Source organism: Camarhynchus parvulus, chromosome 3 (genome assembly GCF_901933205.1).
Source record: "Camarhynchus parvulus chromosome 3, STF_HiC, whole genome shotgun sequence".
Taxonomy (NCBI): Eukaryota; Metazoa; Chordata; class Aves; order Passeriformes; family Thraupidae; genus Camarhynchus; species Camarhynchus parvulus.
Window position 1 is genome coordinate 24,523,813 of NC_044573.1, and position 72,089 is coordinate 24,595,901.

The window sequence follows — 72,089 nt, forward strand, 5'->3', positions numbered from 1 at the left end:
GGGGAAATGAGAAACTACAATAGAGCTCCAGAGTAAACCCAACTGGAAACAGAGACTTAATTGAAAAAAAGTGATTTTTGGATAAGAGTTGACAGAGGCCTCCCTTCTGCTAAACCTTTGGCCTGGTAATGTGTCCAGAACCATTCTCCAGCTCTGAGGATGAATGGCATTAGAATGGTCTGGACTCACATAACTAGACCTCCTCTTTTTACTTAAATCCAGTTGCCAGCATCAGTGCTATCTCTTGGGAACAGCCTTAGTTCCACAACAGTCACCCAAAAAATGTTTGGTCACTAACTGAGGCAAGCTGGATAACAGAAACCAAAACTGGGCCAAAGAAGTGCAAAGGAGACAGATTTTTGACAGTGCTCAAAATGGCCAGTTTACCACGGGAAACAGAGCCTTTGGAGTAGAATAGCAAGATACTTTTCAGTCCCTTCCATATACTATATCCAGAGACTGTTCTAGAAAAAGCCTAATTCAAAGCACATTGAAATTGTTTTCAGTTTTTCCAGAGGTTTTAATGGGCTTTGCAACCTAGTCTTCCACATTTGATAATAATCAGCATTTTTCCTAGAACATACCAGAAATCTAAATAAAAAAAGTATTCTCATAATTTTGAAATCCTGATCTGGATCTGTTTTTGATTTAAAAAAAATTTAAATTCATTTTTATTTTCCTCCAATGAGTACATACATCTCTGGTTATAATAACAGAAAGCAGAAAAAGATTTTTGAGGTGATATTTCCAGTGATGAGTTCCAAATTTTTTGTAGGGGGTAGCATGAAAGAATGGAGTGTGAGGACTTTTTAAACTAAAATGACAGTTAATCTAGTCTGAATGTTAATTGTGCTAACTGATTTTTTTTCAGTCTGAGTCTTTCTAATATATGTTCTTTCAGCTTGTATACAATATTTAAAGATGTGTTACAAAACAAGTTACACAGCACAAACCCCAGCTGTGTAGCCTAACTTGTTAGTCTTTCTTTTTCTTATGCTAAACAATGAAAAGCCACTTCCATAGAACTGTGATGTGCAATATTTCTGTAATCTTAATATAATTTAATTTCAACCACAGACTTTGTGTGTCCTTGTGCTTTTCTGGGATAAAATTTTCAGAGAAACAAAATCCTTAAAAAAGTAATTAATCATCTGGTTCTGGTTACACAAATGGCCCAATTCTGTGACCTTCAAACCTTCCTCCCCCTCAAAGAAAGCAGTAAGAATGTAAAGCAGAGAGACATTTTGAGAGGTACTGAGGCTCTGGCTCCCGCTGTCTGTTAAAACATTCTCAGCACAGCACAGAGCATGTGCTATGCCATGCACCAGTGGGCTCTCAGTTTGCTCATGCACTTTGATTTCCTCTTATGAATGGGTGAAAGTCCTTCATAATTTTACTTTTGCGTTCTTTACTTGTAATCCAAGCAAACTTTCAAGTACAGTTTGAAAGTTTGTGATTATCAGATTAAAGTTTGCAAATCAATGTTTGCCAAGGACTCCTTGAGAGTTACAGGCTTTGCTTGCAAACTTAAATTCAGTAGCAACCTACTGCATTGTGCTTCATACATAATTAAGTCTCCTCCTTGTGAAAAGCTTATGGTCATGTGTGCACCATCTTCACTGCCACACAAATTCTCCATTCAGTAGGCTCCTGATGGACATCCCTGATGCTCTACTGCCTTTCCATTAGATGACCCACAGCAAAGCACCACAAGACAATGTTGTTCTCTGGGAAGGAGTGGAGGACAAGTTCCATGTGTGATTTACTCACCAGTAATGACAATGAATCTACCAGGCCCATGCATTGACCCAGCCAGCTGAAGCTTCCAGCTCAGCTCCACAGGGAGGATTCAGACATTGCCAAGGCAGCCCACAGCCATCACCAGCCATGTCCTGAGCATGGGAACCAGATTTCAATGATGCTGAGAAAAACTGCTTGCTTCTCAAGAGTGGCAGTAAGAAAATGTGCGTCTTTCCACCCTCAAAAAATGCTTCTCACATCCAAACACTAAACATTTCGCATAAGAAGAGAGATTTTCAAGCAGTCCTGCTTGCTGGATACTTTATTTCCAGACAGCCCTACTACAACTATTACAGGAGACATGGGACTCAGTTCAATAGGTTCTCCAGGAACTTGAGAATTTTGTGACTTTGTATTTTCCAAGGGGAAAACAAGGAATCATCATCATTGTGATGCACTGGGTTATAATTGTTCCTGTTGAAATTAGGCACCAAAATATTATGAAATAAATTGAGTTGTTGTGCCTGTTTGCATTTTAAGGGAATCAAATACTACCTGGTTTCTATAAATTCCAATCAAAATTAAGGCCTCACAGCCAATGAACGTTTCCTGACTGAAGAAGTTTTAAAAGATTAAACATTTCTGCACTGTAAGAACCAATCTATGCCCTTTAGACTAGTCTAAACAAGCCTCAAATAAAATCTTCTGTTTACCATTTCTTCAACAGGGAATTGAAATATAGGCAGTATAAGTTACTTATGCAAGGATCACATAGGAATTGATTGACAGGAGCAACAGTCAAACTTTGATCTTCTGCATCTCAAATTAGACCCACAGCTACAAGACCATGTTTCAAATTCCAACCAAGGGCTACAAATGAATTGATCTTTCAGAGTAGATCTATATATCCTCTCTATAACCATTCAGTCAGCAGCAATAGATTAAAAAATTATTAATGGTTATGCTATAAAGTAGTTCCATTAAATCCCATTATCAGTAATTCCATACTGCTCTCACTTGTACTTGTCCTGAACCAAGGGGATTCATTGCATGAGATTCACAGGATGCAGGAAAGCAGGATGAGACCAATAGTTTTATAATTGCACATCATAACACATTCCTTTTTATTCCTTTCTCTTTTTATTTTTTTTCTCATATATTCCCTGAGTGAACTCATGCAGAGCTAAATTACCCCTTTGGGAAAGTACATACGTAAAAAAAAAATCTTCTCTCCAGATGTCCAAATCATTTCCAGTCAATCTGTGGACTCCTCTTTGGCATTTCTAGGCCTGTGCTTTCTCAGAAGTTGTAACATGCTTGAGTGTTGGTGACTGCCTTGTTGTTTATGTGATTAGTCACTCTTGGACTATTTTAAGGGGGTGATGTATATTTTTTATAAATTTTAGATAAACTTCATTTATATTCTGATGATTGATGCTGAAAAGTTATCTGGCTAATTGCATTTTCTAGTATATTTTCTCCAGAATTTGAAAAGGATTTAGAATGGACAAAAGCTTTTTCTTTTTTTTTTTTCCTTGCTGGTCTGCTCACCTTTTTTTTTTTTTTCCTTTGAGGAGGAGGAGGGGAGCTGCTGCAATAAAGCTAACAAAACTCTAGCTGAACTACAGCTTTATAATAAAGCTTGTGACAAGTTCTGGGATCTAAGCCAAAAATCAAACCAAATGTACAGTTTACGAGGGTGAAAGGTTTTACTGGCCAGTCTGGTTCTCTTCCAAAATGCCTTCATTTCACATGTAAATGTTAATAGAAACAAACAGTGGTAGTACCATTAACTTCTATTTTTGCATCACCACCTCTGTGTCATGCAATAAGCTAAAGAAAGAAATTGCAAGTAGGAAATCAGGGTATGGGGGGAAAAAATCAGGAGGAGAAAAAAAAATGAAACAAAACCCTATTAGATCCCTCTCTTTGAATTCCATCTGGCCCATTGAGACTTCCTCAATATTATTGGCAAAATGTGTTATTATTTTGGGAGGAGAAGCGGAAGGTAAAGGAAGGAAAGGGGAGGGCTCAGGCTAGCTCAAAAAGATCTATAATTACAAAAAGCTGTGCTTTTGTTTCTTCCATGTTTGCTTGCCTTTTTTTTCTGTTTTTTTTTTTTTCAACACTAAGCCAGCATGGTGGGAAGCACATTGATTCATTTGTACATACCTGGGCGTCATTTTGTGATGAGCCCCAGTTTCCCATCCATGGTTCTGTTTAAGACAAAAGCCTTTCAGAAGTTTGTGGGAGTTGTGCCTAAATAAGCCACAACACGAAGTAGGAGACTCCCAGGGCCCCCTTGCTCACTGAGATATTATGCACACAGCATGTCCATGGAAAAGCATGCTTGCACTATGCTTCCCACATCCTTCTCTGTTTCAGTTCCTATCCATTTGTTTGTTTCCTTCTCTGTTTGCATCTTGTCATAAGCCCAAGACTGGTAGCTCATTAAGGCAGTGGCTTTCCATTTACTTCTTGTTTACAGTATACTTCTGCCAAAAGTACATCCTTGCGTCAAGGTTATATATCAGTGCCTTAACATTATATATTTTTAACTTCTAATTTCAGAGCTTTTTAAAGTATTTGTAATGCTGGTTTCCAGCAATTAGATTTTCTCACATTTAAACAGCTTGCATTCCCACTGACTTTCCTGTGGGCAAAACTGGTGCTGAGGCTGCAACACTTCTCACTCTATGGGTCATACCAATGCTACGCCTGCTCAGCACAGTCATTTTCCCCAAGGAGCAGACAACATGGAGAACTATGTGTTCTCCTTATGAGGAGCCATTAAAACACTTATAAGCATTACACACAATCACATTACCAAGACAGATCATTTGCATTTGTCCATGTGCTGTAAGCACAGAGTGTAGGGACTCTTGAAGTAGCATTTGCATTGTTTTTTTTTAGTGAAAGAATTCATTGCTTCAGATCATGTATCTGGAGTCCTGCATTTGCAGAAAACTGAGTGTAGAGATATAAAAGATGTCAGCTCTTGTCAGATCTTGACCTCTTAACTCTAGGGATTACCAGAATGCAGTATTCATATATGATCAATGACCCACAATAAATACAATGATAACCTTAGTTCAGAGGAGAGTTGTACTGCTTCATCCTTGCTCTAACTGGTTTTACGTCTTAACCCTCTCTGGGTTGAGTCAACAGTATCTTTTCCTGGAAACTGAGTGGAATCTGACAAAATTATGCTTTCATCAAACTACCAAAATACATTTTGACAGGAATCAACTTCAAATCATAACAAAATGAGATCTTTTTTACTGACATTTCCTTATCTTGCCTTCCTTAGTATTAAACAAATGGCATTTTGTTTGCAGAATGTCATATCAAAAAAAACTTCACTAAATCACTCAGCAGCCTGTAAGAGAAGCTGCAGAAATATTGGTGGTGTCTTCATGTTGAAGACACTTCCCAACAGGTCTGCGGGCACAGACGTGCACCAAGGCATGACTGCACCCAGCGACCCCTCGTGCACGCTGCTCTGAGTCCTCGTGCAGTTTCACAACACACACAGGACGGATGTCTCAGGACTGACTCACACTATGTCCACACAGCAATTAGGATGTGCAACTCCTAACAACATCTCTTTGGAGGCTGCAGTAGGCTTAACCTACTCTGAAAATGTGCAGTATCTCTTTCTGATGAGTTTGCGCCCCTGCGTTTTAGGAAACTTGAACCCATAGGAGAGGGCTTTTTCTCTTCTATGAAGGGACTTGCAGAACCTAGCTAGGAACTTTTTTAATGTGTAGCTACAACATGTACAAGACAGAGAGCAAGCAAGGGAAAATAGGAACAATGGAACCTTCCAAAATCACTGTTGCATGCAGCTCTTATTTTAGTTGTTGTTTCCAGAAGTTTTCTTCTAAAGAAAAGTATATATAATACTGTGCCTGATTTTATGGAACGCAATAAACTTAGGTTTGATTCATGCAACTGGCAGACTCCATATAAAGGATTAAATTAAAGGAAGTGAGTTTAAATTAATGACCTACACCTGATACAGACTTACTCAAGATCACTTTTCATACAGCTAACAGATGTACTATGTTACAAGGATTAACTTAATTTTCACAATGTCCTCTGCTGCAATTATGACATTAAAAGCTGCTGGGAACCAGGAGCAGTCATACCTTCAGTACCAGTCTCATTTGCCACTCTGCAAGAGTGGATTAACTGAATAACAGTAAGTGACCCACGGCAGGATGAAAGCAACATGTGGGAAATAAAAACAAAAAGAAAAGAAAGTACTGTGGAAGGCCCAGCAGAAGCAGAAATTAATTTGATGATTAACACTCAGATTGCGCAGCAGTAACCTGGAAAGGAATGCTGTAGTGAAATCGTACAGGCCAATACAAAAGTGAGCAAGACAAATTATGCATTGCTGCAAAAATTGTTTCTCAATAAATGTAATTTAACACTGTCATAGATGTACAACTAACTTGTCATGTCAACCCCCAATTAAACAGCAGCAAGACAAAGAGAGTTCAAGTTCATAATGGTTTGTTTTGGGTTTGTTTTGGTTTTTTTTCCCCTTCTTTGTTAAATCATTGTTTGAAATTGGCCAAGAAGTTGAAATAATTTCAAAGCTGGAGAGAGTAAGTCATAAAGCCAGCTTCATGTCTGCTTCCCAAAGGTGCAACTTCACATAGCCATTTACATTTGGCTTACACTGAAAGTTAACTGGACTGACCATAATGGATCAGACCCAAAACCTATGGTTTAGAGTCAGATTTCTGTGGGCTACCAACACCAGCAAACTCAGGGAAGTTTAAGAGCTCAAGAGCAGGCCAAAGGGTGCCTAACTCCCTTCCCTCCTGGCTCAGCATAGCACTGATTTCAGCACAATTGCTCAGATCTTGAGATCAATGCTGCTGCAGTGCCATGATTGTTACTGGAGTTAGATCAGCTGACAGCAAGGGGACATGCTTGGTGTAATGGGGCTTTTGAAAGGCAGTGTGAACTCCCTCCTTAAAAACTGAGGAGTGGTCCCAGTGACTTCTTGATCTAGACAATTATAACTGGGGATATGCTTGTTACTGATTTAAACACAACTGTGTTTAAATTTGGACTTCCAGTCCCCCAAAGGTGTATGCATGTTCCCTGCAGTTCTGAGGAGTCATTTATCCCTCTCCTTATATTATCTTGGGAGCTAATGAATCTTGCATTCCCTTTCTATGCAATAAATTCAGTTTAAACAGAATTATTCACTTCTAACTCCCCTGTCTTTGGAGGTCAGAAATATCTTTTAAAACTCTAAATCTGTGCCAATATCTGCCATACAAAAGACAGGTGGGAACAGATCACTGCACTGCAGGTCTGGAGAGAAACCCTTGCCTTTGCAGAGACATTCAGCAAACAGAGAAGTTTTCAGAAACAGCCCTCTCTTCTGCATATTTTCTTATTGGCCTGTGGTACCCAAGAGTCTCTTACTGAGGAAGGTGACTCACTGCTAAATAGTGCTCACAAGTGCTTTATTTTAGTGTGTAAATATGACCCTGTGAGCCAAATGCTTAAATTCCTTAAAGGATATGGACCCTACAGCTCTTGTCTGGCTGCTGAAAAGGAATCTAATTTGCTTTAAATTAAAAAAATCTATGTCTCTATTAGCTCTCCTGGGACCTCCCTCTAGCTACTAAACTAGACTTTCTGTATAGACCTAGTTATATATATATATCTATTCCTTGCTCATGAGGCATAAAATCATGTCTCTTTTTCTTAAAAAAAAAACAAAGGGAAGTTCACTTTCAATGTTACAGTGATGAGAGAACATTGGAAAACAACTCAGGCCTGACTCTTAAAGGGACAGAGAATCCATGGCTCTACTTGAATACAGTGGGAGCAATAGCAAAACAATGTGTTCTTTAAACTGACATAAAGACATACAGAAAAAAAACCCCTCTGAAATATGAGCAACTTGACAAGGTGTCAAAATATTAATGTCCTGTTTATTCAGTTTTTTCCCGTTTCCTTTTCATCTTGGACAGCACAACTCTTCCAGCCTACACTGGAATGCTTTACCCACAGTGTTGAACTCCTAAAGATTTTGCTGTTTTGCCATCCGGATTGTCTCAGGAGTGTCTGATGCCAACAATCCCCCAAGGGAGAAATAAAAGGTGTTGAACAGCAAGGCATCCCACAATCTTGTCTCATCAAGGAACCTGGGCAGATATTAAAAGCAAACTGATGCCAGAACCCATTTTTGCGTGTTAAGAAGAGGGTAAAGGTAAACCAGAAAGGATGAAAAGGGAGATAGAAATTAACAAAGAAATAAAAGTTCAAGTTGCCAATATTCAACCTAAAGTATTCAGCTCAGTGTTTTCTTTTAAAGTCTCGTTAAAAAAAAAACCCTAAGAGATAAATTTATGGGGTGGGAGAGTGGAAATCCTGTTTATCAGCATTCATCTTTCTTTTTTCTATCTCAAGGAGACACTCTTCATTTTCCTGGAACATCAGTCCACTTGGCTGGTTATTTCAGTTCTGTGATATTCTGCTGATAGCTAAAATGTAGATTCCCATGCCAGATACTCGAGATAATTAGCTCGTGGGCTGCTAGTGTCAGACTTGTTTAGTGCAGGAAAAACAGCTGACAGCAAATCATCACTGTGTGAGATCTTGATTGTTGTTTGGATGCAAACAGAAACATGCTGGCATCACTTTACAAATGTTTTCAATCACAGAAGGATGTTACAGTGCTAACACAGTGAGTCTGGCTTTTCTTATGAGAAAGGAGCGGGATCATTGAAGGTCTAGCACACTTACGTGCTATTTACTCAGACTTTATTTAGGTAATCCTGTCTTCTCCTGAGTGGTCATAGGGTTGAGGGCCCAGATCCTTCATTTCTAAAGGGGTTCCCAACAACTTGTTGTGATCCCCAGAAAACGGGGATGGCAGCTAAGGGTGATTGATGTGCTCTATTGCGAGTCCATACTCACAGAAACACTGATAGGATAGTAGAATGTCCTGAGCTGGAATGGCCCCAAAAGTCCACAGAAGTACAGCTTTCAGCCCTGCACAGACCAGCCCCAGGAATCACATCATGCTACATGCATGCATTTCATTACCTAGGGAGGTTAACTCAAACACAAAGCTGAATACAATACTCCTGTCTCCTTTATGTGTGACTCTTCAAATTAATACCTCTTTCCATGCTGCTTAGTTTCTTCCAAAAGTGACACTATTCTTTCAAAGAAAATATACACTACTCCCTGTAATTATCCTTGCTTTAAATCTCCCCTCTCTAGCATAATATCCCCATGAGGTACAACACAGATGAGATGCTCAAAGTCTGCAAAACACAGGATTGGAATGACTGTACAATGCAAGAGCTTTCTGCAATTAATCTCTGCAATCTTTCCAACTTTGGGGTTAATTTTGGAACGGTGTGGTGGTTTTAGATAATATCAAGACATTTAGATTTAGTGGTGTTAAGATCAAGGAGATATACAAAAAAGTGTAGTTTTGCTTTTTCACTTTGATCTGGACATTCCTGCAGTTGTTTGTTGTATCACTCCAAGTGTTGTGATTCTCAGATTCCAGACAGCTACCTGCCTAAATCTTAGAAAATGAAAGGGACAACTATTACCTGAAATGTTGGGTAAATTACTTTTTCAGCTTCATCAAGATACCCTCTTGAAAATACATCTATATTTTTCCCCCTAATATCACTACATTACTTTTGTTAATAGTGTCACCAACGAGGGCTTAAAAGTTGCAATCCAACTTCTAGTGAAGTGTTCTAGCACTGAGAATCTCACTGACTGCAATAAAATTGTATGGAAAACATGCTTCTCTGACATATACTTCCCAATAGTATTTTGCAACTTCCATGGTCTAATCACGAAAACAAAGGAAGGTCATGAGTCTGAACCAAGAATCAGAAACCTGGCTGAGTCAGGATGTAAGAAAGCTGCAACTTAAATCTCCAAGGATACTTCAGTGACCTGTACTGACCTTTGGAAAAGTTGTTTCTGAATCACCAAACCTCAGTAGGCTGATAGCTGGAGAATCATGGTATAGATAAAGGAGGTTCTGTGTTTTGCAAACTTGCACAAGCAGCAACAGGCAGCCCTGGCCATGTAATTTGCCTCTTTATATGTAATTAGTACAATATGTAATTTGGAAGTCTTGGAGTTAATTATACAATGTTCATACCTGAATTTACTCTGTGGGTAGCAATTTGTGCACTGCATTGTATGCCTTGAGTCCATAAACAGAAAGGTTTTGGTGATAAAGCATGTCTAGGGGTATGGAAACAGAGTGAAAAGGAGGCAGGGAATTCTTCTGCATATCTTTCAGGGGAAGCAGCTAATGGCAGATTTTGAGATATGGAAATACAGTGCAAAATGAAATGCCACTATCAACCTATTCTAATTACATTCAATAGAAAAGCAATAGCAGAAGAGCAATGAACATGATAAAAATTTACCTGGGACTTGTTTGAAAAGATCCTGATATGACTGACTCAAAACTTTCCCTGTTAATTTTTAAGCCTCCTACATAACTCAAAATACAAGCCCAAATTTAATGTCTTCATCCCAAGGGAAATAAGGATGCTCACTGAAAAAATTAATTATGTACTTTCAACAATTACATTCCTCTTAAAACAGAACCTTTTCAGCTCAGGATTGGTGTATCTGGATTGCTAAACAATACCAGGGGGTAAACCCATTTCTTTAAATCATATGTGTGGAAACTAAAGAGCTGGGGAATTTAGAGGGGTTTGAATTATTCGTTGCAAACATTTACTCTATCAGTTTCATCAGATTACAAGGATATAGCCAAACAGATGTGACCAGGCAGTTTGACAGGGGAAAAGGTGAGGTATTTTTTTAAATACCAGCTTGTCAAATGCATCTTCTGTACTGATTTTCCATCACACAGCATGGTTGTTTGTGCCAGCTCATCACTAGGAACACTCAAAAGCATCTGAAAAGGAGCTGATGGTTACAGAAAAGTTTCTAAGACCAATGTTACAAAAATGGTCCAGTAAACAGTGAGAGAAAAATAGCCAGGTATTCTAAGCCTCAAAAGTGATCCTTGCTAGTCAGGACAGTGCCAGGTGCTACACTGATGGTGTTAAATCTAGTGATAGAAAATGTTTAGAAAGTATTTGCTCAGACAGTACAAAACCAAGCCAGCTAAAAAAGCATTACAAATCAGGTGCTCAGAGCAAAAAAAGAAGGTAGGGACCCATGCCAGCTACTGTTCAGAGAATATAAAGCAGTGTAAATCACCATGAAAATTCCTATGAGACTATGAAAATTCAATAAAGTCAGTTTTAAAATACAACAGTACAGATTATAACCTCTAACAGTTTTTTTAATAAACAGAAAACTCCTGCACTGAAATGAGAACACAATATATTTCAACATCTACTGAAAACAGCTATTAGGCAGAAAATCCTATGTGATACTTGCAGCTCCATCCACCAGAGAGTTGCAATTCAGGCAAATAATTTTCTTAAATTAAACAAATACATGTATCAAATTCCCATGTTGCCTTTTAAGATGCCAGGTCTGCTGCTTTAGGACAACCCCTTATAGGAATGACACTCTCTGTGTTTTCAGAACATTAATGTTTCCTTCAAATAAATCATTTGCAGTCTAGCCTGCATTTTGAGAAGTAAACTGGACAGGTATATGCTCTTTAAGCTCAGGCCACAAAAAAGGCAAGCAATTTTGATCATTTGGAGCTGTGATGCTTCAGACTGTGTAGAAGACCAGAGCTTACTCTGGAGAACTCTGTTTCACTCCTTCCTCGCAGAGTTTTCAGAGGAATGATAAACAGGAAATTTATGTATGAGGTTACCCAGTCAAGTAAGGGAGAGCTGTAACTGTTTGAGCTTTATTGCTGAGGGTAAGATAACCATGTTTGGTCTGGATCTAAATTAATATCAACCTTTGATTTAAGCACAGGGATCAAGAGGGAACTAATGACACTTTGGGTCTCCCCCTTGCACAGAAAACTGTTTGAGACTTAGCTGCAGAGCTGTTAATTATAGATCCCACTCAAAACTGTGGCTTTCCACTACTAAAGACAGAGACCTACAGTCTACTCTGAAGGGAGAATTTGGAAATAAGTGATAACCCAAAATGTTTCTCAGGCAGGGTTTGTACTGTGAGAAAGAAACCTTTTAGGCCAGGTGGTAAAGTCAAAAGAAAACTTTCAGGCCCACAAATATGTTTTTAATGTGTGGCAGAGATTTGTAGCTTTTTCTCACCTATATGAAAAAAACCTCTTACTTCCTATACTAATGGTAGCTGATGCATCTGAGTCCTGAGAGAATTGTCAAATGCTTTAGATATTCAACTTTAAGCCCTCTCTGATAAGTGGGCAGTGTGTGTATCTACTTTTCTGCACATTACAGAATTGGAGGCCTGAGCAGTCAGCAATTTAAGCATTATCTTTTGTTCTGATAAACATCTAAACATCAGAACTTTATATGAATTGCTACCATAGCTACTTCCCCGAGCTAGGCATTTCCTCCTCACCACACAAGTTCACAAGTCAGGTAGATAATCACATAGCACATGGAGTGAATCATGCACATGAGCAGAAGGGTTTGAAATAAAATGCTGGTATAACACAGCTGTAATTAGGGATAACCTCCCACTCACCTCATGAAACTGTCTCTTCTCCCTGTGATTGCTGACAGAGGCTTTCCAAAGTTGGGGGAAGGGGGGTACACAGCATAAGAGAGTGCTAAATGCAGAATTCCTGTAACTCAGGATAGTGTTAAATAAGACCTCTGACTAAGTAACTGAGTGGGCAGCCATCACACCTTTCATTCTGAAATAACCAGCCTCCTCAGGTTTCTTTTCCTTTGCAGGCTAAGTTGCAATGGCCATGACTGGAAATGAGTGACTGCAGCTGAACTTTTTGATGCAACGAAGTTACAATGACTCAAAGACCTTTTGGAAAGGGTTTTCCAAAAGACATTGTTGAGCCTGCATAAGCAAAAGTGAGGAATCAAACCTGCAAGCTTTGCCTAAATCAAACATTCAGCAGCCTTTAACAGCACTCATGATAACTATTTTCCTTCCCAGCAAAATGCTCCTAAGAGGACAGCTAAGAGGGAGGTGTGGGGGGAACAAAACCCACCTATTTTCTGTGACACTTACTGCTTTTGTGTTAAGCTTTAACTGTTGCTGTGCCTGGCCTGTTTTTATGACTGGTGTCTGCAAATGTTCACAGGGTTGAGTTTTACTGGCAAACACGCTAGCAGGATATGGGGGAGAGTGGCAGATGTGGCTTTCCAGAACCAAAGGTTTCATTTGCATCCTCTGGCCTGCATGCCAGAGCAGCATGTGAGCACACATAGGCAGAGAGCGGCTAAGACAGCACAGCTCATATTTCCAGGGTTTGGAAGTTGCTCGTCAGTGTAAAAAAGTTCCCCTTCCTAATAAATTTTCTTGGAAAGATCCTGAGCCTAAGCAAAACGTATCATAATAATTCACTGTGTCATTATTCACTCAGCTCAACTTCTGTGGGCTTGCCCCCATCAACATTTTGAAAGACAGCTCAAAATAATGGAGCCTCTACCTATGCACACAGTATGAGCCTATGATTCATGAAACAGTTTTGAATTCAGAAACAAGTGTGGTTTTAAAAACTGATTTCCAACCTTACTCTGAAGCACCTGAGCATAAAATACCCCTATCTACCTAACCAACAAGGAGTGTTTTGACACTAGATTTGACAGACTTTAAAAATCAGCTTTACTGTTGGCTACTGCCCAAGGCAGTAGCAGGACTCTACAACCAGTACAGCTCCTCTCTAGATCAAAATTTCAGCTTCATGTGTCCACACTTAATGGATCTCTTAAGTATGAAGTTCTTGCTGGTTTCAGCCCAGAAAAGATCCAGTTACAGATCCCGGACAGTAAAATTATGGTTTCCAAGGAATTTCACAGAATCACAACATAAGCTGAGTTGAAAGGGGCCCTCAAACATCCTAGAGTTTGACTCCTGGCTGTGCACTGTACCATGCCCAAGAGTCACACCATGTGCATCGCCCAAACACTTGAGGTCTGCCAGGCTGGGTGCTGTGACCACTTCCCTGAGGAAGCACCCAGCCACCCTCTTGGTGAAGAACCTTTTCCTGATATCCAACCCAAAACTCCCCTGATACACCTTCAGGCCATTCCCTCAGGTCCTGTCATTGGTCACCACAGAGGAGAGATCAATGGCTGCCCCTCTTCTTCCCCTCATGAGGAAGATGTAACAAGGTCCCACACCAGTCTTCTCCTCCCCTGGCTGAACAGACTTCAGCCGCTTCTCATATGGCTTCCCCTCAAGGCCGTTTATCATCTTCATAGTCCTCCTTTGGACACTTTCTAGTAGTTTAAAATCCTTCTCATATTTTCAATTGCAGAACTGCCCCCAGCACTCAAGGTGAGGCCTTTGTGTTCACCTTGTCATCAACCAGGACCCCCAGGTCCCTTTCCATGGCGCAGCTTTCCAGCATCACATTCCCCAGTCTGCACATCCAGGGTTGTCCCATCCCAGGCGCAGAATCCAACACTTTCCCTTGTTGAACTTCACATGGTTGGAGATTGCCCCCTCCTCTAATTTGTTGATGTCTCTCTGCAGGGCCTCCCTGCTTTTGCAAGAGTCAGCAGTTCCTCATCCTTTGATTTCTATTACCAGGTGCCACAGTAAGGACCATGCACTATCAGAGCACCCACTGACTCTAAGAATGAATTTAGCCATGACAAATGCCATGGACTATTTTGTATACTGAAAATGTGTCATCAGCCAGTTTAAAATTTGTCATTCTTCACAGCATGCATTTTGCTTCTGGCCTGATTTGAAAGAGCCAAAAGCAAAACTCAGTAAGGCAACAATGTCTCAAGGCTACAAACAGTAGAAATGTTGTAGGAAAGCTCCACCTGAAAGGATTCCTTCTCAATTTTCAGAGCAAAAGAACACACCAATGAGCTTGCCAAACCAAAACCAGCGCATACATTTCTTTGCATAAACACCTCTATCACCTCTCTGGTAGATCTTGTTGACCTGGGTCAAATATGAACAGACAAAACCCAGATGGCAGATGGTTTAACCCCAACAACAATTCACATTGAATCAGAGCAAGTCTGATACGTCATTAAAAATCCCAAAGCCAGTATTCATCTCCAAGGCACAACATATATAGTCCCCACAACCTGCAAAAAGAACATGTTCTCTCCCCCTTTCTCCTAAGTTATTTGACTCCCAAGGAGCTCACTGGACAGCATATAACAGATAGTACAAAAAGGGCATTTATTATGGAAACATTTGATGAGAGGAAATAAGATGATATCTCTATGCAACTTAAGGATTTTAGACATATAGTATTACAAGCAAGAAGCTTGGATGGCAGGCAGAACTCTACACATCCTTCTCAAGAATATTAAGATCCAGCTTCTTCCCTGATAGCCATGAATGATCAAAAGATATAAACAATCAGGCTTTCTATGCTAATGATTGCACTGAAATACCTTCTTGAGTAGTTGAACCAATTAGAAAGAGCACCAGCCATTAAAAGGAATCTTAATGATGGATTAGTTATTCAGAATCCTTTAAAAGAGAACAACATAGGTTTTTTTATCTCATGTGTCCCTCATTTTTTCTTGACTTTGGCTGTTTTCCATTTTTTTTTAAAATAAACCCACTCCCCAAACCTTCACAAACTCTTATAAAGTATGAAGCTACCAGCCTCCCTGCCTTTATTTTCATCAGCTTAATGTGAATCATTGAAAGTTAATATATTTGTGGTTCACACATGAAAAAGACTTGAAATTTTACATAATACAAGTCTCCTATGTGGGCTCTAAAGCAAAGCATTTCTAATTGCTATGAACTGGCTAGGAGAGAGAAAAACCTCTTAAAATGAAATCACATTTCTTTAATTAGATTTCATATAGAAGGAATATCAGGGTTCACGTCTGTTTGAAGTAACACAAAAATCTTTCAATAAAAAGTTACTGTGTGTTGTTCAGATGGGAGTGGAGAAACAGCAGTAGTTTATTGCTCAGGAACATGTTGCCTGTAACATATTTAATATAAAAACTATTCTTAGCTAAACATGTCCTCCAGTACTAATTAGATTAATGGCTGGCAAAATTTGGCCATTATACATTACATTAACAGAAAGTCCCACTCAGCTGTTAACTCTGTTTAGGCTAACTCTGTTTAGGCTGTATGTTGAGCCATCAGCTACAGTACAGGACAACATATTGAGTAACACCATGGTCAAGTCAGAATTAGCGGGAGCATCACATATGTTATTGTTAGCAGAAGCAATGCAGGCTGTTTAGAGGGTGTGCAATTCCTCTGTCAGCTTGTTTAGCTCTAGGGTTAAGCAAAACCACTTTAACTTCATCTTTGTTTCTCATTTATATGGTGTGATTTTCTTTTTTATGAAAAAACCCAAAACCAAAGAACCCCAACAACAGCAAAAAAAAAAAAAAACAAAACAAAACAAAAAAACTACCAAAAAACAACAACAACAAAAAATTTTGGGTTTTGGCCAGGGTTGTTTTCTGGAGGGTTTCCTGGCAGCTTTCTGCTGTGTCCAAACTCACATGCCATCATGGACTGGCCTCATCTGAGTCCCCACAGGTAGTTCTGCCTCACAGCTGCACCTGCAGCTGACTGCCTAAGCTCACCTCCTCTGCCAAGCCCAGCTTAAGCACTTCCCACACCTCCTCTGGAGCAGGTGGGACATCTCAGTCAAGCCTAGCTTGAAGGACTCCCAGTGAAGTCCTGCATGACAGCTGTAGAGCAGGTGACTGTAAGCCCCAGGTCTCCCAACAAACATTCCTTCCCGAGGGGAATTCAGTCCATGCTCAGCCAGGCTGCAAGGTGTGTTTTGAAGGCAGGCTGGGTAAACCCATGTAGGGCCATGCTCTATGTGGATTCCTACCAGCTTCAGACTTCTCATGGCCTTCATGTTAACCTGCAGAGCACTCAGCTGAAGGGCAGTGCCCTGCTAGTATCCCTGTTCAAGATCTGGAGAGAGAATGAAATCATGGAACTTTTTACTAGCAACCTTCTCTTAGGTTGGGAAGAAAATGAGGTATTTTGAATCTGAAACTTCTGGGGGTTGCATACCACTCTCATAATGCTAACACCCATGTAGCAACACAAGCATGAGTGCAGCTGCCTTTAAAGGGGCTTGGTTTTGTCTCAGAGCAGAGCAGAAGTGTTCAGGAAAACACAAAGGTTATGCAGGTTAGAAAAGTTTTTTCCCACACAGCTCTAGTTATGGGAGGCCTCTAATGGTATTTAATATTTCAAACAATTTTGGTTTCAATTAAAATAATAGATGGGAAAATAAAAAAGAAAGGGATGGAAGGCGGGTAATTTTTTCCTATCCTGCAGGAAAATTCCAATTACTTAAATTATTCTTTTGCACAGAAATGAAACAATTGCTGCAAAGGGGAACATGAAAATGTTATCCAATCTGTTTCTGAAATGCAGTTTATAAAATGAAGCAACATTTGTGTGGATTCCACTAATTTACTCCATTTTAGAACGTCAGCCAGACAGCAGTTTCAGTGTCACTTGAAAACTATTATGATTGCTGACAGTCAGGGTCTACCTTCACCCCCTTTCCCAGAAGCACCTAAATGTTTTAGGGACACAAACCATTGAAGTTTTAGGAAGGAATCTTCACGAGGCAACATAAGCATTTCAGTCCATTACCCAGAGGCACTTTAGGCACAGGGGTTCCCTTGACACCCCAAGAGAATGTAGGAGCTGCTCTGGAAGCCTAAGCCCCAGTGTTGAAGGCTTACAGTTCTAAAACACAAGATTACCTACAGTACTTACTGGTGAAGATACAGTGCAGCTTTTTAAAGATGGGCATTAATTCATCCATACAATCATACAATCACAGTATGGGTTGGAAGGGACCTTAAAGACCATCCAGATCCAATCCCCCTGCCATGGGCAGGGACACCTTTCTCTAGACCAGGTTTCTCAAAACTCCCATCCAGCCTGGCCTTGAACATTTGCAGGGATGAGGCATCCACAGCTTCTCTGGGCAACCTGTTCCAGTGCCTCACTGTCCCCACAATAAAGAACTTCTTCCATCCATTCAGTCATTGGTTATCACAGTACAGCAGGATTAAACATCAAAGCACTGAATTACTGTTCTCCAAAGTTCTTAGGTCCTTCCAAACCACACAGTGAATTGGGGGCATCAGTTATATCTGAAAAATGTGGTCTAAATATGATCTCTGACTTCCTACAGTCTCTGCTCTGGATGGTTTCAGAAATGTTACTCAAGATCTAGTCCATTGTCTTCTGTAAAAGCACAGAATAAAAGTATTTTCAGAGAGATGATTCACTTTCCCCTTGTTTTTAGCAAGAATTCTTCTTGTAGCTGACAGGAAAAGTGCTAGGGACTCATAGTGCTAGGGATTTTGGAGGCTGTCAACAGTCAGGATTTTTATTCCAGAATATGCGAGTACTGTTTCAAACAGACAGCAAATTAAACCAAAACCAATAAAATAAGTACTGCAGCCAACACCTTACAAAATATTGCCACCTTCATCTGGTCAGTGGATACTTATTCTATCATAGATACTGCTTTCTGGAAATTATAACTAATAAGAAAAACTCCAAGGGGAGTAATTTTGAAATAGCCTCGAAGAGCTGTGAAAAGCACTGCAAGCATGCTCATTTCAGAAAAATAATATAGTTTTCACTAAACCAGTATCTATATGTAAGTAAATGTCTCCCAGACTTCAGCTACAAGCACAGGCATTAATTTTGTTAGTTTTGCTAGGCTTTGGCCTTTCTTCATCTGAAGCAGCTCGTTTGCAGTGGCGATCTTGTGCTACTGAGTGAATCTCACATTTACACTGAGAGTGCCCAAGTGCTTTTCAAGTCTTGACTCTGCTTTATCTGCTTCTGTCACAAATCTGCCTGGCAAAAACCCACATGCAGCTGAGACAGGGCATGTTCATTTTCAGAAGTCAGTGAAAGAAAGGGGGTGTGGAAGAGAAACTCTTCAACATTGCTCAAGAAAATAGTTTTCAGTCAGACTCCAGTACTGCCTAATTCCTGTCTGCATCAGCCCAGTTAAAGCTGCCTGTGCTTAGGGGCGATTGGCAGTCTGCTCTGGGTTCCTTCGCTGCACTGCTAATCTCCACTAATACTCTCCCATGCTTCATTTAATTTCACTCTCAGGGCTCTTTTTCAAATTCTTCCTCAAATCTTAAACCAATGCCCTCATTGTTTAGGATTCCTTTACCCTGACAAGTCTGACCTCAGATATCCTTTCCTCTTTCCTGCTCTGTAACTCAGGCAGTCCACTTACTCATTCATATGGTAACCTCACATAATGGTCTCCACATTAATTAAGTAATTTTGGTTCTGTAAGGTACTACAGAGGGGTTTTCAGTGCCTTTCACGCCAATTGAACTATTTTTTTGTTGTTGAACAGACTGGAGAGTACATGGTAGAAGAGCCAAGGAGAACATGCTCGCTCTCCCTCTGGGCCATTCCTTTCATGCTGCTTCAGGGTTAGGCCAAAACAACATCAGCAAGTCTAATTTGCCCCAGCAGCGGATGGGAAATGACTAAAAACCCTGCAGATTAATTTGTGTCAGATGTATGCTTTAAAGCAAGTGAGAGCAAGAGAGAAAGTGAGTGCATTTACAGAAAAACATGCTTTTTCTCTGGGATTTAGAAGGGCCCTCTTGTTTCAGATCTTTTGGGAGCTGAGTGGCCCCAAGCAAATGAAAAGTCCTACCTTTGCTTTATGGTCTCCTTTTGTATTTGATGCTTTTCAGTAATCACAAAATTCAGAAAAAAATGAGAGGGATAAAAAGAAGCAAAACTGTACAATGGATAATTGGTTTTGCAGTATCTGCTGATTCTTCTAGCAAAGATAGTTTTGCACCATACAGGTAAGATGGTCAGAAAAAAAGGGGGCTGGGGATTTTTTTTTGAGGGGTGAGGGTTGTGTCCCACATCACTCCAGGAAAAACAAAACATGGTGGAAACCTCACGTCACTCTGGAAAATAGTAATGATTAGTGTTACATAATCAATAACCTAATAGGACTGGAACTGCAGATCAATACATGATCCTGACTAGGAAGCACAGGTCCAAACCAGTTTTTCTGTTGAAACAGTACACCCCAAGTTGCTCTCTGATGGCCAGATGTGATCACCCCACTGTGATATTCTAACAGGACGAGTCCTGGAGTGGCCATGGAAATCCAGCAACTGTAATAGTTTGGTGCTACTTGGTGTGACTTGGGAATAAATTTTTCTGTACATGACTAACACATGAGCTGAAAACCAGCACAACTAGCACTGGTTAGGGTTTTTACTGGTCAGGCTTCTTGCTGGTATTCCCAGCAAGGACAAGAGCAGTCATCTCTGTGTCCAATCTCTCTGGTTCATTAACCAGTGTTGCGACACTGGAGATGAGTCATGCGTGTGCTATCACTGTGCAGTAACATTTCTGTTGGTAAATTAAATAGACTTAATTTTGTACATTCTTGGCACTCATATCCAATCTGATCTGCTCACCACATCTAAAAGGGTGTGTTTACTTTTTAGGCAGCCTTGCTGTTTAGATCTCAGATGACTGCCTCAAAAATTCTAGGGAAACTCAAAATAAAAGTCTCAAACTGCATCATTAGCATGGACTTCTTTCTGGTGAGCAACAGATCTGCTTCAAAAGCTTCAAACCTTACTTTTCATTCACTCTGTTCCTAATCCTTGTTTTATTATGAGACAGAAATAATAACACCCAAAATCCTACCCAAAGTTTGAATCCCAATCTGATTTGGCAGCATAAATATAACCACAGAAAAATCTTCCAAGAGAGCCAAAGAGACAAAAAGCCTCAATCTAAAAAGAAAGCAAAGTTTTGTGGAATTAGACCTTAAATCTCAGTTTCAGAACAGACTAGCACTTAGGAGGCTGTCACAACTTTCAACAAGATGTCAGATATAGTTAATACAACATTTAATATTGGTGCAGTTATACTGGTGCTCTTAGCAGTATCACCTATTTCAATCTGGAAAGGAAATGGCAGTACAGGGAAGAAACAACATAGGATGTCTTTATATCTATAAATGTTGTTGTAGTGGGATGTTTTTCAATAAAAACACATACCAGTAACCTAAATGGTTGTACTAGTGCCAGATCTTCTATATGAGACCAAGAGTCTCAGAAGATTTAGATGTCTCTATCACACCAGTTTCACTAGTGTTTTGGCAGGTAATAGCATTTCCAGACCCACATACAAGCACCAGATCACATCTGAGAAAGAGAGAAAGGCTTTAGTTACTTGACCATTTTGAAAATAATCTTTTTAGGGTTGCTGAAATGTATAAGAATTGGCAGGTTAAAAAAATAAAGCAATCAAACACAGCCATTTAGAAGAAACAGTAACAAAAGGAAAGAGAAATCTGTACTAGTGATGATTATATTGGCAAGTCTTCTCTGTCATAACACATACTTGTGGAAAATGGCAACTACAGCTGCAGCAATTCACACAATGCTGTCTGAATATTTTTATCTGAGACAAAACTTCACTGTTATCTTCATGCATACAAAAAACAAGTTCTGGAGAAGATTAATTCAATAATATCTAAGATTCCTAATTCCCTGATTTAGGACCCAGGAGAAGCTTAGAAACTTTTAGTGGAAGGAGAAAGAGAAATTTCCTTATTTTATCTGACCCATAGGAAAACCTCTAGTGCGTTGAGGTAGTCTATCAGTTTTAGAGCGCCTAGTGCTGGAAAGAAAAAAAAGGCAGCCCAAACACAGAGATAACCTGTTTGACTGACCTCACCCTGCAGCTCAGAGTTTATTCACCACACATTCACATCAGTGCTAGTTCCAGCTCAGGAGAGCAGCCCAGGCACATGGCCAGGAGTTTGCAGGGCAAGCCTACTCAGCCCTTGCTTGGAGCCGCTTTAGGAGCCAGGAACCACACCCTTGCTTCGTGTCAGAGCAGAGCAAGCCTAGAAGTCGTAAAACCTATCTATTGGTTACGCTGCCAGAAGTGTGCATGTGTGCACCCAGTTCAGTACTAATTAGTCTTTCTGGCACAAAGCCTCAATCATCCACCCCAGGTCAAACAGTACTATGGGACAGTATATGAGTCCTCCTGAGATACATACAGGGTCCAAGGAAACACCATCAACCTTTCCCTCATCTCACCCAAGATGCTCTCCTGTTCAGACAGGGACCATGACTATTGCTTATCTTGGGCTGGGGAAGCAGCCTCAGTAAGGACTTTAGATATTTGATCCTCCAAGACTAGCAGGATTCATGAGATTGGAACCTCATGCCACATAAAAGCTCAATAAGTCTTTCCTAATCTGTGCCCAATCTAAACTCAAACTTGCAATTCCTGGACAGTACCAAAAGTAGAATTTCAACACTTCTGTGAGCAAATTTTCTAGTGCTGGGCTGAAGAAACATGAAGACTGCAGGGTCTTTGTGTATAGTTAGAAAACTGTGCATGGGGAAGGCAATCTGAGTGACAGTTGCAGCTCTCTCAAGCTTCCTCCTGCCAGGAAGCCCCATCAAAAGTCTGTATCTTTTGACAAAGATTAACCATCACTGTCAAAAAGACTTCCAGTATTTTCCTTACTTAAATATCTGAAAGGTAGTAGAATCTCAGCTAATTATCATTACTATCACTATGATATCTGCATTATATCTTTAATAATACAAGAAGATTAAAATAATTATGAAGGCTACAGATAACTTGAAATCTGATATCCCTGAACAGCTGCTTGTAAATATTTCCTCATGTTATTCCACATTTATTTATCCTTTGAAATAATTAAGCACTTAAACACTATTTTTTGCTTACATACCGATGCACATTTCTGACATGAATAAACACAAAGTGAAAAGTAACAAATTGCTTATCAGGAAGGTACATTTGTTCTGCATCTTGAAGAACATCTGTAGAAGTCTGAAAGGCAGAAATCAGATCCCTGAAAGACAGTTTACCGTGGCTAATTCTTAGAAAAAAACCCCACTCACATGTATTTAAGAGGGCTAATAGACTTTATTTTTGCTGTAAGTCTCAAAGATTTCATTTTCAGAGAACTCAGCTAAGGATTCTGCGTTCTTAACAATTCTGAACAATAAGGTCCAATTGTCTGAAATCAATGATTATGAAAACATAGACCCTAAATTTTACCCAAGTGCTTTACATGAATGTCTAATACTTCTCCCTCCTAATTTTTAATTTTAGATTCAGTCCACCGTTCACATTTCTAGGCATTAGCAGACATTTGATTGTTATTTTTCCCTTATGTTCAAACTTTTAGGTCCTAGGCCAAGCCATGGCCTCAGCTGTGCAAATGTAAACCAAGCAACTGTATTCTCTTCAGTGAGTTTCCATTAGCAAAGGCATAAGCAAGACTTGGCTCTCATACTTGATGTACCTTACCACTCTAATAATCTCATGTTGGGATCTCAGGAACAGAAATACTTAAGTGTTCATAACACTGTGCTAAATATGTGTCTAAGTCTATTGCAGCTCAGGCTTTTACTGAAGCACCATTTAAGAATTGTTTGGCAAAATAAAAGGGCTAGATTCGTGGACCCAAGGCTCTACATTTACCATTTGACTATACATTTTTCTTTAAATACACTCAGACTCAGCCACGCACTCATTGTGATTTGTGTACACAGGTTTCATACGCTCAGCCCTGTTTGCCTTCTGTGTAAAACAGAAGAGGTCACTGTATCTGACACAAAACTGAACTTACAGCTAGACTAATAAGTAACTTGAATGCAAACAAATCAAGCAATCTTGCCCTAAAGTCAGCATGAACCGGTTGATTTTCCTCACTAAATTCCTGCAAATGAGCTAAGTGGAAGAAGGAAAGCATCTACTTTGGGGAAGACAAAGAGGAGCTTTCAGTCTGATAAATTCAATCTCACACAAGAGCCACTCTGCCTGACCAGGTGACCCCACTTCTCCCTCCCCAAGGTCCACATGCTCCAGCAAACTCTGAGTCCCTTCTCCCCGCTCTTGGAGGGAGGGGAGAGGTTTAGTGTTGGGAGAAAGACTTTATAGCTCACCAGCTGTGTGAACAAACTCAGACATACTTGGCTTCTGTGAACTTGGCTAAATCAATGAAACATCAGAGCTCAAACTTGATGCTTTATTTCCTTTAGTCTGAGGTTCTGCTCACTATAAACGTGATCTGGAACAGCACGTGTGAGACTGTAAAGCAAAAGAGAAATAAAAACAAAATGTGATTGTACATGAGATCAATTCCATGCTGACGTGATAATACGTTCAAAATTCTCATTTCTGTAGAAAGCTGACCACAGGCACTTCATCAATCAGTATTTCGATTTGTAATGTGTTCCGTATGGTTCTCTGTCATTACTTAATGGGGAACATCCCCTCTGAAAACATCTGACTCTGAGCTCTGCATCGAGAGAGCTGCTCGTGTTTCAACCACGTTTCCCAGAAACTGAACACTCAGCAACATATTCATTTTAGTGACAGCCACCACTAATGAGAAACAGCCATGGGTTCATTGAATCTTTTACAAGCCCAAGAAATTTATATTAGCAACAAAAAAAAAAAAAAAAATCTCACTACAACTGAATCTCTAGAATCTCCAAAATATCAATTTTATCACCCTAAAGCTCATACTGGGTTGGTGCTTGTACTTCTCTATTTTTTATTTTATAGTATCTCTCTCTATTTTTTATGGGGTTTCTTTGGTTGTGGGTTTTTTTTTTGGTAGGTTTTTTTGTTGTTTTGTTTGGTTTTTTTAATTTCCAGTTAGGCCAGTTTTTCTGACATGTGTTCTGCATATCAGGAACAGGAAGCTGGGACATCAGTTGGAGGGTTTATCACAAGCTGAGAGGTGGTGGAAAAAAATAAGTCCATCAGAAGTAAAAAGCTCATACAACACTCAGTGATGGCATTGGAATAAAAGGACCTAAAGAAACCAATTAGAAAATCTGTGGCATTTTGTTAGAGCGCTATATTATTTTCCTGCATCAATTTTCTTTGCTCAGAACATCAGAGAATTATTATTCTCAAAATGTCTTGAGTTTCGTTGTTTTGTTTTAGGAATGGATTTTTTTGGGAGTTGGCTTTTTTTGGGGTGGGGAGGTGTTTGTTTGGTTTTTTTAATGAAGAGGAGCAGCTGTGCAAAATTTTGACTGGCCAAAATATGAAACTTCTTAAAAATTACTGGACCCATAAAACATGAATGTTATGAGGAAACTAAAATTTCAGACTACACGAAAACAACAGTTTCAGAAGACTGGAGGGAACAAGTGTCGTACCTTTATTTAGAAGAGTCTACTGGTTTTTCAAGGCATTACTTTGAAATAGTCATTAAAGGCAAAATAAAATGATTGGATGTTCAGGATGCCACAGAGTCAAATCAGCAGAGTTTCTACAGAGAAAACTGTGTCTCACTAATCTTCTAAGACTTATTTAAATCTACCAACAAGACATTGACAAAGGATAATTTATTTCCTTAGTGAGCCCAACAGACACAAAGCAGGATACCAGGCAAGAGATAGCTATGGTAAAAGTAAGATTAGCAACTCTCCCATATCATGGGCCAGATTGTCCCTTACTCCCAGGGACTTCAATAGGATTTATTTCAAGAATAAATGCTTAGAAGTAGAAGGAAGGGTTTTATAACTGCCTGAATTTATGTTATGATCATCTCCAAGGGAGCAAACAAAGAATTTCTAAAAAAAAAAAAATTAAAATAGTATTATAATAATAGTATTTTGACAGCTAATCAAGTCATAGTCAGAGATGAAAAGTCAACTTATACTAAATTCAAAGCATGATTAATTAAAACTCCTCATTTTTTGAAACATACTTCAAAAGAAAGTATTATGCACACTAAGAAAGTTTACATTTGCCTCCTAAATTCGCTGCTTTTAAAATAATTGCCCCTCCTAAGCCTCAGTTTATCTTCAATGGGAATATTTCGATCTTCACTATAGAAACCAACAAAGTTCTTGGTTGTTTGTAAATAAGGAAAGAAATTAAATCCCAGCCTCACAAATTACACCGAGGCAACCTAGCTCTTTTTAGATTACTTACCAGATTCAAATGGAAGAGTCAAGAATTCCATCTGTCAGGGTAGTAACCACCAAAATAAAAAAACCTTTTAGAAAAAACATGGTGTGAGCAGCTGAGTCTCTGAAAAAGCATATCGATGCAAGAACATTTATAAAGCATCAGAACATTCTGAGCACTTTGAAATATAAAAGAGAACACAGAATGTAGAAATCAAAAATCTTGGTAGCTAAAGGAAAGCATTTGAGACAAAAGATGAGGAAAATACTAAAGCTAGAAATTAAAAGAAAGCAATTCAGAGAAAGATATTAAACAGAGATCAAAGCATCTTGATGAGCATTTGCAGGTTTACATAAAGGACATTTACTGACCTTCAAGACATGAGCGGCATCATTTTACAGAAGAAAAAATGGTAGACAATGAAAAACAAAAAAATTTATGGGTTTGTTGATAGATTTCTGGAAGCAAAGCCAAGTAAAAGGGAATAAAATGTTGTAATGTATAAGCAAAGCCTGCAGGCCCCCAAGCACAGGCATCAACATAGCCTCAGAAAAAAGAGAGCAACTTCACAGGGCACATGTTAAGTATCAGGCTAATCCAGATAACCAGCTTGCAGGTGCAAAAAATTAGGTTCAAATTATGTTCTCTCAAAATAAGCAGCCGATTGGAAGCACACCTGAAGTTGACTTTTGGTGTGTGCCTCACCACCTTGCTGATCACTCAGATTATTCTCTTGACCTTTCAGTTACCTTCATTCAGAAAGTTCATGTGTGTTGAACTGTGTCTCTTTTCTTTCATTTCATCTCTTAGCTGTTACAGAATGACTTTTCCACCTGGTAAAGAGCTTGTAGGCTTTATGCATCCCTTGTTCCTGTGGGGTGTTTCAGTATGCTTCCCAAAAATGTGGTCAGAAGTAAACTTCAACAACTGCTGAGTGTTCAGGAGTATTTTCTTCTAAGAACCCACATGTTCTCCTCTGAAAACATTATGCCAGATTTGATACTGGCTAAATTTTGAAATGAAACTTTTAGAGATGTTCCATTTTTTTTCAATAGGTTAAAGCTGTCAAGGATGCGTCCAGCACATTTCAGCCATTTGGAACCCAAAAACTGCAGCAGTGCTAGTAAAAGGTCTGCTGCTACCAATGTCCTGCCTGACCTGGTGCAAACAGAAGAATTATCCCCATCCTCCTGCAGTGATAGGGAGCAAGGTAGAAGTGTTGGGCTGTGCATATGCATAGTACTTGTCTGTCAGAGAGAAATTATTCAGTGTTTAATATACAAAAAGGTAAAACTGAGATGAATCACAAATTATATTAGTCACAATACTAAATGTTTAGCTAGTTTTCTCAGATATAATACTGTTCCCATTTCTTTTGAGAAAATTAGAAAGGCTACATATATGCATGTCAGTATTTCTAAATAACAGCAGCAGTAAATGGTAATCCCTTGGTACCAGAAAATGTACAAAACATGTTATTTTGTTTTTCTTTGGATTATTGCATTCATATTAGATGTCATAATACTGCCATCCTCATAGGAAGTGAACAAATTGAGAGAGCCAAACTCTGGCTAGTTGCTTGTGGGCATAATTTCAGAAAACTGAACTTTGGATACTCTACCTATCCAAAACTGTCTTCCTGATTTTGGGTGGAAGGTACAGTTCAGGACTTTATTTTCTGCAGGGAAAGATAAAAACCTGATGTTGGAGTACGTAGGCAAACTGATCCAAACAATATGAATGGGAACAACATCAGGCTTGAATTTGGAAAAGTGGATTTCAGTTGTTGTTTCCTTACAGGAGTTCAAGGCGTCTTATCACAGGCAGAGAAGAAGAGCTTGCAAGGACCATTAAATTTTCAATTTAATGCTGAACTGAGTGGAAGCTCACCTTGCTCCTTCTGCACATAATCATGTTCCATAAAAACACCTGGGACCTTACTGACAAAAAAGGGATAAATGGGTAGAAAGAAGCCTTTACAATGCCTTCAGCAAGTGGTTCCCCTGCTCTGTTTCAGTAGTTGATACCTCTCACTTGAGCCTGGCAAGGGCAGGAGACACTGTGTGTGCTCATCACATTTCATTTGCCAGGTACCTGCTGGGCACCAGCCTTGGGCTCCTGCCACTACCACAGGCTTCCCATTGCTGATAATTAATTATTTATAACTAACAAGTGCTGTCCCTATGTTCCCATTACTTATTAGGATTATTGTTGTGACTACTCTGTTGCAGAAGGCTAAATCCCAGGTTCCAAATTGGTTTTTATTCACACAGAATTATTCTTTACCTGACTTTAGCATGATTATTTGGTCAGCATTACTCTTCCATTTCCAGACCTATGTGGCTACACCATTCCATCCACCACCAGTAATAAACTTATCTAGTTATTTAAGCAAGGACAGATGGGCTGTCACTCTCTTCCCTCAATCTGAGGGTAGAGAAAGTAATTTCTAATCATATTATTGTTTTGGTTTGGTTTTTTTTTCATTCAAGAGTGAGGGAGAAGGTGACTCATGTTCTGTTTGCAGTTCAGCAGCTGTCTCCTACTGTCCACCTGAATCATCAGTTTTGTTGCAGCATTTCTGCCTTGGTCGTTATCATTTGCAGAAAGGGCCTGATTAACCTTTGGTTTCATAGCCTTATAAAACATTCTTGCACAATTGGGCCAGCCAGCTTTTCTTAAGAAGGGATGCAGTGAAATCTGAGAATTGGATTGTGAGGAGAATTTGCAGTGTCAAAAGGAATTTAATCACAATTATTCCTTTCAGTCCTTTTGGCATTGATTTAAGTACTTTTATATCAGGTTAGTATAAGAAGGAAGAAGGGTCATTTTTAGAGGGATCTTTCTGCAACCATAGGTGAATATTTTAAATAACTGCCATGGATGACGTGTCAGCCTCTTTGGTATTCTGAAGTTTCACTTAATGTAGAATATCCTCTCAGTAAAGATCAGTATATATCTGTTGTGCTCAAGGTTAATAAAAAGGTGGCAGAAAAAGTAGATGTATAAACAGTGAAAATTTGAAAACGTTGAAATAAAGTGTTGAAAAGGGAATTAAAAACTATCAAAAAATAGATACAAAATTTTTTCAGATATGGCCTCCTGTCACAGTCTTATTTTCCATGGAATCACCAACAAGGAATCCCTGTAAACAGTTGCTGATGATACAGATGAATCACAACATCAGAAGTGCAGGTTCAGGTCCCACACGTGAGATTACAGAATGTTATTTTGATCCTCTTTTCACTAAGTGTATTGACAAGAACCTCCTACACACTTCTGGGTCCTATCACAAGCTAAACTTTGTAAATGTAGCTGTGAGCACAAAAAGTGGTTTAGGGACTCAGTAAAGACATCCTGATTTTCATTGCATTAGATGTTCACTGAGGGGATCTGAGATTTATGCCCCATTATTAAGCCTGACCTTTAGCATGCCCTGATGTTCAGCATCCTTCAGTAACTTTCAGAGGGAATTTATGCCATGCTGCTTGCCATGTGTGACTAACATAGCAATGGGTTGATTTTCAGTTCTTGTTATGTGCCCTCTCCTTAAAAAGTGCTCTACAACAACAGCTATTAGTGACAAAAATAATAATTACCACCCTAATTTATGTTATTAGTTACACAGAATAACAAGACATAATTTAACATTGGCTCTGCCCATAAAAATTGTAATTGTCCCCCAAAATACAAATTAATTTTATGTCTAAGGAAGACTGCTAAGCAACAATAAAAAATGCCATATTTATTAGGACTAGCCCACTTAAATGGAATACATGAAGCTTCACAAATCTTATATTGCTTATGCAACATGCAAACAGTAATTTTATATCAACATGTGACTTGACATTAACAATCTTTTCAGTGTGTCAAAGTAGGTGTCACTATTAAAAGCAGTTATTGAATATATTCCTCAAAAGATGAGAAACAGAAAACTTTTAACTTGGTAAAATACACATAAATGTCTTCTTGGCTACCACTGTTCTACTGATTTGACACTAATTCCAAAATACATAAAAACTTATGCCATGGTATATAAATACAATATATCAGAATTATACAAGTATAGTAATAACTATTTCTTATTTAATATTGTCCCTCCATAGGTAGCAAAAGCAGAAAAGTGTGCAGTTCTCTATTCCTGCTTAAGTTCAGCATAAGATAACCAAATTTTCAGCATAAGATATCCAAATTTTGATGAAAAACACTCTCATGCTTGATCAACATGGCATGTTTTAATACATAGGCAGCATGGTACTTCTGACATCTTTTAATCATACTGTTCTCTGTTTTCAAAATACTTAGATACTTTTAAAATGTGGTGTCAGGTACTTTAGTTAGACTGATGTCACCTAATAAGCTGTATTGGAATTCAAAACATTGCTTTTTCACATACCTTTAATCATTCCCTGAGTACAATGCACATATGAATCTTTTGTTACAATAAATAAAGAAGATAATTTCCCAACGCGGCACATATTTATTCAGGATTCACAATCCCTTCCATTAATAACTGTCAGTATATTTCTCTGAATTTGTGTTGGGGAAGTTAATGCCCCAAAATCAGCATTTTCCACAGCAGCCCCATGGATGGTGCTCAGCCAAAGGCACAGCTGTTTGAGCAGCTCTTTGTGCGGGTTACCAGGGAATGACCACAGAAAGCCTGTTTGTGTGCTTCTCTGGGGGAAGGGATTCTGCACATGCACTCAAATGTATTTTCTACTCATGTTGTACAATCTCCTTCCAATTTTTGAATCTCCTGGCACATTTTTATGCATCCTGATGACCTCATCATCATCATATAAAACATGACTTGAAGAAAGAGAAAACAGGTGGGGGCTTAATTTTAATGCTTCCCATTCTGCCCTCACTGCTCCTTCCCACCAGGCTGCCCTCCTTTTCCTCCTCCCTCCCCACTTCAGTTACCCAACAAAAACCACCAAGAGAAAAACTAACCAAGAAAATATTTCATAAGAAAAAATCCCATGGCACCCTCTCCCTGACACACACACACACACACAAAAGGCAGCTTTAGTAATAACCACAACTATCCAGTAAATCCAAAAAAGTCAACATAATGAACATACAAAAGTGTGAACTGCTAAACTGTGATATTCACTTAGTTCTTGGCAGAAATGTTTTAAAATAAGTAGGGTTGACACTTGATTAGAGATAGACATTTTCTCTTTCTTTTTCTTTCTCTTTCTTTTCTTTCTTTCTTTCTTTCTTTTCTTTCTTTCTTTCTTTTTTTCTTTCTTTCTTTCTTTCTTTCTTTTTTTTTTCTTCCTTTCTTCCTTTCTTTCTTTTTCTTTCTTTCTTTCTTTCTTTCTTTCTTTCTTTCTTTCTTTCTTTCTTTCTTTCTTTCTTTCTTTTCTTTCTTTCTTTCTTTCTCTTTCTTTCTTTCTTTCTTTCTTTTTTTTTCTTTTTCTCTCTTTCTCTTTCTTTCTTTCTTTCTCTCCCCTCCCTCCCCCCCCTTTCCTTTTTTTTTTTTTAACTAGAAATGAATTATATTTGAAGCTCACTGGAGCATAGATAAATGCAAGCTAACATATTTTTAACTTGATTACATTCTGCAGTGATATATAGAGGCACATAGCTACAGTAAGTGATTCCATGGAGAGAGAGGGGGAGGGAAAGAGGGAGGGAGGGGAAAGCCCTCTGCGAATATGATAAGGAAAGCTGGGATGAATTGTGGTCTCTGTTCTCTGTTATCCAAGGGTGGCTAGCTGCTGCTGCACTAAAGGCCTTTATTCCCTGCCTGTGGGAAAGTGGTGGGCGAAGGCTGCATTCTCAGTTACACTGCACATGCAGATTTTAATTAGCTGGATTAAAAACAAGACCGTATCATGTCCTTTAGCAGTATTCTATCTAGAAACAAAAGATTTTCTTTCCTGGCTTCTGCGAGCAGCACAGTACAGCATTAATAAAAAAAAGGTCATGGCAGTTCAAGATGAAAGGTCACACATGATAGAAACTCTATGTGAGGGGGACATCATGTTTATCTCTGTGATAAAGGAGCTCTGTCCAGGCAGGTCAGCATGCTGTGCCTCAGCAATAGGAAAATATAAACATATGGAGTGGATAGATGGTGGAATGGGCAGTTTGGAAAAGTGAGTTCAGTTGTGGAAGTAGAGAAGGGGTGGGGGGGAGGAGAGGGAATTGTTTGAGAGAGAATATAAGCTGAAAGGATCCAGCTTTAAAACAGCCAAAGAGTGTCAAAAAGAGCCTGAGATGAAGCCTGGGGTGATGGAGCAGAGCACAGCTCAGAGCCTGTACAGGGTGCATGAGCACTGAGCCAGCCGGCTGGGACTACCAGCCCAGGCCACTGGGCTACAGCCTTGCACACCAAAGCCCACTTGAGCATGGCCAGAGCCTGTACCCTTCTTCCACAAAGACACCATGGACTCATCCCTGGGTTGAGCTTCAAGCCCCTAATTCCAAAGCCTCCCTAGACTGATTGCTTGGGCTGAGACAGGGGTTTTTATGTTTTATTTGGACCACCACAACTATTGTGTTGGGGGTTTGTATCTTAGGTTTTTATTGTTTACTTTTCTTTTTCTTTAGTGGGGAGCCAGGCTTTCCCCCACTGAAGGCCAAAGGAATCTGCATGTACTTCCAAAGGAGAGTTAGCAGCTCTCTAACCCACAGCCTCCAAGGCTTTGCCCTGGAATGCACTGAGCTCTTTCAACACCACTGTTATCAGTAGGAGGGAGATGCAAGACCTCCTCAGTTTCTCACAAGATCAGACTGTAAAAATAAACACATTATGGTCTTACAAACCTTAACTGATGCACTGGTCTCAGTAGGTCTGAGTATAGCCACTGCCATATGCAAGCATCCATGGGAAAGTGCTTGAAGATTGAGGGGCAAGACAGAACAGGGAAGGAAAAGGGAGGCAAAATTAGATAAGGTTAAATGTTTCTCCTCTGCTTTACCATACTTCCTGCTTTTCAAAATCCATCTCAGAGGAAAACATACCAATTTCTGAGTATTGAGTATTCTGAGTATTCTGGTCAACAACTTGATTCTTTGCTTCATAACATTTTCATTAAATAAGATTTGCACAGCCTGGGCCAGGTATGACAACACATGTGTAGGGCTCTCTACAACCTCCTTTATGAGACTGATCCATGAATAGGTAAATTATGAACCAGACTTTTTACCCAAAAAGGAGCACTGGGTAAAAGCACACAATCAAGTTCTAATAGTTTAGCAAGGTGCTGTACATCAAATGACCACATTAATTAAGAGCACACTCATCCAGTAGCAAGCCTGAGAAAAAACATGCGTTGCTCTAAATGTTGTTGACATCAGTACCTGTCAGCTTCAGAAATTCAGATATATGCCTGAGGTCTCAGAAAAGTAAGTGCTGGTGCTGGAAGTTAAATAAGGGCTAGTTTCTGGATAAAACAATACCATTTTCTCATTCTGAGCAGCAATTCAGGATAGCAGTTACCTACCAAACTGATAATACTGTGATTAAATTGTCCCAGTTCTGCTGCTGCTGCTGAGATCATTGGAAAATCATGGTTTAATTCAATACACGTAGGTAATTTTCTGTAATCTCGGTAATACAGCATGGCCTAATACAATAATTTTGTACGATGAGCTCTTTAAAACTACTCGGCCTTCACTGCCATTTATCTTCAGAATAGAGAAAAAGATTCAGGCATGAATTGCCTGATTCTGATTTATATTGCTGCAGGCAGAAGTACAACACAGAACTGTGAAGTACAGAGTTCCATGGCATAATCAGGGTACCATTGCACAGAGTTAGCTCTCGAAACACAGAGCACGAGCTCTCCACTACCTCCCACTGTATGAAGGACATTTCAGGCTTATCCAACCCCAGTCCCAGAGCTCTGACTTTGATAAGATCCTGTTATAACAACATATTCAATGTCCTTTTTGCAGGGTTCAAAATAAATTGCCTTCCTAGACACGTGAAATAAGTTGCCACAGAAATCAAAGGGAGTTTTATGTTCACATCAGTTCAGCATGCTTATGTGGCCTCAAGCAAATGGTATGTTTATATCTCAGCACCTCATTGCTTTTTACCCCATATCCAAACAGGGCACTGGTCACACAAGCTCTTAGCAACTTGTCCAAAGCCATAGGAGACCCTTCATCGGGGAGGAGAGCTGAAGCTGGCTTTGCCAGAAGCTCGGCTTGTGTGAAAAATCTCTTGGTAGTTCAAAACCAACAAGTTTTGTGCAGACAGCAGCCCAATTTTATTACTCAATGAGATTTCAAATATTTTCAGTGCTCATTTGATAAAAAATAAAATGAGAAAAAGAATCCAAATGTGAAGGAGGTGAACAACTAATGATTATACTTCTTGGCAGCTTCTGGTTGCTGAGGCCAGAAGGGGGTTTCCTGTTGACTCCTGACAGAATTACTGATGTTTCCCTCTGACATTAAATGAACTAAAAAAGACCAGCAAGGCATGGGCCCGAAACCATCCATACCACCGAACTGGTCCCTGGCATGGTTTTGGTGCAAGCCTGCTAATGCTCTTCCAGGCAATGCCAAAGCACAGCTCGGGTACTGACCCAGGTCAGGCACCATCTCCAATAGATACTTTGGATGTGGCCACCATGATTTGGAGGGCAAGAGAGTTTAGCTGTGTGGATTCAAGCTATTTCATGCCAGTTGGCCTCCAGGAAAATTCTCTGACTAATTTTGTTTAATAGTTGAGATGTAGTCAATGTGTCCAGGTCTTCCTTTCCTTCCAGTCTTGCAGAAGCCAGCAGTCAGTGCTTCCAAGCATTGGCAGTGTGACGTGGCATTCAGCAGGGTGACAGAAGTGACATGAGTTGACCATGCAGCTCTCTGAAATGCAACAGAGTTCATTATATTTTAAAGAAAAGCAATATAATTGAGGGAGTGGATCAAAACAGATCCACTAGAAGTAATAAAGAAACCAAAACGGAAAATGATAAGAACAATTGAAAAATGAATAGGCCAATTTGTTTCAATTAATTTGGGGCTAGTTCTCCAGCACTATAAAGCTGTCTGCACAATAAATAAACAAACAAATAAATAAAGAAATAAACTGTATTTTTTTATAAATACAAACTGTGATATTATGTAAATTCCAGGTACACTGTTAACAGTAATAAAAATAGAAAGCATACTTTAAGCACAATTCAACCTGGTAGATTCTAGAGGGAAGAAAACATTTTTAAACAAAGACCTCCTAGTTTAAAGCAATAATCATCAACATGAGGCTTATATATAGTATGTGGCAGCTGTAACAACATTCATATCTCAGTGTGCCTGGTCTTAGGGAGAGCAAGGGAAGTGCTGAAAACAGTAGCATTCCTCATGGATCTGCTCCAGATCCCACAGAAGTCTGAGAGAAATCTACACTCCATGCTTGCTTTCACACTTGGGCAGCACAGCTAATGTTGAGCAAACAGACCACAGCTATGTGGCTCTCCCAGCAAGCCAGGCACATAAGAAAAAAATATCTACTCCTTCCCTAAAGTCAGGATTTGGGTGAGGGGGAGGAAGAGAAACACAGGAGTGGCACTACAGGTACCTGGTTCTTTCAGCAGGCTCTGTCTTGCACTGACCCTGACAACTGTAAAAGCTGAGAAGCCCCACAAGACCCATTGGGTAAATAGCCACGGTGGAGGTTGTTTTGGGGGCAGAAAAGGGAGTATGGTTTTATTTATTATTATCATTAATATGATGTTGCAAAACGTTGTCCCTGCTAGAAATGTTCATAACAAAATATCAAATCATCAAAACGAACATGAGTCTTGGGCTCAGCTGGCTTACATGTTCTGGAAAGGTCATTAGTTTAAAGTTTCTGTTGCTGGGAACTGAGAAACAATGCCATCTCTCAGGAAACAAATCCTTCTTTTGAATGCTGCCCTGCTCTCCTGATGTTCCTACCACACTTCAGATTGTGTTAAGGGGAAAGAGAAGAGAGCTGATCTCTTCTCCAAAGAACATGGCCATTGCACTGGATAAGAAGACAAGGGCTGCCTCACAAGGGAGATCATTCTACAGCTTCATAACAGTGACAGACTAAGGACTGTGAAAAGTGAGTTCTGGCAATTTAATCAGTACACCAGAGAGGCATCAAAAGCACATGTGCTCTTCCATATCCACAGCCTACATGAGCTTAAGATGCTAAAGGAGAACTCCAGCAGGCAAGGCTGTATCTACCTAGAAGAGCTGCAGACTGAAAGTTTATTGTGCTCAGTTTTCCCACAGTATTTGTCTCAACATGAGTCAAGCTAAGAGCACAGATTCTCATTGCTTGATCAGATGCATTCACTCAGATGTTTTTTCCTGCCTACTCTACACTAGGAAGTCAATATGAGGTAAGAAAAGCTGCACAGGAGACCTCCTATGGTGGTGCACATTATATTGAAGAAATGGTAGTCCATTGTGTGCCAACTTACAATCACACGTAGGAGAGATGACAGGAGGTAAACTAATTTCCAAGTCATGCCTAAAATTACTAATTCTATCTTTTTAGTTCCTGGGCTTCTGTTTTTAAATTTAACAGCATTTTTCTAGATTTCATTTTGATGGTAGGTATTCCAACCAAAATGATGCACAAATATGGACTTAGTAAACTTCTGATCTATATTTCTGATCTGAAACCCCAGGATTACCTCAGTAAGTGACAAATTGCTGGAGAAAAAAAACCACCAACAAACTTCATAACCGATATCAAATGATAAAATAATGCCACAAATGAGAAACCAAAATAATTTTTGCCAAATATGTTTGCTATAGATTTAATAAATACTTTCTTTATGGCCTCAGAACTGATGCCATTGTGGCAAGAACAATGCAAAGACACTTTGCTCCCAAAGACCTGACACCAGCACTGCTACTGTGCAGCACAGCTTTAAACCTGCACTGAAGCAATGCTGTAAATCAGGACTCATTCCACCAAAGTCAATGGAGCTAAATGACCGTAAAACTGGTGTGAGAGAGAAATCAGGTTGTTAACCTCTAAGGAGAGCTTGCACTTGTCTCATAACCTGTGTTTGGCCAGGCTGTATTTTATTCATTCAAAGCGTAAAATGAGAGCCTCAAACTAGGAAATAAATATTTCATTGTAGCTGAGCTATGCTTGATATAATTTCATGATACTAAACTTTTAGTAACTTCTAACTTTCAGTAACTTCTCTGCCCATATCCAAAATTATTACCTGAATTTGAATGGAGGTATCTAATTCTAACCTCAAACAGCAACTTGCAGCATCTTCTGACCACAGTCTAATGATATGAAAACCCAAAAGTAACTACAAGCTTCCTTCTTTGACCTGGAAGAGAAACCTGACAAGGTTCCTCCAGAAACAAGAGAAATTACTTACCTCTCAAATAGTGGTAGTAGATTGATTCTGGTTCTTTTTCTTGGAAAAAAATTTTGCATTTTATATTACACTACTACTGAAAACAGGAAACTGAGGCCAAGAACCAGAACCTCAGAACATCTACCATGCCCTCTACTTTTTGAATATGGGCTTTACTTTCTATTTTATTACTCAGAAGACAATTTTTGGTTAAATTTTCAATGGGCTGAGACACATAATATTGACTGTTGGCTGCTGGAAGGGATTTCTCCTTCAGGATCACTGAGGCACATTCGTTGCACTGTAAGTTCAAAACACAGGTATGAAATTTAGGTTGTCTAAACTTCCCTGCAGAAAACATAAAGTCCTCTGAATTCAGGTAATATGGCCCTATGAAGCCATGGGCCAGGAGGATAAGTCCTCCTTTAAATAGACCTTTAAACTCCAAGAGAATATCATCCCAATGCTTACTAGCAGTCGGACAGCACACAGCATTTCAAGAGTCCTTTTGAAGAATAGACTAAGTGGGGAAGAATAACAATGTTCAAGATGTTCACAGTGACTACTGAGCACACCTCTGACCCCTCACCTCCAAAAAGGCATAGCAGAAGGAAAAGAGCTAAAGCAGGGTGCAATAAAGATTATCTGACGTGCAAAAGCTTCTCTACATGGAGCGTTTAGGTGGCAGAGGATTCCTTGGCTTGTAAAAAAAAAGATAACTGATGAGTAGTTGACATAAAATTATTAAAAATCAAGAAAGTATACAGGAAAAAATTATTCAGTACTTCTTAGACCATAAAAGGTAGGAAGACTTATAAGGAGGACGAGTAGTTGCTAGACTAGGAAGACAAAGCACACATTATTTTGTTTTATACAGACACTCAGTGCTGTATAGGCCAAAACTGTAAAAAACCCAACCAAAATACAGGCAGATATGCTCTAAAAACAAGGACCCATAAAGGGATACTGACCTTGGTGTTATGGATTCCTTCACTCTTCCTTTCTTTGAATGTATTTTATGATGGGATCATTTCACTCTGCAAAGATTCAAAAGTTCGTATCATTGGATTATTTTTGTTTTAATTACTTAATATTCCCCACTGTCCAAGTTATATATAAAGATAGCAGATTTGTGTACATATTCAATGGAAAAATTACTAACTACATATTAAGAAACAGGCACATCCAGATCTGGATTTCAAGTTCTTAAATGTTCAGAGGTTTCTGGAACATGTTTAATGATTTGTGTTATTAGCTATATGCTGTGTAGTAATTTAATACATTTCAGGGAGTGTGTGCAAAAATTGTTCAGTGTGGAGCTCCTGATTCCTGATTTCCAACTACATTGTAATTTTAAGGCATTTATTCATACACTTTGGTTTTGAACCTTGTATATGTAGTGGAAAATCATGATAAAAGAGTCATCAAAAACTTGAAGAAAAAATCAAGGAAAATACACTTGGGATTTTTTTTTTTACTTTTTTTTTATTATTATTCTTTTCTTCAATCAGAAATCCTAAAGAGCAAAGGTAAGCCCAGAGTTTTTGGAACTAGAGCCCATAAGCCTCTGTCACTGTACAGAGGGGAGAAAGCTATTGGAGAGGAAAGGGAATAAGGGAATAAGCCCTGGCCTGGGTCAAGCAGGTGCTTTCAAGGGTTTCACTGAGCTTGCACCATGGCTGCCAGGCTACCCTTGCACTAAATGCCCTTTCCACCCTGTTTCAGGTTCTGTTTTCTCCAGATGTTAAGAAGCTTTCTGTTTTATCACAGGGTAAATCTGGGTTTGGTGGATAAAAAAAAAAAAAAAGGAAAAAAAGTGCATTTCATTTTCTCTGGGAAATGTAAACAGCATCCACCCAGCCAGCACTACCAGTTAGTGCAACAGCAGAGAAAGCTCTGGTTGAAATCTGGATTTCGCCTCCTGAGTGGCACATACAGATGAAAAAACTAAAATAATTACTTTGAAAAGGCTCATCCATTTATCTTGCTGGCACAAAGACCTTCTTTACTTTATTTTATGGGATCTTAAGCATCTCGATTTCCCTTTTTGATTAGGAAAAAAAAAAAAGATGCTACTATGTAAAAAAAAGCAGCAAACTCTAAAAGCATTCAGAGAGGGAGCAGTAGCTTTAGCCTTCTGTTTGTGCAATTCCAATAGGTGTATTTAAATGTAAATGCTACCCTTTCACCCTTGAGCCACCTATTCTTACAGCCAGCAGAAAGAGAGCATTCATGGTATAATGTCTTTATGAGGACAAATCTTACACTTAATTTCTCATGTGAATCCAACTCTTTTATAACACATTTTTGTGAGATTAAAAGAACAATATTAGTCTAGTGGCTCAGCAGCCAGATCACTGCTCTGTCACATGGGAGACGTGGGTTCAAAGGGATGGCAGGCAACTGTGCTGGGAAGTGCTCGATGGAAACTGCAGCCACGGAAAGATTCAGTCCTCCACTCTCACAGAATTGTTTAACTCTACATTATCTCCTCCCTCGGGCCAGACAGAGCCTCTTTCCCTCCAGCTCCTTACTGGAAACCATCCAGCTGCTGCTGTTACACAGAACTATTGGAAGGGTTTGGGACCCCAGCTCTTTAAACAATTTTCATTAGCTTGCATTTGCACAGTAGGGAGGATTTTTGAGAAGGAGAAGGAACTTTCTGAGGATGCATTTCCAGACTAAGTCCCTTTGCCTTCCCAGTTTCACCCGGTGCCCATGGGGTTATCCATGCTCCTGGCATGGCTGCACTGCACAGCCCAAGGGTGTGCTAATAAGAGTGACAGCACAGCTCAAATCCTGTTAGGTCAGGGCAGAGTCTCACCGAACCCAGGGAGCCCCAAGTGCTCTGTATTAGGAGATTTATTTCTTTAGTGGGGAAAAGCCTCAGTCCGTTTTGGCTAAGCAAGTTGAAAAATAAATTACTTAAGCACAGGCCAAGTGTATCTTACTTTATCCCTACTGGATCAAAATAAGGGTTTGGTTATTTTTTTCTGAATAATCTTTTTGCCTCAGTCTGGAACATGGTTACATGGGACAGACATCAGACTTTGGCTTCATGACACCTCCATGAAAGAATAAATAGATTTTGGAGCATGGCTCTAAGGCAGCTGCATGACAGCTGTGCTGTGCACCGGTGTATGTCCAGCCTTCCTGATTAGTAGAATTATTATACTTTTTGATGCTTCTCAGAGGACACAGTGATAAGGGGCCTCTGTGCAGAGTGACATTCAAATGCTTAACAATATTATATTTTTCTCCTTGGACCTTACAGCCCAAGCACAAGCCATGTTATTTTCCCCTTCTTTAGCAGCTCTGTGACGCAAGACAGAGAGGTCTGTGTGTGCTGCAAGCACCAGCACCAATGTCAGGCATCCCACTTCTCTCACTTCCCCTTCCCTTGATACAGAGCATATGTTTCATTGTGGCACCAAGCACAGGAAAACTGAGGGGAAGTAGCCTATTATTTTAGGAGGTGCAGGACCAAGCACCTGGAACAGTGAAGTACTTGGAAAGCACTTCTGTAAATATTTTAGGCTGTAATATATTAAACAATTAAGAGGTGTTGGTATTTCTCTGCTCTAGGGCATTTAAACAGGGAAGTTCCCTTTAAAGGCACCAGAGCAGAATGTGTATGGTCATGCCCTTTAAAACAAAAACTACCTGGTTTTTTCCCCCTTTTTTCAGCAAAATGTCTAAATTTCAGCTGACTTGCTCTTTCAGCAGAGGAAATTAAGCCAGATTATTTTAATGCTGCTTTAGATTGTTAACTCCTCAAAAAAAACCAAAAGGAGGGTGGGAGTGGGAGAAGGAAAAAAAGTCCAAAGAATAGAATCAGTTACCTTGAAAGCTCCATTCAGGTAATTTAGAAAATTGTTTTGCTAATAACCTTAATGCATTGTTTGTGTACCCAGGACTGTCAGCACTACAGGTTACTACAGGTTAGTCAGTAAATTGCTGATACCAGCTACAACCAACCCTTAAGAAATTCTGTATCTCTTACGTCTTTGCTTCTATTTTCATGTCAACAATACATGAGTCGCTATGCAACACCAAATTAGCATGAAAGAATAAGAACTTAATACTGACATTCTTAGCCAAGAACAGAGTCAAAATTAAGTGCAGCTAATGAATGCTTAGTTAATTCTTAGAAAGCTCTTCTTCATGCCCTTTACAGCACAGTGAAATGCAAGTTCTTTTAGACAGGTACACAGAGAGAGACATGCTTACACACACATACATGCCCCACGCATAGGTAACCTATATACACATATAAACATTTAGATAAATTCCAAATAGACAAGCTCTAGGAAGCTTTGTAAGAGAAACAAGAAAAAAAAATTACCTACTGGTCTCTATAACACCAAGTCTCTGGAAAAACTTCAGAATTGCCTGTTCAAATATTTTCTAAGATTATGTTAGCAATCATTTTCACCAAAATGTTTTTCTGACCAAAAAAAAAAGATGACTTGACAGAACCTAAAAGTTGTTAACAGTGGAAAATGCCTGCTTCAAGTTTCTTGTAAGAAAACAAATACAGGAATTGGCAACTTCTGCGCAGTTTTAGCTCCGAAGAAATTATGACAGGCTTTTGCTTTTCTCACTTATCTCAGGGCAGCCCATCAGATTAACAAGAAGGAAAAAAAAAGTATTAAAACTTAGTGAGTTACTGGAATCTTCTGGAACTGAAAACTATACAGATGGTCTGCAACATATTTGTATAGAAGATGCTCAATTGTTGACGGGTTCCCAACTATTATAGTGGCATGGTAAGGAGGCAGATACTGGGCACTGAGCACTGAGCAACTGTTGTCACTGAGCCTTCCCCTCTTGGCTGCATCCCCACTGGCCCAACGAGCAGTTTTGGTCTCCCAGAGCAGAGACAAAGGTTGCTTTGGAGAAGCTGGGAAGCCTAAGAACACCATGTAGATTTAGGACTGGATAGGAGGTATTGTGCAGAGGCCATGCCCATTACTCATCCGCTGGCAACGGGCTCTCTTCCTTTTGTCTGGAGAGACGGTAAACTTTCAATGCCATCTGAAAACAGAAGGCCTTTCACAGAGTGCAAGAACTCTGCCATCTCAATCATGTGAAAATATTGTAAACACTTTCCCAGCCCCCATTCAGCTGTCCAAAGAGCAGAGTTAGAAAACACCAAACAAAACAGGAAGGAAAGAAAAGGGTGTGCATTGCACACTTTGGTTTAATTTATATTTTTTACTCTGAATAGGAATTTTTCTTGGAATTTTCCTTTCTTTTCCTTAATGTTAGTGAGCAGGTTAAGTAGCTATTATGGAGAAAAGGCAGCTAAAAGCCTATTCTATGTTTTATTTAGAGGAGAAAAAAGGGTCCAGTGCCCAGCAGTTTCTCTCCAGCAGAGCAGCTCTCATATTTCCTTACAGCCCCTGCAAGAATAGACTTCAAATGTGCTACAGGACTTGAATTTCTCTTTCAGTACTCCGGTTGACCCACTCCTGTGAACTTTTTCCAGGAGAGTCTTCCCCCCAAACATTTAAACATCACAAGTGTTGTATTACTGATATACCACAACATGTACAGAGTAAGAAGGGGTTCACATTCACAAAGAACATATTCAGAAAATACCTGAATGTGTGTACATATTTATGCTTACATGTATATCAAACATACAACATAAGCAAAGTATATGTGTCATTTGCACAAAAAAACTACTGGTTTGCCTGATGACACCTTTTATGAACATTGTGCTCTTGCACTGTACCCTTAACTCTGGACAGTTGTTTTCACAGATGCTTTTTAGTTATGTGAAAGTGATGTAGTTCCTTGCTCAAAAAAGGTTGTGTTAATTCTGCTGAAGCCAGGAACTACTTGATATTTCGCAGTAACTTTGAACCATGGTAACACATTAGCACCACAATTCTTCACTATTTGAAGTATGAGGCTTTCATTTAGATTGGTCAACTTAACACCAGAGGGGCAAAGGAAAACAGCTCTGCTGGTGGGAAATACACTTTGTTCCTTTTTGCTCAGTTTGGTCCTGAGTCAAATCTGAACAGAGCACAAGTAGGTAAGCCTGGATGTATTCTCACTCCCTCAAAGGCAAATGCTCTGCTCCTAACCTAGGAAAGGGTCAGCTGTCATGTGGGACTTCCAGAGGGATATATCACTCTAATCTTATTTCTTATGAGTATTTAGCAAATAGTGCACACTGATGGAAGTGAGTCCCCAACAGGCCAGTGAGAACTGACAGCTGTAGGAGCACATCATGTACTGGGCAGGCTCTTTTACCTGATTTCCCTTCACTCTCTGCAAATGCAGACAGTTTCCATAAGAAAGAAGACTTTCTTACTTAAATAGACTGACATGAGATGTCTTACACACACACCATGAGAACACAGGCTCATAGGCTGGAGAGTTAGGAAAAGTAGTTGCCAACAACTGAAGCAGGGGTTGATAAAATCCTCAACATTATAAATTCTCAAATGCATTCCTTGGGACCGCCTTGCGCATGCTATCTCAATACTCCCCTCCTCCCCTCTGCATTTTATAAAAAGAAGCTGCAATAAATTAGAATTTTATGAGACTCCAAATAAAAACCTTCACTAAAATTGAAAACAAGACATGGATGTAGAAGCATATGGAAGGTTTATGAAAGCAGAGGAGAAAAAAAAATTATCCCAAGGCAATAAAAAACCTGTCTGACTCTTGGTGTTCACAAACCAAGAATTACTAGAGACAGATGAAGAAGTTTTGAACAATACAGTACTGGTACATCTTCCAACAAAGAGACATTCTAGTTTTTATTTATTCTTCTGATACAAGGCAGCCTGGTAAGAACTACTCTAAGGCACATTTTCTGAAATTCTTTATAAAACACTTCAAAGTTATACATGGAAATGAGATACCTTTCTGCTTTGATCTTTGGTATAAGGCTAACCAAGCAGAAGTGGCTTCCTGGCCTTTCATACAGTTTTCTTGGGAACTAAACACTGCACCCTCTGAATTCTTGCACTAGGATTCTAAGTATTTTATGGAATAAAGGCAGTTTTGTTTAATTTATATTTTCATCTTTGTTCCAAACCTCAGAGTGATTCATTCTGGCCACTGTATATACAGTTTTACTCCTAATACTCTTTTCTTTCCACTACTTCTCCCATCCTCACTACTCCCTGCTTCCAGAATGGTGTGGGTATGGGATGTTGTTTTAACTAAATGATAGAGTGGCTATTAAGGATTGTCTTGCTTTATTTTTAAATACAATACTCCACATTCCAGACATTTCAACCAAACACAGCGGTTTGAAAATGAATAATTGTGCAAGCAATGAAATTTGGATCTGGTTCTAAATTGACAAAAAATACTCTAAGAATTTTTAGATTTTTCTTCTCTAAAATGACTGAAAGCTAGGGGCTAAGTTACAGGAATATGGTTCAGCACCATATGTTGGAAGTGAAAATCCTGTAATACATTTTGTTCTTTGAAAATAAATGCAGGTTGGACTCAGTGCCCAAATAAAGCCTCTGAACTTCTAATTTTCATTTATACAGGATACAAATGATACTGACCACAAAGGATATTATATTGTCTTAGAAGTATACTGATTTTACACTCCTGCTAAACTGATCAGTTGTGAAATGGTTAAAAGTCATAGCCATTAAATTATCTTTGTTTCTGATACCCTGTTAAAAATTAATTCAAAGTGTGTTCAAGTGTGTGCAATGGATGGCAAAGATTGCTCATCATGCCACATCCATCAGCTGCCAAAGGCAAATAAGTTCTGGAAAGAAGGTGAGAAGATATGGCAAGGACATGCCATATCAGAGTGGGAGAAGTGTTTTTACAGCATAGACAAGCTCATGGTCTGGGGAGGTAGTGTTTCTACAGAGAAACTGCAGAAGCTGCCCAGGCCTCTTTTCTCACAAGAGTCACTCTGTCTTGGAAACAAGAATGTACCTAAACATCATAGAAACAAATATCTGAGGCTACCTGGGGTTTTGCACCTTCCTTTCGATACAATCTTACTGAAACTCAGGAATCCTCTCCTCAGTGCTGACTTAAGCAAACATCATTGAAATATCATTCTCTCAAAAGAAAACCAAACAATATTGTGACACACAATTATTAAGAGCCCTTGTTTGCATGGTACCTTACAGAAGTTGAGAATTAAGATCCTTTGGTCTTCTACATTAGAGAAGAGAGGTGATGAGAGGAGAGATGAGATATTCAGAACTTGAATAGGATTATGCTGACTTCTATTTTATTCGTTTTGAATGTCCTTCTTTTTATTTTTTTTAATTTCAGCCCAATCCCTAGTTTGCTGTGTGCAGTCCCACTAAGTCATTCAAGACATTCTCCTCTGGTATCTGCAGAGATGGCAGAATACCACAATTTTCAGATATTGAACAAGATATCCATTATTATTCAAAGATGGGCCTATAAACTCAGCTACTGAATAAAAACAAACCATACACTGGTCTTTATGCTATAGACGATGAATTTACACAATTCTACAAGAACTGATGTTAGTGATTCGAGCCTACTGACAAAAAGTTTGTTTCCTTTTCATTTATTACAATAGCTGTAACAACTTCTTTTTCTTTTTTCAGAGACCATTCCTAATAATTACTCTTTTCCTCTAATTATTTTGCCACGCAAAATACTCATACCTAAACACTGCAAAAATTACGAGCACTACAGGGAAAATCAAGCAGTCCTGGGAATCTTATGGATGCCAATCCCAAGCAAAGGCAGGGAGCCCTCTGAAGCGTGGTGCCTAGCTAGAGCTCACACCTTTCAGCAATGGTGACAAGTGGCCATGAGTCCCTCCCTGAGGCACACAGCTCTGGGAGGGACAGCACAAGGGACCAGCACCCCCTTCATCTCTAAGGAGTCTCCCAAAAGGAGGGTAGCCTGAAGATCATCACTGTGGATCAATTCCACAGTTTCCCAAGGCAAACCTTGACTCTGTTCCCTCCACAAAGTTCACGTTGCCTGCTGCCCCAAACATCTCTATTTCCCCATCTCTGTAAGAGAAGTCTAAACACAGCTGTCAAGTTCTAAAATCAGCATCAAAGCTCAGTAAAAGCGGGAGGGGAAAACAATATGCTTTGTTAAACAATCCTGCCTGAGATCTCAAAGGGTTATACAATGAAAGTAATACCCACTTGGAGTTCTGTCTGTGGCAAGCATTACCTAACATCCTCAGTCAGAACCCCACTGTTTATGAGGTGATGAGAAAAGAATACAGCTCCCTCTTGTCAGTAGGACATCTCCACTGCCCTGCAGGACATTTTCTTGCTATATTTCAGTTGTATTGAATCTTCTAGACATGAGAAAAGTAAAACATGCACTGTGCACTCTGGAGCCATCACCTCTCTTGGTCAGTTCATAGGTTTGGCAAGGTCATAGCAAACATTCTTTTACATCATATGTCTTACCTTTAGGCTGTTTTACTCCTCCCCAGGAACCCAAAAGGATTAAAACAGATTTAACAAACCAGAAATAGAAATATTTATGTTTGGTAACATTGGCATTTCTAAACATTTCTCATTTCTTCCCTTTCCCACTGATACCGATTCCCAGTCTTTGAGCCATGTGAAGTGGCTTAAAAGTTACTTCTCAGGGAAAAAAAAAAAGTTTGTCTGCTAAATCACCCCACACACATAATTAAGGCTTTCTGTTGCACTACAGGTATTACAGTTACCACTGTGTATGTCTATATTTAAGATATGTATTTGTGTGTTACATATTCATTTTGTCCTATACAAGTCAGCTTTCCTTTTTTTTAGTTTTATAGACAGCCATTTTTATGCTTAGTATGAATCCTTATGATGGTCTAATATGATCATCTGTTTAATGTAAGCTACTGAATTCACCAGTTTGTTGACACCATGATCTCATTATATTCTTTTAAACTCCAGTAAAGATGCAGTAACTCACCTGAATAGCTTTTATTGGCAAAATCCATTTGTCCTCTCAGCTGAGGAGGGAGAGAAGCTTAGAACTGATGTCAGAGACACTCAGTGCCTGCTTTTCAGGAATCTGAGGTGAGCATGGTCCTCTCCACAGCCTCCCCAGTGCTTCTCTGGAAGGGTCCTGAGCCACTGTGTTGGCTCAGAGGAATCAGGTTCAGGAAGAAAAAAAATAAGTATATTGAATGGCACAAGAGTTTTCTAACACCCAAATGAACAGGTGAGTTGCACAACTTTTGGCCTAAAGGGTCACTAAGTGGGCAAATCAACCTCAACATTTGCCTGTGCAGCAGGATGGATGCAACCATGGGAAGAGTGAGAGTCATTTTAGGGTCCAGACAGGAGAATGTTAGGATTTTAGCTGGTCTTCAATAAAACAAAAGTGGAGGAATGAGGGGGAAAGGATCACTTTTCCCTTGGTACAAAAGAAAACTACTCTAAGGTATCACATTTCAAAGCCTACCTTAAGTGAGCATCCCAGGCCATCACCCAAATAAATATGTGATTTGTGTATTCCAGAAATACATACACTTTCACCAAAATAATTGTTTCCATTCATTCCATTTCCATTTCCAGTTTCTTTACCAGAGAGGGGTTGTGAAACAATGAGCTCCCTGGGACTATTTCCCCATCTGTGACATCATATACCTTATCTCTGCAAAATGCCTGGGGCTCTGCAGGGGAAAAAAGCAAACACACATACCACCTTCATCCCCTCCTCCCAGTGCTTCTAGCTCTCAGCCTGGCCTTTGCTGTTATGTCCAGTTTGAGCCCAAGGAAATTCCAATGCACTCCTCTTGCTGAGGCTCTCATTTATTTAAACAGGTGGGGACCAGGATCTCTGTGCTTCCCAAAGTGCTGCTAAAGCTGAACCAGCAGCTACAGGTATCAATTAAGAATGTGCACTGGGACAGGAGAAACACAGCAGCCCTTTCTAGAGCTTAAGTGCTGGCAAAGTCAAAAACATTGCGGAGATACTCAGTAACTTTCTTAACTCAGAAAACCATTAGCTGGCATTGTTGCATAAACTCAATACAATCATTTCTTTAAGGCTGTCCCACCATTCTATTATCTGTCATTAATTTTCCATATGCTCCCCTCACCACTGCTCTTAGGCTGGGTTTGGTTTACAGGGCTGGATCAGATTTCTTTACAAGCCAGGACATTTGCTGGCATGCTTACTAGCTTGAGGCCAGTTATGTTTGAGTGAGGCCCAAGCAAAACAAGTGAGATTTGGTGACATTCCAGTGAGTAGGCACCAGATCTACATGATCCAAGGTTTTTGTTTTTTAAAAGTTTTAAATTTTTAAAGTAAAAGCTTTTCCGTTATTTCAGATTTTTTTTTTATTTTTGTTTTTAGAGGTTTTTTTATCAGCTTCTGGCTGATACTTGCTCAAGTGTTGCAGCATCCCTCTTCTTATAATAAAGCAGAACTTTATGTTCTGTTTTCTTTGCACTAACCATAAGGCAAAAGTTTATCAGTTATCTGTACTTTCAATCACAGATGGGCAAATGCATCAGTATATTTGGAAAAGAGTAGCTGATGAGAAGAAGAAGAATAAACCATTTTGTTTCTAGTCTTTCTACAGCATAATGAAGTCTAGCGTTTGCAACTCTTTCTTTCAAAAACAGAGTTCATGTGAAACCCTCTAATTCAAATCTGATTTCTAGAAACATCGTTACGCTGTCACAATGTAAGTCAATAAAAAAGAATTAAAAATGAAGTGTCCTTCCATCCAAGCCTCAAAAATAAAGTGTGCCCATATAATCACTGATATGCTAACTATATCCTGGATTATTTAATTCTTTTTTTTTCTCCCTTCTTCTAGATTTATTATTCTCAGCACATCTGAAATGTATTTTAAATGCTTTGGGACAAGGACTATTGTAAACTGCCAAGAATACTTGGGGCCCGATGGAAGTGCTGAAGTAGAATTCCAGAAGTAATTTGACACTGAAGGACCTTCAGACCTTCGAAAATCCCCAATTTCATATTCCCCACTGCACAGGGACAGAAACTTACAGTAGCAGAACCAGAGCACACTCCAAATGTGAGACAAAATGAAAACGCCAGTATTATATACTGTGTTTCAGGCTGAGTCAAACACAGGGTATCATGCTAGTAAGCAGCAGTTTGAAAGTATTCTGAATGCAAAGGGGTTCTTTCAAAAGTATATGTCTTGTCTGCTCCTAGCTGGTGCAAAGACATTCCTCATGGTTTTGCTCCATAAATTCCAGCATGGTGTTATAGATGTTGTAACAGATGTTATATGAATGCTGCACATGAATGTCACAATACCCATATTGTTATTTTTAGCAGCACTTATCAAGGTAAGCAAGGACAGACCCTGTAAAGCTAAGCATTTACATAAATACAGACAAATATTTTGTTCTGGACACAAGCAATGTTAAGGCCCTACATGGCTGAAAACCACAGCTCCTGACTTCCAGGAGTGTGCTTGCATGCTGGGATCCAGAGGTTTGGGAAGCAGAGAATTCAGACATCTCAAACAGAAGACTGAGCAGGAGCTGCTCAAGTGAGACATTAGGAAATGCAGAAGGTATTAGAATTAGCTTCAGCCTCTCTGGAATTTGGTCACCTATCTCAAGGCAGGGATTACCATCCTCCTCCACTGCTAGCCAGACCTCCTCCACCCAAACAGTAAAGAAGTGGGTGCTGTTGCTGCCAGACTTGCTTTCAGCAATTGAGTTACAACCAGAGCACTCCCTCAGACTGCAGGAGAGCTGGGCTTACTTCCCTGCAGGCATCTGGTATTTTCCCTACCTGTGCTGAAAACTATCATGCTATAGGTTATCCTGCTCTAGAGATTTCCACCTTTTCCCTCTCTTTTGGTATGCTTAGGAAATGAACCCAACCAAAACCAAACATCCATCAAACCTTTTTTGTTTTTCTCCTTCACATTTAATATTCTTAGAGGGACACTTCATTAACTATCTGAGGTTATTTACAAAATAACAGCAAGTACTTCTTTAAATACCAATATCCTAAATTGTGAGTGTTTCCCCACAAAGCAACTTAGGGTTTGATGAAGAAAAGGTTAAATAAATAATCCAGCATAGAGATGAGAGAGTAACTACCATAGTCAGCCCTTTCAGGCACTGGAAGTGTTCTGCACAGCCCAGTAGCTTGTCCCATCACACCACAGAGACATGCCTTTTTCTTATGTTTTCTTTATGACTTTTACATATAAAAATGTATACACACATGTGTTACATGGGGAAGAAGGGAAGGAGTCTGGAAGAAAAGAGACTCAGTGATGAAATGAAAAAGATCATCTAGGAAAAGGCAACTTTGCAAGTCACTGGCAGAAGTGCAGCTTTTTGGTTATTATGCCATGTAATAGGGTGGACAGAGAGAATAAAGGGAGGTGAGAGGAGTCCACATACTGATGTCACTGAAATCCTTGCAGAGATCAAGACTGCTGTGGAGCCACCAAAAACACCATCCACCACTAAATGTGGAGTTGAACATGAAAAGAGAAAATTAGAGGAGATAGCTGGGAAAGAACAGTCACAGAAGCCAAGAAAGGGCAAGAATTCAAGGAGCTGGTAGGGTGAACAGAGAGAGCAAGTGATAGGAAAAGAAAGATGAGGTTGCAGAATAGACCTGTGATTGGAACAGGAAAATCCCAGCGGGGGATTAACTACACACTAGGGGTTTCTGTGCTTAGGTACAAAAAGCTTTACAAGCCAGATTTTTGGCAAAACTTCATGAGTTCCACACTGGAATAATTAAAACAAAAGCTGTTCACTGAAGTTATTTTTGGTGGGCATGTTTGGATCAGAGAGTGGAGTTGTTGAGCACAGTATAATACATGCCAAAAGCCCTATTATGTGCCTGCCACTGAACCCTGCCATACTTGGAAATGTGTTCAAAAACTGTGGTAGAGAGTCCTTAGTGGCTTCACACTTGAAGGACAAACCAGTGCTGCACATTTAGTTGGAGGTCGGGGCACGGGTCCCGGGACATTTCTGCTGGAGGTGGGGCCCTCTCGGGGTTGAGTCCCAGCAGGGAGACATTTGCTCTGCAGCAGACCTTGGAGAGGGCAAGGGAGTAGTCTAAATTGGCTATTCCTACTCAAAATTCATATATATATATTCTAGAGTGACAGGGGCATAGAAGTCAATGAAAGGATATATACACCATGTGTTGTTATACCATGTAGTGACCCTCCTAGGTGATGAAATGGGGTGCTCATGCCAACATCCCTTCACAGCTGAAATAGGAAGGCAAACCAGGTGGTAAAGCATTAAGACCCATTAGAAAAATATCACTCCATTCAGGTATAACATTTTTGTTTTCTTGCAGTGGAGTTCCTCAAAGGACCCTGCAGAGAAGCTTGGTGCTCTTCTGAGTGCTCCTTCACCATAGGCTTTTTTCCTCGAAAAACCACATAATACTGAAGTTCCTGTAACTGGAGACCAACAGGATACAAAATAATTCCTGAGAAAACAGCTATGAACCAGAAATTTCAGAGGAGTTCACAGAAGGCACCTTTGGATTAGGGATGTACCTGGCCCAGTAACCATTGTTTGTAGGGAAAAGTTGTAGACTTTCAAGCAAATTCAAACTTCTTTAAACACAAACAACAGGTACAGGGCTTGAAGGAGCTAAAGCAACCTGAAACATTGCAACAAACTGTCACTATTAACTACCAGGGAGCACAGCCTCCTGAGAACATAAAAACAGGGCACATACCCAATTTCCTAGTGGAACCATACCCACAGTACAGCACTGCTTCTCCCCATGCCAGAAACCTTTTCCTCAAGAATGTCTCCTTCCTTCAGCACCCAGCTCCTGATCATTCACAAGAGCAAACTGCCTTCCTTTTCTCTGATGGCTATTTTTCCTCAATACTGGACAATGCAGGTTGACACTACCTGCTTTATGCAAACACAGCCTCCAGACAATAAATTTCCAAATCAGGCTATTACTGAAAGAGAAAAAGAAATAATCTGAGAAATTTCTTAAAAAACAAAAGGGAAGAGTTACATATATTTATCTGTTCAGTGTGGGGGTGGGATATGGTATTGGTTGCAATTTACCAAATTCTTATTTAAGCGACTCCGTGTCTCCCAGCATTTAACTCAGCCATGAATGTGTTAACTAGCATGTGTGAGGCCTGAGTTCTTGTGAACTGTTGTATTTCTGTCATCTGAAAGCTAAACACTGCATTAAGAAAGTCCAAATGGTGGCTTCATCCTCAAAATGACAGCAGAAAGAAAAATGTTTGCACTTTTCCCCTGCTAAGGAGAGGATCGTAAGGGAGAAGTTCTCTCAAGACACTCCTTTATTCTCGTGATAGCAAGAGCTGTGCTGCTGAGACTGCCTCCAGTCACATGTTACTAATACACCAGCTTCTCCTGTCTGGAGCCCACACTGCAAATATTGTTTTTCCCAGAAATCACAATGTTCATTGGCTTTATTTTGTGAACACCAGACTCCCTCTGCTCCATACCCCAGAAAAATCTCAGGTTACTCTGTTCAAAGCTCAGAAGCTATACAGCAAAGTTGTCAAAGCTGGGATTTGTCTAGAGTCTGCAAACCAGAGCCAAAGTCTTCCTCCAGCTGCACCATATAGCTCTGATACACCCTCCGTCGTCATGGAGGTTATTTTGTAGATCAGAAAAAACAATCATCTCAAGCACTGATCCTTTTTTCTGTCCAACAACTGAATCTGAGGCTTCTGGGGCCAATTACGCCTTCCTAAAAATGCACTCTGGATTCAGACAAACTGTTTTCCCTGACACTGTTTCTCACTAGCTTTAAAAAGTAGAAAAACATCAGTACAAATAAACTCATTCCTCTCTTTTAAAACTTACCTTGAAATACTCATTGTCTGCAATACCTGCTTGAAATGTTAACTGCTGGCTTAGGCTGTGCTGATCCATAGTGCTCTGTTGGTACTCCTGCCTCTTGTCTGTGTTCATCTCCTGACTCCTTTTGCACTGTGAGTTCTTTAGCACAGAGATTGCTTTTACCTTTTATCTCACTTTGGACAGGAACTGCCACCATCAACCTAAACTCTAAGCTGATATAAAGGATCAACAGGCAAGACAATTTTGCTTCGTTTTTGAATGGCTGGTCTCTTCATGACATGTTGAAGTTCATTGTGCACAGAAGAATATTATTTGTACAATAGCCATTAAACATGAATCTTAATTTTAATTTCCGATGTTCAAAATTAGAAATTACTGTGAATCATTTGACCTCTGGCTAAAACTCGGGACACGTTAAGAGAAATCTTCTTTAAATGCTTTGGCATAGGGTAAGTCATAAATACCACTTCCAAATAGATCTTTTCAATTTCTCTCTTTTCAGTTCCTCCTGTCTGGAAAGAAGTATTGATTTTGAAAGACTCAGAGGCCCCAGACTCTGGCCAGATTCTGTTCTCCTTGGCAGGTCTGTAAACCCATAGCAAATCCACTGACCAAAGCTGAGTCCCAGGAGGAGAAAACAGCATTTAAAGCTTCATCTGGTCCCATGCTTTGCTATATTGTCACCTCTCCTCACAACCTCTTTAAAGCACAGCCCCAGAGTACCTGGCAGTATCTCCTGTCCTGAGCACTGTGAACAGCAGGTGCTTCCATCAGCTCCCTCATGCTTCCAAGGGGCTGTCAGCAGGAATGGCACAGCAGCTCCGACACTGGGCCTCTCTGATTTGGCAAAGTCACCAGAGATAGACTCCCTGCTGCCCTACTTATTTTCATGGTGCAGGAATATGTGTTACTGTGGTAAAACTTTCCACTAAGTGGGAGACTCCCAAGCTGGGTTTTCATTTCTTGCTAGCAGGGCCTGGGTGCAGTTTACACAGACTGGCTGATGGGCTCCCACATTGAAACCAGCCAGCCAGTTTGCACAAGTCTCTCCTCCTAAAATATGTGTAATTTATTTGAGCTGATAGAGAGGATAAGAATCAACTGTCTGTTTCCCAGTTAATAAAAAACATACAATGAGAGCAGAACTCTGCCAGCATATCTTGTTTACCCAAAAATGTTTGGCATTAAATGTGAAATCGGAAATGAACTCATTATCTGATTATTTTCATTTTGAAGAATTAACTGCTTTGGGGGAAAGGCTTGTCTTAAACAGTCCCCTTGTATGGATGACTAATTGCAAATACATATCTCTGAAGATCACAGCAAATGCTCGTGACTCCCAGGGCAGGACACAGCACTATCAATTTGGCCAAGAACATTAGGAGTATCCTCTCACGTGGCTTATTTCAAAACAGAAGGAAATACATTTAAGCTAGCAGCATCATGCCCAAGCAGGTGAGAAGAGTTTCAAAAGAGGCCATGCTCTGGAATTCTCATCCAGGAAATACAGATAAGAAGTGCTTAACAATTACTTGCAGTGGATTTGCCCTTTCTCTGCCAAAAATAAAATTATGCAGCAGTATGGATAGTTATAACTTCTGAGAGGTAAAATTGTGTTGAAAACAAGTTCTCTCAGCAATACAAATGAACATACCTCAGTAAAAATTGAGAAAATGGAATCAAATACCCATTCAGGGCTAATAATGTTTTGGGAAAACTTCCCATTCTAGGATAAAATCCAGGTCACTATGGATTAAGAGAGAACTGAGTTCAAGGCAGTGCATTGGGCTACATCCCCTTGTTTGTCTCCTGCTGTTTCCTTGATTCATTCTCATTTGTTTGATCTCAGCATTCAGTGTTTTTTGGTTTGCCCTCTCTGTAGCTGGTTCAACAGCTGCTGCTCCTTCTAGGGCTGCTAGTGCCTCCTCTGTACTCAAAATCTGTACTTTCCTTACCGAGGACTGGAGTGAATTTTAGAAAGGGTACTGTAGAGCCCTCCACTGTGTGTCAGCACAGTGCAAGTTAAACAAGCACGTGTTCCCCATTGAACATTTGGCTCTTTTCTTATTCCAACTGAAATACTCCCATCCTCACATGCCCTGGGAACCTATCTGCAATAACACCATGTGAACATTTTGAACTTCCCATTCTTCTTAGCTACATCTGTGTGATTTGGGGTTTTTTTGTTTGGCTTTTTTTTTTTTTTTTTTTTTTTTGCTAGCCCAACAATCCAGAGGCAAAACTAGAGGAAAGCAACAAAAGTCCTAAGATGATTCTGGGCTGCCCAGCAAGCCAACACATCCCTTCACAGGCTTCATGCAGCCCATGGACTGTGAAGTGCTGGCAGGGACAGCCCTGGTGCCTTCCCTTCAGCTCAGCCAGTACAAAAAGCAAGCATCCAACAATTAGTCACTGGAATCACTACACACTTGGTTCCTATCACTCAGGTCAGACCTCTTTACAGAGCAGATCCAGTTAGGAATGAGAAGTTACCCTGTGTGGGCCACTAAAATGCTACAAGTCCCATTTGTGATTCTTTCTTAGTCTGTGTTCTTCACTAGTTGAAGTGGAAAAGGAGAAATCATCTCTCCAGAGCACATCTTTAAACTTCTTAAGGAATTTTAAAGGACAGATCCCACCAACTGCGATACTCATTCTCTGTGATCACGTGACATAGGAAAATGCACAAATATAGGTAGAATTCTGGAGGAGAAATAATGTATCATTGCAGATACAGACTATAAAACAACATTATGGAAAAAAAAAAAAACTCTGGAAACATTACATTCCCACCAGCGAAGACACACATTCACAGCCTAATGCTGATCTGACAATTTTCATGTACTCTTGCTCCTTTTTCACATGGCACTGCGCACTCCAGTGCCTGCCTCCTTCTCTCCAGCTGGTCTAAGGCAGCAAAGGGTCACCAGTACTGCTACCTTTCAGTTCCTGGAGGCTCCCTGCTGTGGCAAAATGCCACACTTCCTGAGCAACTCTGTCTTTCCCCAGAAACTGAAGAAATATTCCCTAGTTGAACTGTTAAACTTTCATTTCCTATTTGATGTTGTATCAGCACAAGCAACACTTTAAAGTCTATTTTGATGTTTGCTCTTTTTTTTCTTTACATCTCTGAAAGATCCTATTTTAGATTGAAAGCTAGAAAAGTCCATGAACTTGATGAGTTCTTTGGTATTGCAAATGTAAGCTTTTTAAAACAAAGAAATTGAGATTTTCTTTCCATTAAACTGTAGAAGGTAAGTAACAAGGAAGTGCAAACAGTTAGCAAATGTGAACAGAACAGAGAAGGCTGCTTGACTCTCTTTTACTCCAAATGAAAAGGAAAAGAAGAGGAGTAATAACTATCTTAGAAGAATTTGTCACATGTTGTTTGCACTTATCTTTCACATCTTGTTCTTTCACAGCCTATTAGATGCTGGAAGAAAAGCTGCCTCTTCAACTAGCTGAAATAGTTCAGACCAAACCATGTCACCCAGAGCTGTATTTTTATCTCCTTGAAAACTGAAGTTTTCACTAGTTTTGGTGTTTTGGAGTTTTTTTTAACTGTTCTTAGTATGACTTCTAAAACAATTTCTAAAAAATTGAAAGTCATATCTGCTCCCCACATTACCAGAAAATATACAATGGGACTGGTTTCCTTCACTCTTGATGTTGCTGTTACTGATACCTTTCATCACCTCTAATAGTCTAAGGACTTATCTCATTAAAGAAATGCAATCAGAATATAATGGCAATCACTCATCTCCATCACCACTGCTGGTGAACAAAAGCAGCCTGTTGATCAATATTCATGCACAGAGAAGAGCAAATGTACCCTACATTTTCCTGGACACAGTGCCACTGGTAGTGTTTTCCTAGAGTTTTTGAATTTTCAATTGTTTCTCTCAAACTAATTTGCTTTAATCCAATTTTGTGTTGAGACTGCTACACTGAGGTGGGCCTGTCACCTGCTCTCTGCACCCATGGAAAACCTGCAGCTGAAGACCCAGCATAGCTTTGGTCAGCGTTGATCAGAGGCCCTTGGTAACTTCAGTGCTCAGCAAACCTGCTGATTTATTCCTGACACACGTACTGGGTCACGTAGGCACATGCAGTGTGAGACCATTTCCTTCCCCTGCCTAACCCTGGAGCTGAATGGGTGGGGATGTAAACAGCAGGTGGGAGGAGGCTGTGGTCTCCCTGAGGAGTAACTGCTTGGTTGGTCCTGCAGCAGCTGCCATAAAAGACACTCAGACACACAGCCAGCCACGGGGAACTGGGGGCTCACTCACTGATGGTTTCAGCTATAATGAAAAAGCTTAGTTTAACAAGTTGAATGACTCAAAACCAAACTGGTCTGTCTACAGCAGGTATATATTTTCATCTGGAAGTTTTGTACATCTCTGCAGGGGCCTTTTGTTTTTCCTAAGTGGTAATGCCAACAATATATTCTATTTCATACAAGCTGGAGTCATTGAGAAAACTTACCTTCCTGTGCTGCTTCATTGTTAAAAGTTCTGAACCACAATGCTCCTCTGTGAAAGCAGTTTCCCTCTTACCAAAAAGCTGGGTCATCAGAAATACAGATACCTATATAACAAAACAAAACAAAAAATCCATTGAAGGCAGTAGGAATTCAACTTTTAGCATGAAAGAGCTTTGACTTTGATGCTTTGGGCTGCATCCCAATCATTTTCACAGTCTTCTCCCTTCTTTTACAGGTCACAAGAGGCATGGTGCACACACATCTCCAGGTGGATGCCTGGTCAGTAAAAACTGGAACTGTTGGCATCACAGCCTGAACAAAAGAGCAGATCTAGCACATCTACTGTTGCTCCTGTCTGTCTTCAAGGAGTCATGAAGAGGAGGGATAGGAATTGTCAATCCTCTCTGTTAAAGGGCTGATCTATTTTTTTTGCCCCACAGTGTTGCTTTTCATGAAGCTTTGTTCTCAAATATTTGATTTTGGTCTCCTGATAAAAATATGGTCAATGGCATTGTCTGTTGGCACCTGGCATAGTCAGTGGTTTTGTTTGTCAAATTTTTGGGCTAGGGAGAACTGTATGAATCAGCTTTTCCATCAATATAATTTGCCACATCTTCTGGAACCACTTAGTGAGTGTGGGTACATGGGCTGATTTCCACATTGCAGCTATTGTTTTTCAGGTTTTCTCTGATTCTTTACTCGTAACTGAATGCCACATGCCTAGAGAACAGGGAGGAGACATTGATCCAAAGATCAGGCACAGAAACCATCTCTCATAAGATTTTTCAGGTTTTTTCTTATGATTTTTCCCTGTTTAGTTGAAAGTATGCCATCAATTTTTTTAAAATTTTTTTTTTGCACATAGGATATTTTCTGGTCTTAGTTAACCAGATCCTTAGGGAGCCAGTTTTATACAAAATACAAAGCAGACACTACTATGACAGCCAAATATATTGTCTCAGAGAAGTAGCAAATAAATAGATCCCATTTGTCTTCAGGTTAATTTGGAAGATGAGGATATGTAGCAGAAAACACATCAAGTCCAATTGCAGGCTCTTGGGAAAGTTATGTTGTATTAACCCCACTACATCTGCAGCTCTGGAGCTTGAGAGAAGCAGCAGAAATGGCCAAGCAGCTTCCAACTGAGTAAGCACACATTTTATATAGCAGCTTGTTTTAATAAAGCATTGTTCTCTCATACTGAGGGTCCTAGGGCTGTAAGCAGCACAAAATCAAAAAAGCCTGTGGAAAGTTTAAGACTCAAGCAGAATAATCATATTTATTACTGTAAGAATTTACCAACAATGTTTGCAAAGACACTTAAAATGGAAATCTGCCTGTCTCATGCTGAAGCATCACAAATTAAGAAAAATACCAAGCAACTTTTCAGTCTGACTAAGACATCTGCTCATTCTACCTCCCAGTCCATCTCTGAGTGAATGAGTTGAACTTTAGTCTGCTGCTAAGGTGCACAGTTAAGTACATATGAAAAAGATTTAAGTATTATTAAGAGAAAAGACCATACACATAATTGGTTTTTGTATTTCCACAAGAAACATAAATGAAAAGTTTAAAAACAACTTCTGGAAATATCCACATGCAAGGAAGATTGAAACCATATGAGATGTGGGCATTGCCATAAGTCAAGGACACCTCTGAACACATGTAATGGCTATTCTCATTAGCCTTGATGAGATTAATTGCATCAGAGAAGTTCACGAAAGCAAGTCCTATCAGTGGCATTTGTGTTGCACAGATGACATCTGTCATAAACAGCTCAGGTTTGTGAAAGGCTTCTTTTATGAACCTTTAGTATTGACCAAATGAGAAGAGGTTCCAGCCTAAGTGGCTGTGGTGACAGGCACATTTACAACATTGGCCCAGTCTGTACATCACGTGTTCATTTTTCCATTTTCCATATCCTTGGCCTACAGGACATAAGAGGTTGAAACTCTCAGCTCCTTTCAGTCCCATCCAGTCTGAATTTAGAGCTGCAGTAGAACAATCTGGTTGGTTTCTTGTTCCCAAGATACACCATCTTCTTTCTCTATCTGTACTTTTTTTTAAATAGCAAGAAGTTCTCCCCATGCTTTGCATGGATTTTTGTACATTGGTAATTCTTAACATTTTTAAGCCTATCTGCCACCCTTTCTTCCCCCAAGTGAACTCCTGAAATGACAGCACGACTATTCTGCAGAGAAGCCACAGGGAGCTGCACCATGCTGGTTCCAGGAGCCCTCCCACCCAAGCCCTGTCTCTGGCAGGGCCCTGCAGCCCGCGCTGTCTCGTAATGACTGTTCTCTCACTGCTGCCTGCGAGCGCGCGGGCTCCCGGGCCAGACATGGAAATCAATAACCAGCATTTCTCCTGCAGGGCAGATGCAGTGCTAGAACTGCGTGAATAGCACCTCATAGCCACCCCAGCCCAATCTGGGGCCTCCCACCAGATTTTATGAACAGAAGAGGGTTGGGTCTGGCTGATAATTTGGGAAAAAGATGAGAGGGGAAACCCCCAGCACAGCAGGAACTGATGTTAGTGAAACAATAGCTGGAACTCTGACTCATTGCTGAAGCAATGTCCAAACATGAGCATCAGAGGACACACTGTTCTGAAGAAAAAGTCAGCTTCTGTATAAGTTCCACACCAGGACACCTAAAAAAATCTTAATTTTGAAAAAGTTAAAAATCCCTCTTCACAGTTTTCAAGAGTGAGATCATTATTCCCCCGGTGATTTTAGATTTGGTAAATATATTTTGCCAGACTTCAGAAATTTTAACTGGATTTTAGCCTGTTCTTTGCTTTTCTGTTTTCTACAGGGGTAGAATACTGCACCATAAGCAATATTAACAAGTCTCTGTATTCACTTACCATATAGTAAATTAATGCTTTAAAAGTATTTCCTGACTTAAGCTATATGATCATGCAGAAAGTTTGAAAAGTTTGCTGAGTTCAAGAGCTCTTGGATTTGTTGAAATGCCATAAAGGAATGCTCTGTTTGGGGCAGGCAGACAGTCTGATCATGTGTGCAGTATGATCACAGAGCCAGGGGGAAAACAGAAAAAACTGAGCTCACCTGCCTGCCTAAGGCCAATATTTTTGTTTCTTAATCCAGCTCTTGCTCTCACTACCTGAACGAAATCATACTTGGAGAAAGCTTGTCCTTTAGGTCAGAGGTGCAATCACAAGACTGCCTTTCCTCCACAGGTTTTGCATTTCAGGAGTTGATGAAATAATTCCTGCCTAAGGTAAACAGGACTCAGTTCAGCTGAATGGAGCAGATTTATCCAAGATTTCAAGTGAACACTAAGAAATGCAAAGCAGTTTAGGCAAAAAGCTCAGTTTCAGAGGAAGATATTCACTGCAGAGTCCTAAGAATGCAAACACCGAGTCAAACAATTTCAAAGCCAGAATATTTTATATACGATCAGCTTAATAAATGGAAAAATGTGTAAATCTGCTCCTTCTAGAGCATTATAAAATGGCATTACATAGGAGATTGATTTCCAGAGCTCCCAGGAGTATGCACTCTTTTCCTGATGCACATGTCTAAGCACCATTAACACAGTTACCAGGGGGACAATATACATGTCAGTATAAAGCACATGATCAGAACCTTCTGAATTACAACTCCCTAATTAGTGTCCCTGTGTCAATTATCCCATTCAGGATGTCAAATATTTCATGAGGATTAAATTTCAAAATACACAGTCTTTCTGATATATAAAATCCCAAAAGGCTGCTCAAACATATATCAGCGTTATTATATCACATACAGCAGGTGAAAGATTAAACAGTCTGCCACATAGATCTACAATTTTAAAGCTACCATGCTTTTGATACTGTCTAATTTGGCTCTGCAGTTGCATCCACAGACTTTTACTTGTGGAGATACACACTGTGCCAAACAGGAGGGAAAAAAAAAAGGATTCAGGTTTTCAGTCAACATTTTCTTTTCCAAAACAGTGCCAGCATTGTAATTCAATACCTAAACTGAACCTCTCTGACCCCTCAATGCAAAAAGAAAGGGCAGAGGAGAGAAGGAGAGGAAGAAGAAAGGGGCTCTACAATGCCAGCATCTGAGAAATCTTTGCTTCATCGCATTCTCTTTGCTGCCAGGAATGTGTGCAGCTGGGATGTGGGCATATCCAATTAGAAGCATTTAGGTTTTCAGATTAAATCAAACTTCCTCGAAGAAATATGGTAACACATTAACATTCAAGTTTTAAAACAAACTTGGCCTCCATCTATCAGAGGAAGTAGATCTCCAGGTGAGCAAAATAACACTGGGCTGATTCTACAGGGCAGAGGAACCCGTCTAAATTAAAATCTCTCTGTAAGCTCCAAACTGAAGTGTTTCCAGAATAAAGATGAACCGCTGAATTAAGACCTAAAATATTTTACACGAAGGACAGTTCTAATGCCTCAAAATTTGACATTTTTTAAAGTTTAATATTTGGTTTAACTTAACGTTTCCCTGTTACTTTTCCACAGATGTCTCAATCAAAAAGTGCTTACATAAAAACGCTCTAATGAGCAAATTTACTGACTGAAACCAGAACAAAGAATCCTAATTGACTATTCAAGCAAATGCACAGAAAGCAACTTTTGAGGTTATAATTGTAAATATTGTGTCAGAAACTCAGCCCTCACAATGACACTCATCTATTTGAGATAGAAGCAAGTACCAGCAAGCCTAATCTGCTCATTGTCATTAGAGTACACAATAGACTACTTATGGACAAGCAACAACCCAAATATTAGTTCCAGAAATAATTAAGGAAATCATTTAAAATATCAGAGGAAAGAGAATCATGTATGGCTACAAAGAAGCAAAATATAGAAAATAAATTGTCTATTACAAAGAAATACCCAGTCAAGACTTTCTTGCACTCCATTTGTGCTGTAATAGCATATTGAGATACATTAAAATAAGAGATTAGGAAGAGCCAAATGTGAAAATTCAATGTTCTAAACTGTAGCATCTTTTAAGATCACAGGCCAGACTTTAGAAGAGGAGAAATTAAAAAAAAAAAAAAAGTAAATGAAACCAGAATGCCTCAAAATGCCTAAAGAGCTTTATGCATCCATGAGCTGCATTTTACCAAGCAATTTCAAGGATATTTCAAAGTCCTGAAGTAAAGCTCCTGCCCTTAATGCTCTCTGTAAGCAGGAAGTTCCTTTATCCCACCCCTGTGGGAGCTGTGAACCACTGAAGACAAGGACTCTTATTAGACACATGCAGAGCAAAAAGTGCAAGTGTGGCTCCTCCCTGTGCTCTTATCTCAAAGCAGACCCTGAACACAATTCCAACACAAATAATACCAACAACCACTGACAACAAAATATTTTCCCATTAAAATGGACCCCCTTTTCCAAATTACATTTTTCTTACATTTGCTATTTCATACCAACTCTTTTAATAAAGGCAGACATCATTTTCATCCTGTGTTATCCTTTGCAGCAGTGCCTAAATTCACCAGCTCATCAGTGTATACTGCACTTTAATAAGCCAGGGTCAACCTAATTTCCTCCTCCTAGTGCTCCCTCCCCACAACTTCTTCACATGTTTCAGCTTTACTTTGAAGTGACTTCCTTGCCTGGCATGCTAAAATCCAGAAACAGAGTGCCTATCATTATGACTGCAGTTCATGCCCTGACTAGTCACAGCAGAAGGAGAATTAGACTATAATCTCCTAAACAATGTAGAATCTGTAAATCAAAACCAACCAGCTTTTTGGCGTGTAGATCAATGAACCCATGTGGGGGTATGAAAATCCAAGAAACTCTTCTAAGTTAAAGTCAGCCTCAGTGTATGAATTTGTTCAGCTTAGATTTTTTTTTCTCTCCTCCGCCCCTTTCTGCCCTCAAAAGAAGTGTTCAGAAAAGTTTTTATTGCATCCTAGAAAACAGCAGCTTCTGCTGGATCAGAGGACAAAGCAGGCACAAACAAGTTTAGAATATAAGCAGTACAGAGGTTTACAACAACCTACCTTCAGTGCTACCCCACCTAGTCTTGATGGTAAGGATGTTTGCATTTCTTTGCTCTAAATATAAAAACAAACAACAGTGGCGGCTCTTCTAATCAAAGGAGTATTAACATGTTGCCAAGAAAATTTACAATGCATTAAAACATTGACACAAACCCTAGAGTTATTTCACTGAAGTTATTCACAAGCTACCATAGCCATGTACAAAATATATTTGGACAGAGTCAAAGGAATGGACTTGAGCCTGATAGAGTAACATACAGGCTTTTGGCCTGGAATAATAATTTCCACAACACAGTGGTGGTTTCTACTTGCAGAAGTAAAGCCCTATCATGCTGACTGATATGTCATCATGCATGGAACTTAACTGGGATAGCCCAAGTCCCACTGACACTTTAACAATCTAAGCTACTTAAAACCTCACAGGTGCACAGGGAGCTCACTTCCAGTAGCACAAGGGAGCCTAAATATAATCCTCCAAATAAGTGTCCAAAAAGACCAAATTTTTCCTAATCAAAGATGCTAAATCAAAGGCTTATGGAAAAGAGATTTAAAGTAAAAATTTTTCTCTGTAGTCCTGTTTGGTTTCTCAGCTTTGATGTTTGCCAGGTTCCTCAGAGTTTCTGGGTTTTTCCCTAATGGCTGGAATGCTCTGGGAGGGGAGAAGGTGACAGAGGCCAATCTGCTGACCACATACACCCAATATGTGCTTCCTAAATCTTCCTCTTAGTGACATTTCCAAAATGGAAAATTAACAACTACCATAAACAAAAAAATCTGTAATCCTAACTCCTCTTTCCACTCAATTTTTCATGCCAGTGTGGACCAGTGTGGAAAGAGAGGGCCTCCAGAGTATCAGCTTCAGTAGATGGGGACGCACAGGATAGCGTGAAACAGTTGGAAGGCCAGGTTTAAACATGTAACCTGAAACACTGGAAACTAGAACTCACAGCGGGTCTTAGCAACAAAATCAACAATATAGACAGCGCATGACATGTGATCACCAAAGCAGAAGCAAGGTTGCTTAAATATAGCCTCTGTAGGTATTGGAATATTTCTGAGAAGTACACATCAAGTGCGAGACAGATGCTACTAATAAGTAGAGCTTTAGACATTTATTTTTGTATTAAAATATCCAGCTATATTTATCTGAAAGACTTAACCATACCATTCTTGTCAGAAAGGTATGCAAGTTACTTACTGATGTCTAGACAAAAAGATTTAAAACTGGAAAAGATAAAACCTTTGTAAAGGAACATGGAAAAGTGCTTTATGAATCCATGAGAAGAGCAGTATCTATGCACTTGAGTCCCCAGAGCTCTGGTTTTAAGAGCTTTCTCTGTTGGGGAATTTAGTATATTCACTATTTCATAAACAGTTTCCTAATGCTTGTTCTTGAACCTAAATAGTTTGGTTTTAGGGGCAGAGGTTAGTAAGTTATGAAAACTCTAGAAAGCTGGGAAAATCAATCAGTCTTACAGGCAGGAGTGTTGTCTGATGATCATCTGACGCTTTTGAAGTTGTGGCCACGGTGTGGTGAACCACTTCAAACTAGGATATAAAGACATGAATCATCTACAGTGAGTAAGCTGTCCCACTTCCAAATTTCCTGAAAAAAAAAATCCAGACTACCTGGACACTCACCATAAGTGTTTGGACAGCTTTAAATGATCCTGTGATCTCAGTGAAGAAAATGTTCTTGAAATGAGTTACATGTTTCACCTCTATTTATAGCATAACCATAAACCAGACCTGCTAAACAGAGGTTTCCCAATCTCTGCTACAGATATTTGGTACCATGTGGTGCATAAAGCTGGAAGGAAGTAGCATACAAAAGAGTTACCACAGACTTCAAGGAGCAGAAAGGTATGAAGAATTTCACAAGCTTCCCTAAATATTCAGAAACCAATATTTTTTTTGGATGGTGCAAATATTTCTCCACCACTACATCCTTTAAGCATTTAATCACCAGCCTAAACAAACAAACTGAGAGCAGTGTTCAAGTTAACACTTCAGAACATCAAGCCCCTGTCAAGAGAGAGAGCTCTGGATAGGCACAGGAATGAAATTGATAGTTTGTTCCTTGATCACCCCATGGGCATTGCACAGAAGGAATAACCAAAGAGAAGGGCCCAGGTGAGGAGAAGTCAGTGTGCTGGCTTTATGCAGCTCCTGTCTCCCATACTGCAGGGAGCAGTGCTAAAGCTTAGGTCATGGACACGGTGCACAGCAGTGCCCAGAACACAGTGCTCCCTCTGGGTCTCTTCCAGCCATCAGCTGGACAACTGCAGTCCACACAGCAGGAGTATCTATAAAGGTGGCATGATTCAGTCATCTCTCTTTTCCAAAAACTTTCCATGGGCAATTGAGTAAGAACTAGCTTTGCTGAATATTCACCCTTATTCTCTGAGTAGATCAAATCACTTCAGAAGCTACAATTTATATTATTGTACTCAACTAACTTGAAATAGGGATCTTAAAATACTTCCTGGTATAAGTCAATATAAGTTTAACCAAATTCACACAGCATGAATGCTCAGCAATAACTTCACAAAATTGAGTTCTTTCACCCAAGTACTGCTGTCATTGACTAGGAAATTTTCCTGTGATTCACTAAATCTCTTAATGGAGAAGAGAATTTGAGATAAGCAAATTTGAGATAAGCAAAGGTGCAAAACTTATTCCTGTCTTGATACAAAATTATAGTTGAGCTGCAAAGTACTTTAAAAGGTCATTTTGTTTGTCCTTAAGGCAGAATCAATCTTTGTGTCACTTTTTACAAATGTATGTTCTCAATGATTGTGACTTCATCATCTCTCCAGGCTTGGCTATGTTTATGTTTACAAAGGTTTTCCTAACAACTATTCTGACTCTCCCCTGGTGTAATTTAGCTTGTTCTTTCTTATTATATCTGCCATGAAAACAAAAAGAACACATTACTCCTTTCTTCCTTACAACAGTATGGTTCTTTTACATCTTAATTATTGCCCTGACCCTTCCATCTTCTGTTTTGTGTGCTTAACAACTACAATTTTTCAAGTTCTCCTTGGCTGCAGTGCTCCAGAGTCCTTACCAGTATAAATTCCTAGAAGATTACTTCTGCAGGCTGCATTCTGGTTTTCATATACATACTAGCTGGCCACTTAGCTTTTTAATAATTCATCAACTCATGTTTAATTTGATTCACATTCCCAGATCTTTTCCAGACAACTGCTGTCTATTGTATTACCCCATCCTGTATCTGTGCAGATTATTTCTGCCTAACACTTTGCTTTTGTTCCTATTGAACTTAATCCTATTTTTTTCAGATGATGTCTCCAATTTGTCAAAATCATTTGGGATTCTAATTCTGCTTTCCACATGTCCAGAACCACCCCCATCTCCTGTCATATGCAAATTTACTGCATAGAATATTATTCCTTTATTCAGATAATTCATGAGAATATTTAACAATATTTAATTGAGAACAATCCCCTGTAGAATCTCCTCAGTATATTTCAATTAAACAATATAATGAGGTCACTATTATCTAGTTTCTCTTTTAATCCAACTTTGCATTTATGCACAAGACTTAATTTCCTTAGCTTTCTGGTGAGGGAATCATTTAAAAGAGTTCCAAAATTTAAGTAACATAGGAGCTGGAGTCTTAGTCTTCCCTGTGGACCTGTGTACCTCATCAGAGCAGGAAGCTAGTTTACTTTGTCATAATTTAAGAAGTTATTAGATATTCCCCCTGTCCATGCTGTGTTGTATTTTTGTAGGAATTTTTAGAACATTTGGAATTTTTTCAGAGGGATTTTGGTCATTTTTTCATTGAGTATGAACCGACAATCAGATATTGCCATGGCATAGCATGCAAATTAATTTTATCAAAAGCACTTATGAATTCCTCGTCAGCAAAATAAATTCTTCAAATATTCTCTATTGTGGGGGCAGCATCTGTAAGAGGTCTTGACTAGGCATAGAACCATGCATCTCATATAAATGATGTGTCTCATTGATCAGCATAGTAGAAACATCCCCGTGTGCTGATTTATGTCTCAATGCGGCTAAAGGCCCTCACAAAGTGTATGGATACCATGTGGTAGTGAATCAGTTATGCTCATTCGGATCACACTCAAAGCACTTATGTCATATTGTTGACTCTTCAGCCACCTGCTCTTGACAAGGAGATCTGGCACACAGTCTTTGGAGCATACTTGATTTGCTCCAGTCATGCCCTGTTCTGACTATAAAATATATTGTCATCGTTTTCATATTAATATCTTTTGAATAGCCAGCCCTATCTGTACATATGCATAAATGAGATGGAAAAGGTGCAGAAGACACATGGTTTCTTTGGAGGAATAAGCTTTGTGCATCACTCAGATGGTATAGGCTACCTAAATACACATCTGTCAAATGAAAATTGAGTTAAAAACGAAGTGGCACAACATCCCTGATCAGATTTACTACTAAAATAGATGATGTACTTTTTAATCCTATGACAAGTCATGTGGAAGATCAAGAGGCATTCAGATGTAAGAATCTGATAGAATTACCCTTGAAAATAAAGAGGTTGAATTATTTGATTTTATGAAAAATAAAATACAAATGCACAACATACATAAACAACTGCTTCAACTCCACACATAACAATTAAAACAAAATCCTCACTAATCCTAACAATGGTTACTCTAGTCATTCTATGTCTAGGTATGGGGGGTTTCTGCATTAATAGGAGTGGAAAAAAACCATAAAAAGTAATTGTTTTAATGAGCCACATGAGAATATAAATCCAATTGTAGATCAGTATTTACAGGATCTGTTCTACTTGGTCAAGAATATTACTGAAGTTTTCTGCTGGCAGATGATTTTATGCAAAATGTGTTGCTGGAAGAACATCTTCACTTTTGAAATGATGCTTAAAAAACAGTTAGAAAATAGAATTTCACAAGTTGTTTGGGGAAAGATTTTCTTTTGAGTAATCTAATTTAATATTGAGTTACTCCAGATTTATAATAAATAGCTGAAGTGAAAAAAAAATTGGATTTCATACATAGCACATGAGGCCCTTGCTGGCCGTTCACTTCTGGAGTCATTTATGACGTCTCTGCAAAGAATTAGATATTTATGGGGTTCACTACTTGCAAATTTATCCAGAGTTTCAATTGTTAGATTTCTATCACTCAATAATCTGATTCACTCAGGATTAAAAATACTTCCTTTAAAAGTATAACATATTCTTTATGGATTTTCAGTAATGGAGGAAAAAAAAAAAGGAAAAAGAGTAATTGTACTTGAGACTGGAATTGAGACCGAACACATTCATCTGCAGGACTGTTTTGTTGGAGATGTATGAATTTCAAAATTCAATAAATATAGACCTGGAGACAGAAACATTTCGAACCACAAATCAAAGCTACTGAGGTGTTTAAGAAATATTCATGTTAGGCATGGCCTACAGGACTATCAGTTGTTCATTCAAGATCAGGAGGAGTTGTCCTGTCAGGAGCAGTGACAACACAAAAGGAAAATAATCTCAGTACAATTACCAGTACTGGGGATTAAAGACTAATATATTTCCATGTAGCTATGATTAATGAATATTAACACAGCTAATATTCTTGTCTTTGTCTAATAAAATTTTGCAACTAGCAAAACTAGAAAATTGTAATGAGATCATTTGTTACTATCCCTTCCCTCTTTTTACTGTATTACTGTCTACCTGTAAAAAGTTTAGATGCAGTGGTCTGTGTGAACTTCTTGAAGATGACATCCTATGGAACAATAAATGGAAAAGAACTGATAGATAAAAAAGCCACATACCTGCTTCTTAGTGACTGTCTAGAGCCACAGTGGAACAGGGCAACTGTGTTTTTCCCTTAACCCCCCCCCCGCCATCCTGAAATCAAACCAAGCCTTAAGGCAATTTCCTGAAATGGCACTTTTAGCTAATGGAAAAGTATATTGTAGGATGCAGAGAGAACCTATAAATGGTAACAAGGCTGAAATTCTCAGCTCTGAACCCCCATTACCTGTTGTTAATCCAGACACTGAGGAAATGGTGGTATGATGATAATTATTTCTCTGTTTCTCCAAAGGAAGTGCTTTGTGGTACACTTTAAATGGAAGGAAAGAATATTGTCTTTTTAGTATTTTTATCATGCATTGTTAAACCACTGTATTCCTGTGGTGCATCCCACTGTGATGAAGCCAAGGGCTCTGTCTACCTGACGAATCTTAAGTGGGCAGCAATTTACAGTACATGGGACTGATAAAATTTCTTCCAGTGTAGGTACCACTGCTTCCTGTATTCCAAATACTTGCAAGAAAAAATATATTTTTCAGAAAAATATCAGAACTGCAAAAAATTTTTCAGGAGACTGGCTTTCCATTGATTTCAGCAGGCAATGGGAAAAGATCTAGGTGATGTTATTAAACAGCAAAATTTCACTTATGCATACTTCTGGGGAAAAAAAACCCTCATCAATAGCTGAAAATTCCAGAGGTTCACCAAGACCAGAAAAGGAAGACTCACATAAAATGGGGTTAGAAAGGACTTCAGGTCATGACCCATGCTGTGTGAAAAGACATTGAAATTCACTTCTTGCAGCCCCTCTGATGTTGTTTCTTCTCTCAATAGGATTTGAAAAAAATAACATGTATTTTTAGTGTCCATGTACTGAAAGCTTTCAGCCACATAGAATTCTAAGTATCTTTCTTTTAAAATGAATTAAAGTATTAAATACATAGACAAAGGGACGATTAATGTAGGTCAGGATAGGCCTATATTAACTAGGATGCACATGCCAAATACAGCCAGTAGTGAGGGTGTCAGAAATGCACTAAACTCAAGTCTTGTGTGGTTTATAATTATGTTCGTCCACTATAGAAAGCATTCATGCTGTGAGAAGGTCACACAAGTCTTAACCAACAACAAGTCACACTGCAACAAGGAGTCTGCTATGCTTTGGTTCTTCCCTGAGCTGTTCAAATCTGTCTGTAGTGAGAGCATGGTGGGGTGTGTCAGAAGACTGGAGAAGCTTTACTTCACAGCAAATGTTATTGCCTGCAGTGCATATGTGGTTTGTAAGTGCAAATGCCTTTGCCCACTTTTCTATGAAGACACCTGCAAACAGTGAGGTGAAAACAATACAAGGATCCTCAGGTCATAAAGTACACACAGATGCCTACTCTCCACTTCCAGTAGGGTGACTAAAGTCCTCTCCAAGATGAGTCTTGAGCCATGCCCCAGAATCTTTCCTTCATTTTGGAAGATTATCCCTTATCCTTAGCCAAATTTCTACAAGCATCTTTGATCCAGAGGGCGAACTGCAAATCCTGGAAGATCAAAGTTACTCTTAAGATTTGACTAGCTTTTTTCTTCCTGTGACTCAAAACACTGGAAAGTAGTTCATTCCTCTTTTTGCTCCTGTAAATTTGCTTCTTCCCATGGAGACAGATGAGGTGGCTGCAGACAGAATTAGACAGTCAAATGTTTTGAATGTGATTTGTGCAGCCAGCTCTGCTCCCAGGAATCCAGGGCAGCTAATCTTGAAACAAAAACGAGCACATCCTTCAGAATCAAATACCTGGCATGAGCTATGCAGTTTAAGCTATCTGCCATTAGTTCCAGCCTTAATAAACTAATCTAGAAAACAGCTTGCTTTCCCAAACTTGCTGCTTCTCAGTCTTCTTGGTTGAATAGCTCTAACACGTAGTGGGGACATAATTGCAGATTCATCATAGATTTAGGAGATAGGAACTCCTAAAACCAAAATTTTAATCGTGGCAATTGACACTTTATGTATTTTTCTACAAAGCATTTAGTCTCATTATGTTTTACAGTTTTACAAATACCACATACACTATGAAAAATAACAGAGAAAGACTATGCTTAAGAGATTGCCTGCAGGTGGCTAGCATGTGAGCAATAGACATATTACTGAAGCAAATCCTTTTTGCACGTCTCTGTCAGAACAAGAATCGTTAGAATATTTAGATTCTTTTGTTGGCTAAAAACCTCTAAGGTATCCAGCTCCCCAGTTTCTGGCCTGTAGTGAAGACGAGTTACTGTCTTCTAAAATTTTTATGGGCTACAAGCTGTCTCTCAGGACAAACAGTTCCTTTTGCAGGTCAGAATCAAAACCTGTTGCACTAAATTTTACTTGCTGTTACCATGCCAACATGCTCTCTTTGCTCACACTTCATTTTGCACTCTGAATGGCATGCCTAATAAAAAATCAGGACTTTCCATTTTAGCCATCTCAAATGTACATCTGGACTCCATCCCAGACTGTAGGTTCCTTTAGGAAACATTCTAACTCTAGTTAAAATACACTTCTTAACTATTTAAAGGTGGCTAGGCAAAATCTCACAGCAGGACTGAATTTTAACACAAAACACTTTGATAGGAAACTAATATTCGTATTTGCTGTTATTGTGGAGTTTGGTAAATCACTAGGGCAGAACGTGAAGTTGTTTTCCATCATGAAGGTTGCCTATAAAAACTTCAGGCAAAGTGTGGGAAAAAAAGAAAGAATCCTGCATCTAGCAAAGAATCTAAAGGAAAAGATGAGCTATGCAGACAGCATGGGTGCACTGGAGAGCAATACAATTGCTTCCATGTCAAAATGTCTGAAGTTTGCCTCAGTTGATGGCGTAAAATCTTATTCAGCTACTTCCACCATGGGCAGCCTGTGATGGTGTCTTA

General features: G+C 39.4%; 1 long non-coding RNA gene across 1 annotated transcript; it reads right to left on the reverse strand.

Annotated features, from left to right (window-relative positions):
• Window positions 1–31,385: 31,385 nt before the first annotated feature.
• LOC115902811 lies at window positions 31,386–57,501 on the reverse strand. Its single transcript, XR_004060638.1, has 4 exons — window positions 57,410–57,501; window positions 47,052–47,224; window positions 38,105–38,170; window positions 31,386–34,641 (listed from the first exon to the last, which is right to left on the reverse strand). It is a non-coding gene; the product is annotated as an uncharacterized LOC115902811 (long non-coding RNA).
• Window positions 57,502–72,089: the final 14,588 nt, after the last annotated feature.